The sequence below is a fragment of the Triticum dicoccoides genome, chromosome 1B, assembly GCF_002162155.2.
Source record: "Triticum dicoccoides isolate Atlit2015 ecotype Zavitan chromosome 1B, WEW_v2.0, whole genome shotgun sequence".
Classification (NCBI taxonomy): Eukaryota; Viridiplantae; Streptophyta; class Magnoliopsida; order Poales; family Poaceae; genus Triticum; species Triticum dicoccoides.
Genome location: NC_041381.1, coordinates 132,149,180 through 132,221,268, shown reverse-complemented (window position 1 = coordinate 132,221,268; position 72,089 = coordinate 132,149,180).

Genomic DNA, 72,089 nt, shown 5'->3' with positions numbered 1-72,089 from the left:
TTCTTAATCTAATGTCCCTGGTAAAAATGAAGCCATGCCATTGTTATAAGCTATGACAAGTTTAGCCAAATGTTTTTGCCTATAATTGTTTGAGACTCTGACTATTTCCCCTGTACCTTTTTGTGCAAACAGGGATATCCAATTCAGCTGGTTGATCTTGTGACCTTTTGGTGCACTGCACAAAACTCTTCTTAAAAGAAGTGACTTTCGTGCTGTTTAACTGGAATGTCAGAATGGAACAATTGGTTCATTTTGGTGGAACTGCACAAAGGGAGATCTGTGTTCCAATCCTCATCATCCATATTGGTGCCATAACCTTCCTTCAGGTAAGAATGATATTTAATGCATGTGTTCATCTCTATTTCCGACTGCCATGATAAAATAATGCTATTTTTTACTAGTACATTTGTACTCCCTCACTGACAAAACCAATTCTGAATTAGAAGGCCAATCATGTACTTGGTTTCACCAACTGGTAAGGAGAAAGAGAAACAGAGTATGAAGAGGAAGAAGAAGAAGAATAAACCGTGCCAAGGCGATATTGCTGAAGCTAGAGGCCTCAGTCGAGGCCATTCAAGGGCTCCGACAATGACTACCTTACATGTGAGATGATCCTCCAGGGAGCCCTTCCACTTCTGTTGTCTCACTTAATTAATTAGGAGTACTTAAGTACCACTAAAATTACTGCCTAATTTTCCTGTCAGAGTTAAACAAGTCTTTAGTAGGACCCTATGCTGAATCATGTACGTGTGTATGTTTGGAGGTGAATCATGTGGTGGAGTAGGGAGGGAATATTATTAGTGTCATGACATAATAGTGCTACTGTTTTGCATGTCAATTTATTGTCATTTGTTCAATGAGGCAATGTTTTGCGTATTGTCCATCATGAATTTGATGCTACTGTTTGAGTAATATGCTAATGTCTTCCTATCCTTTCTCACTAAGCTAATAAAGGTTTCACCTTGTTCCTACTTGTGCAAACAAGGATCATGTTGTGCCAATCATACATTTTAGTGGAACTACACAAGACAATACAATGAACTGTATCCCAGCCAGTGCTTTAACTCTGCTGGAAGTTCTTGATAATCTTTCGATATAATCTCAGCACTGGTAAACAAGAGTGATTTCAACCATACATTTGAAGTGCACAAAAATATATACTACTATGTGGTTCTAGTGAGTGCTTTATCATCTCTTATGGAACTACATCAATAAGCTTTTTTTCTCAGGTTGGTATGGGCCTAAGGCCTTCATCCATATTAGTTTGTTGTCATCTCTATTTGTATCGTGCTACTATCATGAGAAACTCCTTTATCTTTGGATGTTAAAGTTTTTCAACCTATGATAAATGGCAATGCTTTGAGTGTTGAGCTAATTGGCACTGATTAAATAAACTAATACCTCTCTTTAAGAAAGACTACTATGTTGCTAACTTTACCCATTAAGATAATGACGGTGCTTCTATTTGTTAGTGTATGTTTCATCAACTAATCCCACTATTACAGTAATCTCACTCTCTCAATATATGTGCCAACAGGGATGCTCGATTTTGGTGGAACTGCACAAAAACTTTGGGTGCTTCATTGCCTCGACAACTTCCGTCCTTTCCTGTCAGTCGCTAATCTCGGCTTGCTTTCTTCCTTCGCTATCAGTCGCTTCGCTTATCTCGGATTCTAGTCAAAGGAAATAGTAATTGATATGCTACCTCTCACACAGGTTGGTACTGGTCTTTATCCTGATTATTGTGCTTGTCATATGTATTGGTAATTTGGTATTGTGATACTGTTTGCCGATTTCATAAAGGAGTAATTTGGAGCCCGAACTCGCAGGCAAATCATTACATTGGTGATTTCAGTAGAACTGCACAAAATGATCAGATGGACAGGTACTTATGCTGCTGCTATGTACTCCAAAGTTCACTCAGACAAGCATCAATGTTGACAAGAAGAAGTGCCTATATTCATTCGAGTATCAACAGGCGTCAACCAATTGTCAATCTCCAAGTATTAGGAGAGTGAACACCAAAAATATTGCTTGGTGCATAGCCCAGAAAAATGCAGTCCATCCTTTGGTCCCAACTTGTGCCTTTTGGTTATCGGCACATATGTTAGCGAACTATATGGCATGGAGTCTAAAGTTTCCAGACAAGTTGGTTGACGTGTATATTCATCTGGCACTTAATCAGTCTGCACGCCAAGGATGCTCCATTTCAGTTGAACTGCACAAAAAATTTGGGTGATTCATTTTCTCAACCACCTCCTTTCTCATCTGCAATGTAGAATTTTGGCGAGATACAGGATCAAGATGAGCCAGTAAACTAGTTGGATGAAAGTAGTGGCCAAGTTGCTCAAACCTCCCTCGGCACGAGGCCACTATTCGAGGATAAACCTACAAGCAAAGTTCAGATTGTCTGTGCTGCCTCTTATGTACTCGAAAGTTTACTCGTACAAGAACTAATTTTAGCAAGAAGTACCTCCGATTGAACACCATTTACTAGTCTGTACCCTAGGTTATTAAAGTTCATCCATGGATCATATTGGTTGTGATCTCAATCATTTGGATGCATAAACATACTCAACATGTGTATATCTGAATCTTTTTGTGAAATATGTATGAATATTGTCGTGCGATCTATCAATCATTTGGATGCATAGATATGCTGAGCTTGTGTATATATGAATCTTTTGAGTTGATGATAGTGAATGTTGGCTATGAATATGAACGTGTCCTGTGAACCTGAGTTTGATACGAATGTTTACCTTTTCTGTTGTATTTGTGTGTGAACTTGTTAGTATGCCTACCGTGGGGTAAGTGACGTGTGGGTGTCAACGGCACACCTTCTTCCCGACAAGAATTGCACCTGCTTTGTTAGGGTAGCAGTGGTGCATCAGCTCTTTTTAATCTTTTTATTACTCTGTCTTCCCCTCTCCCCCACTCAACCCCTGCCGTAATGTTTTCAGCCTCAAAACAAACATAGTACCGCGTTGTTTTTGGGGCTTGATGAAAAATCGAGTGCTGGTTTCTGTAGGTTGGCCCGCCCAGCAAATGGGCTGCTGGTCCACCATGATGGACTGGGAGGCTAAAAATACAAGTTGTATGGTGCAGAGGCAAGTAAAAAAACGCTATCGAGAGCCATCCACTAAAGAAAAAAAATCGCTCCTGATGTATATCCTCTTTAATCCAGTTCGCTCGGGGATCTGGTATCATTTTTTTTTTTCATAGGGCGAACAAGTATCAGCTAGTCCTAGGTTTTGTATTTTAACATACGTAGCCCACGACATACGGAGACAGTGGTTTCAACTTATTTTTTGAGGTCCATACCCACATATGGGCTTTTTCTAAAAGATCGGCAGCCCAATGTATTTTATAATAAAACGGAGGTCTCTGTTTTATTTATCTATATATAAGAATAATAATGCTGTGTCCAATTTATGTTTTCCCTTCTAACCACATTATATATATTTATATTATTAATATTATCGTATATTTTATAGACACTTATATATACATTATAGAAACATCCCATGTGTTATTAACTTATAAAAGTAAATGTTTAACGGAAGTTGGCAAGGAAAATCCTGGTTGTTTTTGACTCACAGGCAAGGAAAATCCTAGTGATTACATACAAAAGCTTGCGAAGATTTTAAGGACCAATTTAATAATAACGCGCTCATTTTTATTTTCAGCAATAACTCGCTAATTTATTAATTATATATATATAAAATGTGCCTCTCCGGTTTATTCTTTGATATTAATTGCTCCTTCTAACCTAACATTATATATATAACGAGCCCACCTAATACGTGTATTTCAAGGAAGTGCAAATGGGATGGGATTTCTTAGAAAATATAAATGGGCCTGATTGATGCAAAATTATTTGTTCACCCAGCCCAGCAAACGACTGTACATTCTAGAAAAATGGGTTAAATATATGCCACATTTTTGTAGGCTGACATGTGGGCCAATAGGTCAAAGCCTACGTAGGGCGTTGTCAACTTGGTCAACAAATGATTGTGTCATCCATAGCCATTGGATTTATATCCAACGGCCGGCATGCACCATCAATCTCTCGTCTTCTTCCTCCAGCGTCGCCAGGACCGCCTGGTCCGGCCTCCGGCGGCTAGCGGCTGTGCTTAGCACACATCGCTGCAAAGCGCTACCCCACTGCCGGCCAGGCTATCCCTCCACCCCTCGACACCTCCTATTATTCTCCACAGACTACAGTCCCACGCCGCAACGGAACCAGTTATAACCCTTCTCCTCCTCTCAATCTGCGATTCCACTCCCTTGTCTTCCCATCTCCGAGTCGTTCTCATCCGGGGCCTTGCCGTCGTCCACCGCCTCGCAGCACTCGGTGCGGCGTGGTCAACAAATGAGAGTCATCGGAAGAGGACTATACATGGAGAGCCTGATGGCTAGGACCCACGAGGTCCATGGTCGCACGCAAGGAAAGTTCCTCCTTATTAAGCTGAAAAAAATGTTTCCTCCACCTGACAGCTGGGACCCACCGGCTGTATCTTCGCACGGAAGGAAGTGCCTCCTTGTTTTGCGAAAAAATTATTCATCCCGTTGACAACTAGGACCCGTTAGATTTGGTGGCTGATTTGTGGGCCTACTAAGCGGACGTGTACGCACGGCTTTGTCAACTTAATCAACAAACGATTCTAGCAGCTGGACCGTTGGATGTTAATCCAACAGTCGTGCTCCTTCTTCAACCTCTATTCTTGCTCCTGTCTCCCATGGGCGGCACCGCGGCTGTGCTGTCGCGCACCCGAACCAGTGAAGTTTCCCACTCCACTCCATCTGCGACGCCACTGCCCCGCCTTCCCCATCTCCGGGTCATTCCAGTCTGTGTGCGCTCGGCACGGTGTGGTCAACATGGTCAACAACCGAGAGTCATCGGAAGATGACTGTACGTGAGAGGCTGACAGTGGGGACGCACCATGCCCAAGGACGCATGCATGCAATGGAACGCGGCGTGGTCAACGTGGTCAAGGAACAACTTCCATCGGAAGTATACTGTATGTGGAGAGTCTGACAGTTGGGTCCACGACCGCAGCAAGGAAGTGCTTGCTTATTACGCGGAAAATAATGATTCCCCCAACTCACAGCAGGGACCCACTGGACGGGCCATCGTATTTTGCGAAAAAAATGTTTGCCCTCGACTGCTGGGACCCACCTGAGGGCCCACTATATTTCACGAAAAAACGTTCCCCCGCTGTCAGCTCGGACCCATAGGAAGTGCCTCCTTATTAAGCAGAAAAAATGAATACTCCCCCTGCTAGCTGGGACCCACCTTGGTGGGAGGCTGACTTGTGGGCCCACTAAGTTGACGGGGACGGAGGGCTTTGTCAACTTAGTGAATATGAACGATTCTAGCTGCAGTGACCGTACGATGTCCATCCAACGGCCATCGTGCTTCTTCAACCTCTGGTCTTCTTGCTCCAGCCGCCCAAAGCAGCACCGATCATGCTGCCTGCTCCTGCCTCCCGTGGCCGTCTATGATGCCGCGGAGGCCTCACCGCTCCCTACTACTCCCGTCACTGGCCAGGCCATCCCTCCACTCACCCACACCCGCTGTTATTCTACGGCGACGGCAACCTCACACCGCAGCCGAACGAGTGAACCCTCATACTCCTCTATGCGTGGGCATCCACTGCCGCGTCTTCCATGGCTCCGCGTCGTCCCCTTCCTAGGCCTCACCGTCGTCCACCGCTGTGGTGCTCTCGGCGCGGCGTGGTCAATGTGGTCAACGACCGACTTCCATCGGAAGAGTATTGTACGTGGAGAGGGTGACAACTGGGTCCACGGCAGCCGCAAGGAAGTGCCTCCTTATTACGCGCAAAATAATTATTCCTCCACATAACAGCAGGGACCCACCGGACGGGCCACCGTATTTCGTGAAAAAAACATTTCCCCCCTGACTGCTGGGACCCACCAGCTACACCTTCGCACGCAAGGAAGTGCGTCCGGGCAAAAAAAATGATTCGCCCCCCTGACTATTGGGACCCACCAGCTACATCTTCGCATGCAAGGAAGTGCCTGACAGTCGGGACCCACCTGGTCGAAGCGTACGTAGCATTGTCATTCTGGTCACGAACGTGTACGTACATATATACTGGTGGATGTAGAGGCGCGCACGTGTCGATGTAGAGGCGCGCACATAGCATGTACACGTACGTACAGCGGCCAGTGTGCAAGGAAGAAAATATGACCACGTATGTGTACATACGGGCGGGGTCTTGAACGCCTACTCGCGCATACGTACGGCCAGGGCTTGTGTACATGGCTGGGTTGGATCGGAGAAACAGTGTGTCGTCGTGTTCATGGGGAGGCAACGAAATGCTTCGTGTTCATGGGGAGGAAACGGAATGTGTCGTGTTCATCGGGAGGCAATGGAACGCGTGGGAGCCAACTGGCTGGGTCAGAGCGGAATGCGTCGTCGTGTTCATCGGGAGGGCTTGGACGGAACAGGCGATGGAAATGAGGCCCGGCGTACCGCAGAACGGAGGAAACGGCCTTGTGTTCGACCAGCCATGTTCGAAACAGGATCCTGTTCATCGGGAGGGGTCTGGCGTACCGCAAAACGGAGGAAACGGACCTCCTACGGTCGAAACGGGGGTCCTGTTGATCGGGAGGGGTGTGGCGTACCGCAAAACGGACGAAACGGACTTGTGTTGGAATGCTACGGTCGAAACGGGGGTCCTGTTGATCGGGAGGGGTGTGGCGTACCGCAAAATGGAGGAAACAGACTTGTGTTGGAGCGCTACGGTCGAAACGGGGGTCCTGTTCATCGGGAGGGGTGTGGCGTACTGCAAAACGGGACTCCACGGGATACTATTCATCTCCACCGTCGACCTCCTCCAGCCTCCACGGGCTACCGTCAACCTCCTCTAGCCTCCACGGGCTCCTGTTCATCCAGCCTCCACCGCACGCTACTGATAACCCACAAATGTAGGGGATCACAACAGTTTTCAATAAGTAAGAGTGTTGAACCCAACTAGGAGCTAAAGGTAGAATAAATATTCCCTCAAGTTCCATCGACCACCGATACAACTCTACGCACGCTTGACGTTCGCTTTACCTAGAACAAGTATGGAACTAGAAGTACTTTGTAGGTGTTGTTGGATAGCTTTGCAAGATAATAAAGAACACGTAAATAAAAAGTAGGGGCTGTTTAGATAAAGATGCAATAAAGTAGATATAGCGAGTGTGGAAAAGTGGTGGTAGGAGTTGTGGAATTGTCCCTAAGCAATTGACTATGTTACTAGACCGCTAATCACTATTGCAATTCTATTTGAGGGAGAGACATAAGCTAACATACTTTCTCTACTTGGATCATATGCACTTATGATTGGAACTCTAGCGGGCATCCGCAACTACTAAAGATTCATTAAGGTAAAACCCAACCATAGCATTAAAGCATCAAGTCCCCTTTATCCCATACAAAAACAACCTACTTACTCGGGTCTGTGCTTCTATCACTCACGCCACCCACCATAAGCAAATCATAAACATATTGCAAACCCTACAGCGGGAATCCCTCACGCTTGCGCGACACGAAGGGCACAATAGGACAAGACCAATAATAAAACATGCAACTCAAACCAATCATAGCAATTCATCAATAACTGATAGGACAACGAAAATCTACTCAGACATCATAGGATGGCAACACATCATTGGATAATAATATGAAGCATAAACCACCATGTTCAAGTAGAGGGTACAGCGGGTTGCGGGAGAGTGGACCGCTGGATATAGAAGGAGGAAGGTGATGGAGATGTTGGTGAAGATGACGGCGGTGTTGGTGAAGATCGCGGTGATGATGATGGCCCCCGGCAGCGTTCCGGCGCCACCGGAAGCAAGGGGGAGAGGGAACCCCTTCTTATTCTTCTTCCTTGACCTCCTCCCTAGATGGGAGAAGGGTTTCCCCTCTGGTCCGTGGCTCCCATGGCGTGGGAGGGGCGAGAGCCACTCCGAGATTGGATCTATCTCTCTGTTTCTGCGTTCCCAGATTCTACCCCTTCACCGTTTCTTAAATATCCGGAGATCCGTAACTCCGATTGGGGTGAATCTTTCGCCCAGATTTTTCTCATAAAATTAGCTTTGTTGCAGCAAAAGAAGGGCATCAACTGCCTTACAGGTGGCCCACGAGAGGGCCAGGTGCGCATAGGGGGTGTGGGCGCGCCCACCTGTCTCGTGGCCACCTCGGACACCGTTTCGCGTTGATTCTTCCTCCGAAAAATCCCAAATATTCCAAAATAATTCTCTGTCCGTTTTTATCCCGTTTGGACTCCGTTTGATATTGGTTTTCTGCGAAACATAAAACATGCAACAAACAGGAACTGGCACTGGGCACTGGATCAATATGTTAGTCCCAAAAATAGAATAGTTGCCAAAACTATATGAAAGTTGAATAATATTGGCATGGAACAATCAAACATTATAGATAGGACGGAGACATATCAGCATCCCCAAGCTTAATTCCTGCTCGTCCTCGAGTAGGTAAATGATAAAAAAGATAATTTTTGATGTGGAATGCTACATAGCATAATCTTGATCATATGTCTAATCATGGCATGAATATTAAGACACGAGTGATTCAAAGCAATAGTCTATCATTTGATATAAAAAACGATAATACTTCGAGTGTACCAATAAAGCAATCATGTCTTTTCAAAACAACAAGGCCAAAGAAAGCTTATCCCTACAAAATCATATAGTTTGGCCATGCTTCATCTTTGTCACACAAAATGCTCCCATCATGCACAACCCCGATGACGATCCGAGCAATTGGTTCATACTTTTTAATGCGCTTCAGCTTTTTCAACCCTCACGCAATATATGAGCGCAAGCCATGGATATAGCACTATAGGTGGAATAGAACATAGGGTTATTTAAATCTATACCCCTCGTCTCTTAGTTGTGCTCACTTTTCCCCATTCGTTAACTTTTTACTCACTTTTCCCCATGACTCAAAATTTTTGCCTTCACGTTTTCCTCACTTTTGCCCCTGAAAAAGTGCTCAAAACCAAGGCAAAATGAGCGAGTGGGGAAAACTGAGCACAACTAAGGAATTGGGGGCACAGATGGAATAAGCCCAAGAATATAATGATGGAGGTTAGGTGGAGAAGACAAAAAAGGGAGAAAGCCTCACATCGACGCGGCTAATCAACAGACTATGGAGATGCCCATCAATTGATGTCAATGTGAGGAGTAGGGATTGCCATGCAACGGATGCACTAAGAGCTATAAGTGTATGAAAGCTCAAACTGAAAACTAAGTGGGTGTGCATCCAACTTGCTTGCTCATGAAGACCTAGGGCATTTGAGGAAGCCCATCGTTGGAATACACAAGCCAAGTTCTATAATGAAAAATTCCCACTAGTATATGAAAGTGACAACATAAGAGACTCTCTATATTAAGAACATGGTGCTACTTTGAAGCACAAGTGTGGAAAACGAATAGTAACATTGCCCCTTTTCTTTTTCTTTTCTTTTTCTTTTTTTCTTTTTTTTTCTTTTTGGGTGGGCTTCTTTGGCCCCCTTTTTTATTTAGGCTTCTTTGGCCTTTCCGTTTTTTCCTTTTTCTTTTTTTTCATGGGGCAATGCTCCATAATGATGATCATCACACTTTTATTTACTTACAACTCGATATTACAACTCAATACTAGAACAAAGATATGACTATATGAATGCTTTCGGCAGTGTATCGGGATGTGCAATGATCTAGCATAGCAATCACATAAAAACGGACAAGCAATAAAAGTATCATGCTAGCTGTCTTATGATCATGCAAAGCAATATGACAATAAATGCTCAAGTCATGTATATGATGATGATGGAAGTTGCATGGCAATATATCTCGGAATGGCTATGGAAATGCCATAATAGGTAGGTATTGTGGCTGTTTTGAGGAAGATATAATGAGGATTATGTGTGATAGAGTGTATCATATCACGGGGTTTGGATGCACCGGCGAAGTTTGCACCAACTCTTGAGGTGAGAAAGGGCAATGCACGGTACCGAAGAGGCTAGCAATGATGGAAAGGTGAAAGTGCGTATAATCAATGGACTCACATTAGTCATAAAGAACTCATATACTTATTGCAAAAGTTTATTATCCCTCGAAGAAAAGTACTACTACGCATGCCCCTAGGGGGATAGATTGCTAGGAAAAGATCATCGCCCGTCCCCGACTGCCACTCATATGGAAGACAATCAAAGAAACACCCCATGCTTGAAATTTGTCACACAACGGTTACCATACGTGCATGCTACGGGACTTGCAAACATCAACATAAGTGTCTCTACAATCCACAACCACTCACTAGCATGACTCTAATATCACCATATTTATATTGCAAAACTATTGCAAGGAATCAAACATATCATATTCAGCGATCTACAAGTTTATGTAGGATTTTATGACTAACCATGTGATTGACCAATTCATGTCATCTCTCTAAATAGATATAAGTGAGGCAGGAGAGTTTAATTCTTTCTACAAAATACATGACCACAGTCTAACAAATATAAATGAAGCAAAAGAGCATTCTACAAATGGCGTTTTTTCTATGTGAAGAGAAACAGGCAATCCAAACTTCAAATGATATACGTGAAGCACATGAAGCATTCTATAAAGCCATACTCAAAAGATTTAAATGAAGTGCAATGAGAATTCTATAAATCAACCAAGGAATATCTCATACCAGCATGGTGCATAAAATAAAAATGAAAACTAAATGCAAAAGACGCTCCAAGACTTGCACATAATGCATGAACGAAACGAATCCGAAAACATACCGATACTAGTTGAAGAAAGAGGGGATGCCTTCTGGGGCATCCCCAAGCTTAGACGCTTGAGTCTCCTTGAATATTTACTTGGGGTGCCTTGGGCATCCCCAAGCTTGAGCTCTTGCCTCTCTTCCTTTTCCTCATATCGAAACCTCCTCGATTAGACACTTCATCCACACAAAACTTCAACAGAAAACTCGGTAAGATCCGTTAGTATAATAAAGCAAATCACCACTCTAAGTACTGTTGCAAACCAATTAATATTTTGTTTTTGCATTGTGTCTACTGTAATAAAACTTTTCCATGGCTTAATCCACTAATATAAATTGATAGATTCATCAAAACAAGCAAACTATGCATCAAAAACAGAATCTGTCAAAAACAGAACAGTCTGTAGCAATCTGAACATTCACCATACTTCTCGTACCCCAAATATTCTACCAAAATTAGGAAAAATAAACAAGTTGTACAGAAAGACAGTTGAATAGGAATCAGAACCATTTGACGTTCCAGCAAAAAATGTAAAATCAGGAACTACAGCCAAAGTTTCTGTCTTGCACCGTACAAACCAACAAGCATTGTAAACATCCTAAAGGCAAACCTTGGCACATTATTTTTATAATACAATGGAATTGTACAAGGGGATAATTATTTTTGACGAAAAGTTTCTGTAATCAAGATTCACAAAGTTTCCGTGAGCATGAACAAAGTTCAAGGAGCTCTCCCACTTCAACAATGATTGTCTTTCTTACTTTCACTTTCCTTTTTGAAAAGTTTTTAGGTTCCCCTCTTTTTTTAAACTATATAAAAGCACTCAACAGAAATAAATGACTCTCTAAAACTTCCGGGTTGTCTCACTGGCAGCGCTTTCTTTAAAGCCATTAAGCTGCGCTTTCTTTAAAGCCATTAAGCTAGGCATTTAGTGCTCAAGTAATGAATCCACCCGGATCCCAAGGTATATCAAAGGCAATTTTAATTAAAAATGATTTGTAATTTAGTAGTGAGCACAAAGTAACATACATCATGCAACAACGAAGTCTAACTCTCTTCCTATGCATCGGCATGTCATAAAAGAACAATTCACGCACACATAGTAAAGGCCAATGCATAGTATAAACAATTTCTTGCAATTTTATCTTATTGGAAACATGGAGAGGGGAGATATAGTTCCTCTCTCATAATAATTGCAAGTAGGAGCAGCAAGCACATGCATATTATATTCATCAAAATCATCATGTGCAACGGTAAAAGGCAACCCATCAATATAATCCTTAATAAGCACAAACTTCTCCGATATAGTGTAGTTTGGAGAATTCAAAAAGATAATAGGACTATCATGCGTGGGTGCAATAGCAACAATTTCATGTTTGACATAAGGAACTATAGCTAGTTCATCTCCATAAGCATAATTCATATTGGCATCTTGGCCACAAGCATAGCAAGCATCATCAAAGAGGGATATTTCAAACAAATTCAAGGGATCATAGCAATCATCATAGCAATCATCCTTCGGTAAGCACGAAGGGGAATTAAACAATGTATGAGTTGAAGAGTTACTCTCATTAGGAGGTGGTCATGGGTGATCAATCCGCTCTTCCTCCTTTTGTTCTTCGCTCTCCTCATCATCTTTTTCATCCAATGAGCTCACAATTTCATCACTTTCTTCTTCCATAGCTTCCTGCAAAATATTAGTCTCTTCTTGGACAACGGAGACTTTCTTAATAAATGCATTAATATAGTAATTGTATTCATAATTTTCATAGCAATACCTAAGTATAGCAAGATTTTCAGGCCTATAAATTGAATCATCAAAATCATCAAATGCTTTAATCATAGATTCAATCACATAAGCACCCATAAAAGCAACAAATTCTTCTATTTGTTCCACATCATAGTAACCATATCTACCATTAGCATAAGAAGCTAAGGTTTCATTATCATTGAATTTGCATGAAAAGGGAAGGTGTGGAGCCTTCATCCTAGAGCAACAAGTATAATCATATCTCAAGCATAGTTGACGAGCATACCAATGCAAAATAATAAATTGATCCCATAATAGTTTCCCTTTTTGTGTCGAGCGATAATCCCTAAAGTATTCACGTTGATCCAACGTGTCTCCCTAAAGTTGAATGGGGTTTTCTCAGGATTATTAAAGTAGTACATAATATCTTGAACATAATGAGCATCGGGAGTTTTAGGAGTTACCCCATCTCCATGAGTAGCAAGTACACCTTTTTTTGGGTATTTTGTGTTCTATATCCATAACTAAAGATAGGGAACAACTAAGAACAGCAAATAAAAAATACTTAGTGATACAGCAAACAAGAACACACGAGAATATTCACCCCACGCTATGACTCCCCGGCAACGGCGCCAGAAAAAGGTCTTGATAACCCACAAGTGTAGGGGATTGCAACAGTTTTCGATAAGTAAGAGTGTCGAACCCAACGAGGAGCTAAAGGTAGAATAAATATTCCCTCAAGTTCTACCGACCACCGATACAACTCTACGCACGCTTGACGTTCGCTTTACCTAGAACAAGTATGAAACTAGAAGTACTTTGTAGGTGTTGTTGGATAGCTTTGCAAGATAATAAAGAACACCTAAATAAAAAGTAGGGGCTGTTTAGATAAAGATGCAATAAAATAAATATAGCGAGTGTGGAAAAGTGGTGGTAGGAGTTGTGGAATTGTTCCTAAGCAATTGACTATGTTACTAGACCGGTAATCATTATTGCAACTATTTGAGGGAGAGGCATAAGCTAACATACTTTCTCTACTTGGATCATATGCACTAATGATTGGAACTCTAGCAAGCATCCGCAACTACTAAAGATTCATTAAGGTAAAACCCAACCATTGCATTAAAGCATCAAGTCCCCTTTATCCCATACGCAAACAACATACTTACTCGGGTTTGTGCTTCTGTCACTCACGCCACCCAGCATAAGCAAATCATAAACATATTGCAAACCCTATAGCGGGAATCCCTCACGCTTGCGCGACACGGAGGGCACAATAGGACAGCACCAATAATAAAACATGCAACTCAAACCAATCATAGCAATTCATCAATAACCGATAGGACAACGAAAATCTACTCAAACATCGTAGGATGGCAACACATCATTGGATAATAATATGAAGCATAAAGAACCATGTTCAAGTAGAGGGTACAGTGGGTTGCGGGAGAGTGGACCGCTGGATATAGAAGGGGGAAGGTGATGGAGATGTTGGTGAAGATGACAGCGGTGTTGGTGAAGATTGTGGTGATGATGATGGCCCCTGACAGCGTTCCGACGCCATCGGAAGCAAGGTGGAAAGGGGCCCCCTTCTTATTCTTTTTTGGAAGCAAGATGGGAGAAGGGTTTCCCCTCTGGTCCTTGGCTCCCATGGCGTGGGAGGGGCGAGAGCCCCTCCGAGATTGGATCTATCTCTCTGTTTCTACGTTCCCAGATTCTACCCCTTCACCGTTTCTTAAATATCGGGAGATCCGTAACTCCGATTGGGGCGAATCTTTCGCCCAGATTTTTCTCATAAAATTAGCTTTCTTGCAGAAAAAGAAGGGCATCAACCGCCTTACGGGTGGCCCACGAGAGGGCCGGGTGCGCCCAGGGGGTGTGGGTGCGCCCCCTGTCTCGTGGCCACCTCGAACACCGTTTTGCATTGATTCTTCCTCCGGAAAATCTCAAATATTCCAAAATAATTCTCTGTCCGTTTTTATCCCATTTGGACTCCATTTGATATTGGTTTTCTGCGAAACATAAAACATGCAACAAACAGGAACTGGCACTGGGCACTGGATCAATATGTTAGTCCCAAAAATAGTATAAAAAGATGCCAAAAGTATATGAAAGTTGAAGAATATTGGCATGGAACAAACAAAAATTATAGATACGACGGAGACGTATCAGCTACTCCACGGGCTACTGTTCAACCACCCCTCCATGGGAACCCCTCCACCGTCTACTGTTCATCCAGCCCTCCACGGGGTCGTCCTATTCATCCATCCCTCCACACCATGGGGTCCTGTTCATCCAGAGGCAACGCCACCGCTCACTGTTCATCCACCCCCCCCCCAACACTCACTGTTCATCTAGAGAGGCATCATCCATTGGCTTCAGTTAGCAGCAGTAGCGAAGTAATCACTCGATAGGGTTCAGTTAACAGCCATCGATCGATCGCTCGGGTTCAGTAACGCGTAGCCTGTAGTGCAATCGCTCGGGTTCAGTTAGAGCCCAATGCCTCGCTTGGGTTCAGTTAGAGCCAACGCCTCGCACACACGCGTGTATGTGTATGAGAGAAACACGCATCGCTCGGCCCCCGACCTCCGACCGCAATCGGGAACTCCCCGAATTTTTCATCGCCCTTGCTTCTACCACGGTTTTTTCCATCATGGACGGCCCAAAGAATGTCATGCAGCTGCGTCTCCGGCCCGCCCAGGACGAAAATCCCATTTTCTGTCATGATTTTTTGTCATAGAAGTATGATCCCACCACATCTATGATGATACCGGGTTTTGTCACAATTATCGTCATAGAAGTGTCATATGTATGACAGAAAAAAGTTTCGTTCGGCCCAAAATGTCACGGATGTGTCTTTTTTTTGTAGTGAAACTTGCGGTGTCCTTTCCCAGTGACAGCAGGGGCAGCAAGGCATGTATTGTATTGTTGCCATCGAGGATAAAAAGATGGGGTTTATATCATATTGCATGAGTTTATCCCTCTACATCATGTCATCTTTCTTAATGCGTTACTCTGTTCTTCATGAACTTAATACTCTAGATGCATGCTGGATAGCGGTCGATGTGTGGAGTAATAGTAGTGGATGCAGGCAGGAGTCGGTCTACTTGTCACGGACGTGATTCCTATATACATGATCATGCCTAGATAATCTCATAACTATGCACTTTTCTATCAATTGCTCGACAGTAATTTGTTCACCCACCGTAATAATTATGCTATCTTGAGAGAAGCCACTAGTGAAACCTATGGCCCCCGGGTCTATCTCTTATCATATAAGCTTTCAATCTACTTTTATATGCATCTTTACTTTTCCAATCTATATCATAAAATACCAAAAAATATATTTATGTTATCATATTATCTCTATCAGATCTCACTTTCGCAAGTGGCCGTGAAGGGATTGACAACCCCTTTATTGCGTTGGTTCTGAGTTCTTGTTTGTTTGTGTAGGTGCGTGGGACTTTTGAGGAGCCTCCTACTGGATTGATACCTTGGTTCTCAAAAACTAAAGGAAATACTTATGCTACTATTGCTGCATCACCCTTTCCTCTTCAAGGAAAACTAGCGCAAGCTCAAGACGTATCTAGAAGGATTTTTGGCGCCGTTGCCGGGGAGGTCTTCACTCAAGTCAAGACATACCAACTACCCATCACAAAATCATCTCCCTAACATTACATTGTTTGCCATTTGCCTGTCATTTTCCTCTCCCCCACTTCACCTTTGCCATTTTATTCGCCCTCTCTTTCCCAATCTCCTCTCTCTTTTGCTTGCCTTTTGTGTGCTCATGTGTTAGATCATTTATTTCCTCGTTATTATGGCTAGTCCTTTGTCCGCTCCTTTGTCTCCCGAGTTTGAAGTTCTTCACTTCAAGCAAAGACAAGGAGAAAACTTAAAAGATGCTTGGTATAGGATGATAGAATCGTATCATAACTGGACCTTAGAGGTGAATGTCAGGATTTTACTTCGCAATTTTTATGTTGGATTAGATATGTCTCATAGACAATTCGTGGATTGTGTTGCTAAGGGTAACTTGATTGAAATTGATCCCAATTTTGCGCATGGAATTATTGAGAGAATAGTGGGAACACTATCTCAAAAAGGGAGGGGGGGACGCACCCTACCCAAGTAGAAACACAAGTTTTTGGAAAGATTTGCAAAGTAACAATTTTTTTTACAAAAATCTCTTGAACCTCTCAAGAGCATTAGCGGACATCTTCACCGCATGAATATGTTGATTACCCTTTGCAATAAGCGGTTGGACTCTTTAGACATAAAAATTTCCGGATATGAAGGGAAACATAAAGAACCTCCCGGATTCGAGGGTGACTCCGCTAATAAATTAAAAATTAAAGATGGAACTATTTAGATCTATCCTCGCTTTTATGCCTAGCTTGGGGTGTTAAACAATAGCGCTAGTTGGGAGGCAACACAATTTTATTTTAGTGTTTTTTGTTTTTGCTTCTGTTTAGTAATAAATTTTACATCTACTTTCTGTTTAGATGTGTTTTCTTGTTTTATTTAGTGTTTGTGCCAAGTAGAACCTATAGGATAACCTATGGTAAGAGTTAATTCTGCTGAAAAACAGAAACTTTGCACTCACGAGAAAAAAATCAATAAATCACAGAAACGTGATTTTGCTTTGATTTTTTTTGCTGTAGATAAATAGAAAAATTGCCTAGGACATCCTAGTTGAAAGTTACAGATTGCTACAAACTGTTCTGTTTTTGACAGATTCTGTTTTTCGTGTGGTGTTTGCTTATTTTGATGCTTCTATGGCTAGTATGTAGGGGTATGAACCATAGATAAGTTGGAATATAGTAGGTTTAACACCAATATAAATAAAGAATGAGTTCCTTACAGTACCTTATGTGGTGGTTTTTTCTTTCTTGCACTAACGGAGCTTATGATATTTCCTGTTGAGTTTTGTGTTGTGAAGTTTTCAAGTTTTGGGTAAAGATTTGATGGACTATGGAATAAAGGGTGGAAAAAGTCTAAGCTTGGGGATTCCCATGGCACCCCAAGGCAATATCCAAGGACAACTAAAAGCCTAAGCTTGGGGATGCCCTGGAAGGCATCCCCTCTTTCGTCTTCGTCTATCGGTAACTTTACTTGGAGCTATATTTTTATTCGCCACATGATATGTGTTTTGCTTGGAGCGTCATATATGATATTATCTTTGCTTTTTAGTTTACCACAATCATCCTTGTTGTACACACCTTTTGGGAGAAACCCACTTGATTGAAATTTATTAGAATACTCTATGTGCTTCACTTATATCTTTTTGAGCTAGATAATTTTTGCTCTTGTGCTTCACTTATATTTTTTAGAGCACGGCGGTGGCTTAATTTTGTATAAATTTTTGATCTCTCATTGCTTCACTTATATTATTTTGAGAGTCTCTTAGAACAACAAGGTATTTGCTATGGTTATAAATTTGGTCCTAGAATGATGGGCATCCAAGTTGGGTATAATAAAAACTATCATAGAAAGTGAATTGGATGCTATAATCAATTTGATACTTGATAATTGTTTTGAGATATAGAGGTGGAGATATTAGAGTCATGCTAGTTGGGTAATTGTGAATTTAAAGAATACTTGTGTTGAAGTTTGTGATTCCCGTAGCATGCATGTATGGTGAACCGCTTTGTGATGAAGTTGGAGCACAATTTTATTTATTGATTGTCTTCCTTATGAGTGGCGGTCAGGGACGAGCGATGGTCTTTTCCTACCAATCTATACCCCTAGGAGAATGCGTGTAGTACTTTGTTTTCAATGGCTTGTAGATTTTTGCAATAAGTATATGAGTTCTTTATGACTAATGTTCAGTCCATGGATTATACGCACTCTCACCCTTCCACCATTGCTAGCCTCTCTTGTGCCGCACAACTTTCGCCGGTACCATACACCCACCATATACCTTCCTCAAAACAGCCACCATACCTACCTATTATGGCATTTCCATAGCCATTCCGAGATATATTGCCATGCAACTTTCCATCATTCCGTTTATTATGACACGCATCATCATTGCCATATTGCTCTTTGCATGATCATGTAGTTGACATCGTATTTGTGGCAAAGCCACCTCATAATTTTTCATCCATGTCACTCTTGATTCATTGCATATCCCGGTACACCGCCGGAGGCATTCATATAGAGTCATACCTTGTTCTAAGTATCGAGTTGTAATCTTGATTTGTAAATATAAAAGTGTGATGATCTTCATTATTAGAGCATTGTCCCAGTGAGGAAAGGATGATGGAGACTATGATTGCCCCACAAGTCAGGATGAGACTTTAGACTTCAAATAAAAAAAGAGAAAGGCCAAATAAAGAAAGAAAAAAAGGAAAAAGGAAAAAAATAAAAAAAGGAGAGAAAAAGAGAGAAGGGACAATGCTACTATCCTTTTTACCACACTTGTGCTTCAAAGTAGCACCATGATCTTCATGATAGAGAGTCTCCTATGTTGTCACTTTCATATACTTGTGGGAATTTTTCGTTATAGAACTTGGCTTGTATATTCCAATGATGGGCTTCCTCAAAATGCCCTAGGTCTTCATGAGCAAGCATGTTGGATGCACACCCACTTAGTTTCTTTTGTTGAGCTTTCATACATTTATAGCTCTAGTGCATCCGTTGCATGGCAATCCCTACTCACTCACATTGATATCTATTAATGGGCATCTCCATAGCCCGTTGATATGCCTAGTTGATGTGAGACTATCTTCTCCTTTTTGTCTTCTCCACAACCACCATTCTATTCCACATATAGTGCTATGTCCATGGCTCACGCTCATGTATTGCGTTAAAATTGAAAAAGTTTGAGATTACTAAAGTATGAAACAATTGCTTGGCTTGTCATCGGGGTTGTGCATGATTAAATACTTTGTGTGATGAAGATAGAGCAACAGCCAGACTATATAATTTTGTAGGGATAACTTTCTTTAGCCATGTTATTTTGAGAAGACATGATTGCTTTATTAGTATGCTTGAAGTGTTACTATTTCTTATGTCACTATGAACTTTTATTTTGAATCATTTGGATCTGAACATTCATGCCACAATAAAGAAAATTACATTGAGAAATATGCTAGGTAGCGTTCCACATCAAATATTCTGTTTTTATCATTTACCTACTCGAGGACAAACAGGAATTAAGCTTGGGGATGCTTGATATGTCTCCAACGTATCTATAATTTTTTATTGTTCCATGCTATTATATTACCCGTTTTGGATGTTTATGGGCTTTACTTTACACTTTTATATCATTTTTGGGACTAGCCTACTAACCGGAGGCCCGGCCTGAATTGTTGTTTTTTGCCTATTTTAGTGTTTCGCAGAAAAGGAGTATCAAACAGAGTCCAAACGCGATGAAACCTTCGGGAGCGATCTTTTTGGAACAAACATGATCCAGAGGACTTGGAGTGGAAGTCAAGAAACAAGAAAGGCGGCCACGAGGGTGCCCGATGCGCCCCTACAGGTGGGCGCGCCCCCCACCCTCGTGGTCCCCTCGAGCGTCCACCGACCTACTTCTTCCTCCTATATATACCCATGTACCCCGAAAACATCAAAAGCGATCACGAAAACCTAATTCTACCGCCGCAACCTTCTGTATCGGCGAGATCCCATCTTGGAGCCATCACCGGCGCTCCGCCGGAGGGGAATCCACCATGGAGGGCCTCTACATCATCTCCAAGGCCTCTCCGATGAGTTGTGAGTAGTTTACCACAGACCTTCGGGTCCATAATTATTAGCTAGATGGCTTCTTCTCTCTCTTTGATTCACAATACAAAGTTCTCCTTCCTCTTCTGGGAGTTCTATTCGATGTAACTCTTTTTTGCACTGTGTTTGTCGAGATCCAATGAATTGTGGGTTTATGATCAAGTTTATCTATGAGAAATATTTGAATCCCCTCTGAATTCGTTTATGTGTGATTAAGTTATCTTTGCAAGTCTCTTCAAACTATCAGTTTGGTTTGGCCACTAGATTTATCTTTCTTGCAATGGGAGAAGTGCTTAGCTTTGGGTTCAATCTTGCGGTGTCCTTTCCCAGTGACAGCAGGGGCAGCAAGGCACGTATTGTATTGTTGCCATCGAGGATAAAAAGATGAGGTTTATATCATATTGCATGAGTTTATCCCTCTACATCATGTCATCTTTCTTAATGGGTTACTCTGTTCTTCATGAGCTTAATACTCTAGATGCATGTTGGATATCGGTCGATGTGTGGAGTAATAGTAGTGGATGCAGGCAGGAGTCGGTCTACTTGTCACGGATGTGATGCCTATATACATGATCATGCCTAGATAATCTCATAACTATGCGCTTTTCTATCAATTGCTCGACAGTAATTTGTTCACCCACCGTAATAATTAGGCTATCTTGAGAGAAGCCACTAGTGAAACCTATGGCCCCCGGGTCTATCTCTTATCATATAAGCTTTCAATCTACTTTATTTGCATCTTTACTTTTCCAATCTATATCATAAAATACCAAAAATATATTTATCTTATCATATTATCTCTATCAGATCTCACTTTCGCAAGTGGTCGTGAAGGGATTGACAACCCCTTTATTGCGTTGGTACCGAGTTCTTGTTTGTTTCTGTAGGTGCATGGGACTTTTGAGGAGCCTCCTACTAGATTGATACCTTGGTTCTCAAAACTGAGGGAAATACTTACACTACTATTGCTGCATCACCCTTTCCTTTTCAAGGAAAACCAACACAAGCTCACGACGTAGCAGTGATCAACTTGCGGGTTCAGTGACCTTGTGAACTTATGCATAGGTGTTGGCACACGTTTTCGTCTTGACTCTCCAGTAGAAACTTTGGGGCACTCTTTGAAGTTCTTTGTGTTGGTTGAATAGATGAATCTGAGATTGTGTGATGCATATCATATAATCAAACCCGCGGATACTTGTGGTGACATTGGATTATCTAGTTGACATTAGGGTTTTGGTTGATGTGTGTCTTAAGGTGTTATTTTACTACGAACTCTAGGGCTGTTTGCGACACTTATAGGAATAGCCCAATGGATTGATCGGAAATAATTACTTTGAGGTGGTTTCGTACCCTACAATAATCTCTTCATTTGTTGTCCGCTATTAGTGACTTTGGAGTGACTCTTTGTTGCATGTTGAGGGATAGTTATATGATCCAATTATGTTATCCTTGTTTAGAGAACTTGCGCTAGTGAAAGTATGAACACTAGGCCTTGTTTCGAAGCATTGCAATACCATTTATGCTCACTTTTATCATTAGTTACCTTGCTGTTTTTATAAGTTCAGATTACAAAAACCTATATCTACCATCCATATTGCACTTGTATCAGCATATCTTTGCCGAACTAGTGCACCTATATAATTTACCATTGTATTGGGTGTGTTGGGGACACAAGAGACTCTTTGTTATTTGGTTGCAGGGTTGTTTGAGAGAGACCATTTTCATCCTACGCCTCCCACGGATTAATAAACTTTAGGTCATCCATTTGAGGGAAATTTGCTACTGTCCTACAAACCTCTGCACTTGGAGGCCCAACAATGTCTACAATAAGAACGTTGTGTAGTAGACATCATGACACACACGGTTGGTAAAACACAAACATTTGCGATATACATCATAATCTGACACGGTTCACAGAGAGGAAACATGTGCAAGCATGCACACAGTTGCCGTTTGCAAAGCATGTGCGATGTTAGACAATATCGCAAATGGTGCGGGCAAACTGAACGTTTGTGATAGTTGCCTTATCATACACAATTCGCAACCATGAACTGTTTCTGATGAAGTATGCATTGTAAACGTTGCACCATAGAATAGCATCTGCGGTAGTTTCGTGTAAGACGATGTTACGACGGTATGACATTTCGTAATCCCGTCTGACACTCGTATGACATTAGCTAATCTTCTTAATTAGTTATCGCATACGGTTTGGGAAAAGCGAATGTGTGTGATTGTATGATTATCATACACATTCTATAACAGTGAACCGTTTGTGATGGGCCGCGCATTGTAAACGTAGCACCATAGAATACCGGCTGGGATGGCAATGCGAGCACAAACGAGTAGGAGTACTGTATATGTATTTTGGCTCCCTATCCCCGACGGTTTCTGGGTCGTGTGGGAGGGACCCCCCTATCTCCCACACTCACTTGGTGACGATTCCAAATGCCGTTGCAGAAAGGGGTTAAAAACCGTTTGTATAGCACCTCGTTGTACCAGTGGGTGTTGCTTAATGGTCTACTTGCTCAAAGTGCTTAGTGATATTGTTCCAAAACCCTCAACCGCTTTCTCATTTCCACATATGTCCAAAACCCAAAGTCAAACTCGGCCCCACCAATTTGATCTATCCGACGCCACCGAGTTCAATTGACATAGCCACTGCTAGAAACCCTAGACAATTCGGTCTTACAGATACGGATCTTCATCTCACCAACATGGCATTGCAAACTCTCTTTTTCCCTTAGTAACATTTTGGTCTCACCGAAATGAGTGATCGGTCCCATCGAGTTCGCATTGCAAACTCCCTGTTTCCCTTGGTAACGTTTTGGTCTCACCGAAATGAGCGATTGGTCCCACCGAGTTTGCCTGACAAACTATCTGTTTGCTCATTGCTGAAATTGGTCTCACCAGTTCATGCAATCAGTCTCACCGAGATGAGGTCTTGCCCTAGCCCTAGCACATCGGTCTCACCGAGTTAATCATGTCGGTCCCACCAAGATTCCTAATATTCACATTTTGAACTAAATCGGTCTCACCGAGTTCATCTATTCGGTCTAACCGAGTTTCGGTCAAATGTGTGTAACGATTGGATTTTGTGTGGAGGCTATATATACCCCTCCACCCCCTTCTCTATTCAAGAGAGAGCCATCAGAATGTGCCTACACTTCCACTACTCATTTTCTGAGAGAGAACCACCTACTCATGTGTTGACACCAAGACATTCCACTCCAACCACAAGAATCTTGATCTCTAGCATTTCCCAAGTTTCTTTCCACTCAAATCATCTTTCCACCATAGCCAAATCTGTGAGAGAGAGTTGAGTGTTGGGGAGACTATGATTTGAAGCACAAAAGCAAGGAGTTCATCATCAACACACCATCTTTACCTTTTGGAGAGTGGTGTCTCCTAGATTGGTTAGGTGTCACTTGGGAGCCTCCGACAAGATTGTGGAGTTGAACCAAGGAGTTTGTAAGGGCCAGGAGATTGCCTACTTCGTGAAGATCTACCCAAGTGAGGCAAGTCCCTCGTGGGCGATGGCCATGGTGGGATAGACAAGGTTGCTTCTTTGTTGACCCTTCATTGGTGAAGCCCTCCATGGACTCGCACAACCGTTACCCTTCGTGGGTTGAAGTCTCCATCAACGTGGATGTATGATGGCACCACCTATCAGAACCACGCCAAAAATCTCCATGTCTTCATTGCATTTGCACACTCCAATCCTATCTGAGGGAGTCCTGGATTAGGGGGTGTCCGAATGGCCGGACTATGACCTTTGGCCGGACTCCCGAACTATGAAGATGCAAGATTGAAGACTTCGTCCCGTGTCCGGATAGGACTTTCCTTGGTGTGGAAGGCAAGCTTGGCGATACGATATGTAGATCTCCTCCCATTGTAACCGACTAGGTGTAACCCTAGCCCTCTCCGATGTCTATATAAACCGGAGGGTTTTAGTCCGTAGGACAAACAACAATCAGACCATAGGCTAGCTTCTAGGGTTTAGCCTCTCTGATCTCGTGGTAGATCAACTCTTGTACTACCCATATCATCAATATTAATCAAGCAGGAGTAGGGTTTTACCACCATCGAGAGGGCCCGAACCTGGGTAAAAACATCGTGTCCCTTGTCTCCTATTATCATCCGCCTAGACGCACAGTTCGGGACCCCCTACCCGAGATCCGCCGGTTTTGACACCGACATTGGTGCTTTCATTGAGAGTTCCTCTGTGTCGTCACCATCAGGAAGGATGCCGCACCCCATCTTTAAAGACAGCGCTGTTGCTAAAGGAGCTTTGGCTATCGGCCAAACTCTCCGACTAGGCATTTTTCTAATGACCGCCTATTCGACCGCCGCGCCAACGATGACTTCTCGGGTCATCAAAAGCGATCTCCACGTCAACTCGGAACTCGCCGAGCAGTTAGATCCAATGGAGATCTCTTCCTTAAGCGAGCTCTTGGATCGCATCGCTGCCCTGGGAGTCACTATAGACTATGATCATATTGGGCTTAAACCTGATCCGAGAGAGATCGACTCTCCCCAGGTCACCCACCACGTCGAAGTGGTGGAGGAACAATGCGGCAAATCTTCACCCATCCTAAGGACCAGATATGTCCGGATTCCCAATCCCTCCAAGCCGGATACTCGCAGAGGGGAGGACGTCACTCAAGCCCTGAACCTAAAGTCAGGCAGCGGGTCTGATTCATTGGACAACATCCAAGAACCCAAGCTTCCGAGTTCGGAAATTTCTTGGCCCCTAATCCTCAAATCGGGCGAGGTTCCGGATTTAACTCCACCCGCCCACCCTAACATAAGGGATCTATCCCAAGTTCGGCAAGAGCCCATGGAAACAGTACATCATTACTGGGCCAGATTCCTCCTGGTTATGAACAGGATAGAGGACTGTCGCGAGGAGGATGCAATTTCATCCTTCTGCAATAATTGCACGGACATCAGAATCCTCAACGCCATAAGTCGTCGTGATATTACACGCTTCACTGACTTGGCATCCATGGTACGAAAATACTGTGCGATGGAAAGCGTCCGGGAAACCGAAATAAAATTCTGGGACGATCCGGCCCTGAATACAACCCAGTCCGAAATAAAAGGGCACATTATTGCCATGCACAGGGGTTAATTACGAAAAAACAAAAACCCTCTACAGGGTATGGAACCGTACTGGATGGATGGCTCAATGGACCCTGTAAAAATCATAGTACAGAGGGCGTCACACCAACTCATAGCCTTAGGGCATGTTGGATACTTCGGCAGGTGGCCAGAAGTGGCGAGGAGCTTCTAACTCCAGAATCCGCAGAGCACCACCCCAGGAATACCAGTACGGTATCAATAGTCTTCGAGACTTTCGCATCAAACAATGTGCGGAAATGAACACTCGGCAGCCTTACCGAAGTCTACCAGGTAGCAACAATAAACCCATGGAGTGACATGGCTATTACTTTTAATGCATGTGGCGAACCTAAATTCCGAACAGCCCGAGCACCAGCCGCATTGGTCCTCAGTCTGATAGTGGACGGCTTTCGACTTACCAAGGTACTCATGGACGGTGGCAGCGGATTGAACCTCATTTATGAGGAAACCCTTCGAAAAATGCAAATAGACTAGAGCCGCATTGAGCGAAGCAACACAACCTTTAGAGGAATAATCCCTAGTCGGGAAGCGTGCTATACAGGAAAAATCACACTGGATGTGGTGTTCGGCATGCCGGATAATTACATGTGCGAGGAGGTCACATTTCAAGTGGACCCATTCAGTAGCGGATACCACGCTCTGTTAGGGCGAGAGGCATTCACAATTTTGCAAGCTATACCCCATTACGGCTACATGAAGCTCAAAATGCCCGGACCCAACGGAATCATCACTCTTGCTAGTGACCCGGACATAGCACTCTGCGCCGAAAACAAGACAGCCGCACTGGCCCTTGAGGCATTATCCAAAGCCCTAGCGGCCGAGGAACTAACTGCGTTGCGCTCCACGGTGGACAGGGACGACGTGATACTCGACAAAAGATCCAAGTCCACCTCCTTTAAACCAGCAGACGAAATAGTCAAATTCCAAGTCCATCCAACGGACCCCACAAAAACGGCCTCCATCGGGGCACAATTAGACCCTGATGTAGACGCCGCACTATGAGAATTCCTACGCGAAAATTGGGACATCTTTGCCTGGCACCCTTCAGACATGCCAGGAATCCCACGCAGGTTGGTCGAGCACAGCCTTACATCCTAAAAGGATTCAAGCATGTTAAGCAGGCTCTTCGGCGTTTCTCCGAACCTAAGAGACAAGCCATGGGAGAGGAGCTAGCCAAACTACTAGAAGCCGGATTCATCAGAGATATAAAACATCCGGACTGGCTAGCAAACCTGGTGATGGTACCAAAGAAGGACAAATCCTGGCGCCTATGCGTCGATTTCAAGGACCTCAACAAGGCTTGCCCAAAGGATCCCTTCCCCCTCCCCCGCATCGATCAAATCATCGACGCTACCGTAGGACATGATGCATTGTGTTTCCTTGACACATACTCTGGATACCATCAAATTAAGATGGCAGAGCCGGACCAAGCCGCAACGGCATTTATCACCCCATACGGCCCATTCTGCTTCAACACAATGCCCTTCGGGCTCAAAAACGCCGGCGCAACATATCAGCGCATGATTCAGACATGTTTGGCCAACCAGATCGACAAAAATAGTTGAAGCATACGTGGATGACATGGCCATCAAAACCAAGAATGTCAAAACTCTAGTAGACGACTTGAGGCTAACGTTCGATAACCTCCAAACATATGACATCAAGCTTAACCCGGAAAAATGCGTTTTCAGCATACCAGCCGGAAAGCTCTTTGGCTTCATTATATCCTATAGAGGAATTGAAGCAAACCCAGCCAAGATCCGAGCTCTGTCACAATTGGATATTCCAAAGGACCTCAAGCAAATACAAATATTGACCGGATGTGTGGCGGCTCTAAGCCGCTTCATCTCCCTCTTGGGAGAAAAGGCATTACCCCCGCCTCCTCCGGTGCATCAAACACTTCGAGTGGACGGATGCAGCCACGGCCGGACTCGAAGAAATAAAAGCCATATTGGCAACAAACCCACTCTTGGTTGCGCCTAATATCGGCGAACCAATGCTATTATACATTACGGAAACTCATCAAGTTGTAAGTGCAGTGCTCATCGTCGAACGAGAAACGGACGGACACAAATTCCCCCTTCAAAAACCAGTCTACTACGTGTCCACTGTCCTCACTCCATGAAAGTCACGGTACCCGCATTACCAAAAGATAGCATGCGCAGTGTTCATGGCGTCCCGGAAGCTACGACAGTACTTTCAAGAGTGTTCAATAACAGTAGCCTCCGAAGTACCCCTTAATGATATTATAAACAACCACGACGCGACGGGGCAGATTGCCAAATGGGCCATTGAGCTCCTCCCATTCGACATAACTTATAAGCCACGGCGAGCTATCAAATCGCAAGTTTTGGCCGACTTCGTCGCTGAATGGACTAAAGCCGAACTCCCTAAAGAATACGGCACATATTCCAGCTGGATCATGCATTTCGACGGCTCCAAAATGCTAGCGGGTCTGGGGGCTGGCGTCGTTCTGACGTCCCCAACAGGAGATACAGTTCAATATGTACTCCAGATAAAGTATACGGACTCCAACAATGCAGCCAAATACGAGGCCCTTCTACATGGTCTCCGGATGGCAGTCTCCATGGGCATTCAACGCCTAGAGGTACGTGGGGATTCGAACCTCGCGATATACCAAATAAATGGAGACTTTGATGCCAAAGATCCGAAAATGGCAGCTTATCGTAATGCCGTCATAAATATGTTAGCTCGGTTCGAAGGGCTCGAATTTCACCATATAGCTCGGGAAAACAATCAGGCAGCAGACGTCTTCGCACGCATCAGTGCAAAGCGCGACGCAGTCCCCCCCCCCCCCAACATTTTCTTGGAAAGGCTATTCAAGCCATCCGTACAGTGGGAAGGAGAATCCAGAAATAACAATCCGGACCTAGCCGCACTACCTGACATCAAACATTCTGACGCAACGGAAGACTCTGCCAACGAGGTAACACCCTCAGCCCATGTAATAATGGCAGTCATTGCCCCGTGGACAGAACCATTCTTAGCCTACCTAACTAGGCAGGAACTCCCCGAGGACCAAAACGAGGCACACTGCATAGCGCGGCGATCTAAAGCCTACAAAGTCCACGAAGGAGAGCTTTATAAGAAAAGCACCACCGGAGTCCTTCAAAGGTGTATCTCTGAAGAGGAAGGGCGGAACCTTCTGGCCAAAATTCATGCCGGACTCGGCGGGCACCACTCCGCAGCCCGGGCCCTTGTAAGAAAGGCCTTCCGTACTGGATTTTATTGGCCGACGGCCTGGGCAGATGCTCAGGACTTAGTCCAACGATGCGTCGGTTGCCAATTATTCGCTAACCAAAGCCATATGCCACCCAACGCCCTCCAAACTATACCCATCACCTGGCCCTTTGCGGTCTGGGGGCTTGACATGGTTGGACTCCTTAAAGGGGGAACCCACAAGCAAAAATACTTATTAGTCATGGTTGACAAATTCACCAAATGGATAAAGGCCAAGCCTGTTAAGACGGCCGAATCTGGACCCGTGATAGACTTCATATCAGGGGTCGTACACCGTTATGGCGTCCCCCACAGCATCATCATTGATAACGGCACGAACTTTACGGCCGACGAGGTAAAACTCTGGTGCAAAAACATGGGCATCAAGCTCGACTACGCTTCAGTCTATCACCCACAAACTAACGGTCAAGTCGAGCGGGCAAATGGTCTAATCATGAGCGGCATCAAACCCAGACTAGTGCGATCCCTCAAGGAATCTAACATGCACTGGGTAGAGGAGCTCGACTCCGTACTCTGGGAGCTGCGAACCACGCCGAATCGCACTACTGGATTTACACCATTTTTTATGGTATACGGCGCAGAGGCAGTTCTGCCCTGTGACATAATTCATGACTCACCTCGCGTGCGCATGTATGAAGAACGAGAAGCCAAACTCGATCGGCGGGACAGTTTGGATGCCTTGGAGGAGGAGCGCGACGTGGCAAAAGCCCGTTCTGCATTCTATCAACAGCAGGCTCGAAGATATCAAAGCAGAGAAGTACAGGCCAAAACCTACAATGTTGGCGAATTAGTTCTACGCCTGCCGGACAAGAAAAAGGACAAACTCAAGCCCAAATGGGAAGGTCCCTTCATAATCGACCAAGTCCTTACTGGTGGAGCGTACCGTCTGCGAAATGCATCGGATAACCGACTCGAGCCGAACCCATGGAACGCAGCCCGTCTACGAAGATTCTACGCCTAGCGCCGGACTCTGTGTTCGTTTACTTCCTCTATCCATTTTTTACACATTAGCTGTCTTTTATTTCTCTCCTTCTCCCCCCTTTTTCTCTTACAGCCTTTTAAGGGCTCGTTTGCGCCTCGTTCGCACACAATGGACGCGCTATTCGCGCTCATTATACCTGGGGGCTCCTTTAACAGAACCTTGTTTATACGGGCCTCGTGCCCAACACATGTGTCACACTTCCGCATGTTCCTTTTATTCACCACTATATGCATCAATATGACTTAAGTTTTGGGCAAGCTGGGTTGCCTGGCTCCTGTGCTTACCCCTACGTTCTCGATTGTTCGGCAAGGTGGTAAAGGGAGCACCTCTGCGATTATTATTGCCGGGTCAGCCAGATGTGTACCTTAGACTGGGTGAAGCCGAAAGCTAGCGTTCCTAAGGGAATATTCGGTCGGTGAACTAAAAGTTGATTTCTTACTCATTTATTCATCTGCCCCCAGATGCCTTTCTGCTTTTTTTGCAGTCCGGACATGCACTTTAGGGCATGCCTCCCAGGGAAAGGAACCCCTAAGGGAACTATTCTCCCTGGAAGATGTTTCTTACTAACCATGTAATATAACATAACTAGTTGGGCACTTGTCTGATAAAGAACTAATGACCCCTATGCCTGGTCTCCACGCATGCCCCGGTTCTTACATAACCGAGCGGGTATTCGGACACACTCCGGACTATCGGTCCCGAGGTTGAAGCGAAAAGGTCCGCCATGGCAAACGATCTACAATCCGGCTAGAAGGCATTTTACATGTCATTTTAAATTACATAGTCAATTTGACTGGGTATATTCTTCTTTGATACCATCCAACAGGCTGTCTAATTTACAGTCCTGTTGGGAATACTTGGCGGCCAGCTCTACCTGGCCGTACACTAAACTGACAGGGATCTCCTTCCCATCGGGCCCTACATGTCCGACCTCGGCCATGTGGTTTGGGTCAGCCTTCATGTACCGCGTCTTCACCAAGGGCCAGGCCTCCCGGGCGCCTTGACGGCAGGCCGATATCTTCCATAATCGGAAGCGCTGCCGCGCTCCCCTTAGCTTCTCTGCAAGCTCTCCAAGGCCTTCGGGCATGGAGAGGGATGGCCACAAAGCCTGGACGACGCCTTGCATCGCCTGCCGAACTTGTTCGTGCAGTTGCGATAGCTCGAGAAGAAGGTCACCCGTAGAACCGGGCATTTCCTCCGCAGGCCGACCTGTCAGCATACCTACAGACATAACTCTGTTAATCGACTTCCCTGCCGAACTCTTTTTTCGAAAGATTCGTTCAAGCACTTACTAAAAATGCCGCGTCGAAGTCGCCGATTCTCCTTTACGGAATCCGACAGCTGAGCACGAACATCCTTTAGTTCCTTGCCCAGCTGGGTATTGGCATCTTGAAGCTTGTTCTTCTCTTGCCTCACCCTCGTAAGCACGCTCTCGCCGGCCTTTAACTGGCGCAAGAGTTGTTGTTTGTCCGGATCCACTCCGGCGCCATCTGTACTGTGATTGTCAGAATTGCACACATGCCGCACTTCACAACATACTCATCTTTCGAAGCATACATTACCTGAGAGGGTTTCCTTGGCATTCCTTGTGGCAGCTAGTGCGGCCTCAAGTTGGGCCTGGCACTCTTCCAGCTCCTGGGACAGTTGCATATTCCTTTTTGTAAGGTCCTGCATAACAAATGATCCTTAAATCAGTTATTTTAACTGTTTCAAGTCTCGGGGGCTACTGACATATATAACCGTTAGATTTACTCACCCGTATGTCTTTTACATACTGCTTTGTGGCTCTGGCTAGACCATTTTGAGTGGCGCGGAGGTACACATCTCCCGTATTAAAGGCGTCCAACGCCTCTTGGGAAAAACATGCATCACGACGAACAGTCCGGCGACGCCTGTGGTTCATGGCACTCTCCACCTCTGAATTGGTGGCAGATAGCCCGTCCGCGTCCTCTGTTGGAGGAGCGTCCGGTGCGCATCCCGCGTTCGCCTCCACTTCCGGACTTGGCCTTGAAGCCTGTCCGGTGGATATAGTCTGGCGGGCACTCTTCTTCCTAAAGAGAGCATGAGCGTTAGCATGCCTTGAGGGCATAAACCCTGGGCATTAAAGTTGCACACCGTACCGTTGCGCCGGCGTCTCGATCCGGTCCGCACTTCTTTTTAGCCCGCTGGGCCTCGACGGCCCTTGTTGGCTAGCCACCGCGGGCTCGGCCCTCCGCCTCAAGGACTTCCCCTGCAAAAAACGCCATTGGTATACGGCGATTAGAAACAAGCACGGATGGATCCTCTTGAAAGTACTGGGACTTTGGCCTCGGTTACCTTTGACGCTGGAAGTAGTCCGGGATAATCGATCGTAATGGCCACTAATGTGTTGTCCTTACTCAATTGATGAAACATCCCATCAATCAGCTCCACACATAAGTCCGGGTCCTCTTGGGAGTCCGGGTCGAGGGACCGTTCCGGGTCCTCGGGTTGTTTAGGAGGGTTGTTTATCTCCTTTACAGTCTGGCGTAGGTCCTACGTTAAAATTGCTGGATTAAGTACTTAACCATGGGAATGTAAAAACGGATAGGCAAGTGAAAGTGTTTGCCCACCCAGCTTGGAGGATTATACATAGAAAATCCGCCCCATGGGTTGACACGGAGGAATTCCTCCTCTTCTCCCTTGTACAAAGCGGACAAGATCTTTGTTAGAGTGGCAGCTGAATCCGGCCCCTTACGGCCGCACCAGGTGGCGCCGTCCTCCCTGTTGAAATCCCACATGGGGTGGCCTCGGTATTGAAGCGGCTGCACCCCCCGCGTAATGCATATGGCCATGACCTAGATCATGGTCAGTCCGGAATGAGCTAACAACCTTATCCGGCTCATCAGGTAAAGGACGTCCTTGTCACTTTCCTTCTGAGGGCTTCGTGGGTGCCAGCTCAGGCGTTTCTTCAAGGGAGCGTTATCAAACTCAGGGAGGCCGATCCGTACAGGGTCCGGCAGAGGGACATCTTCTATATAAAACCATTCTGAAGGCCAGTCTTCGGACGCCTCCTTTGGGGTTCCGGATAGATATCCGGTCCCGGCGATGCGCCATAGTTCGGCTCTGCCCACTTGATATATCGACCCTTCTTGAGAATGGGGCACGAGGCAGAACAACTTCTTCCACAGCGCGAAATGGGCCTCGACGCCCAAAAACAGCTCTCAAAGGGCTACGAAGCCCGCAATATGCAATATGGAGGCAGGCGTAAGGCTGTGTAACTGGAGACCATAGAACTCCAGGAGCCCCCGGAGAAATGGATGGATTGGAAATCCGAGCCCTCTTATTAAATAAGGGACAAGGCATACCCGCTCTCCTTTGGAGGGATGGGGGACGCTCTCCGCCTGCTCTCCGCCATTATAGGTGGCGAGCCCGGCTCGAACTGGGACCATGTATGCTGGGGGGAGGGGCCCCTTGGTTTGGAGTGCTACTAGCTCGCTGTGCAGGACGGAACACCTCTCCCAATCTCTAGGCTGAGGGCTGGAGGGACGAGAGGAGGAGCTACGTTGACCAGCCATAGTAGAATGGATCTCGGTCGAATACGCTTCGATGAATGCTCGCGGAGGGAAGATGGTGTGATTCGGATCTAAATCCTTGTCTCTTTTATAGGTGGCCCGTTTGCGTAGCTAAGGGGGTAAACGAAAAAAGAACCCCTGTCTTTTCGCATTCTTTTGACACGTGGAAGATGGCCATTATTGGGCGCGGAAGCCAAGGAGCGCAACATTCATCAAAAGCCAGACACTATTCGACAGGTATATGGGATTTGGAGAAGAACCCGCCTTGCAATGCCGAAGACAATTTGCGCGCCGGACTCGTCGTCATTGAAGCCTGGTTCGGGGGCTACTGAGGGAGTCCTGGATTAGGGGGTGTCCTGATGGCCAGACTATGACCTTTGGCTGGACTCCCGGACTATGAAGATGCAAGATTGAAGACTTCGTCCCGTGTCCGGATAGGACTTTCCTTGGCGTGGAAGGCAAGCTTGGCGATACGATATGTAGATCTCCTCCCATTGTAACCGACTCGGTGTAACCCTAGCCCTCTCCGGTGTCTATATAAACCGGAGGGTTTTAGTCCGTAGGACGAACAACAATCAGAACATAGGCTAGCTTCTAGGGTTTAGCCTCTCTGATCTCGTGGTAGATCAACTCTTGTACTAACCATATCATCAATATTAATCAAGCAGGAGTAGGGTTTTACCTCCATCGAGAGGGCCCGAACCTGGGTAAAAACATCGTGTCCCTTGTCTCCTGTTAACATCCGCCTAGACGCACAGTTCAGGACCACCTACCCGAGATCCGCCGGTTTTGACACTGACACTATCCCTTTACTTTCCTGCAATTAGCATGCTTTACTCTTTCCGCTGCTTATACTCTTGCCATGCTTGCTTGAAATGTATTATGCATGCTTAAAATTGTGCTAAAACTCCACCTCAACTTGAAGAACTTTTAAACTGCCACTTTTGTTTGTTGAGGGTCTAATCACCCCCTCTAGAAACCTCTTCTCGATCCTATAATTGGTATCAGAGCATTGGTCTCCATTGCTTTGGTTTAATCACCATTGGACGAAGATGGATGAGTCTATGGTTGGGAGTATTAGATGTAGAGTGCCTATGTTTTACGAAGAGTTCTATAGTGCTTGGAAAAATGAGATGCTTGAGATTTTCAATGAATATAATTTTAATAAGTATATTACTAGCCCTTGTGCGCCTCCTATTGATCCCTTGCATCTTACCCCCGATGAGTATCTTGACATGACCCGCAATCTTAGAGCTATTGATCTTTATCATAAGAGGATTGCCTAGAAAATTGCTTGTATGCTTGCCTACATTTGAATGTGCTTATACTATATGGAGATATCTTGAGGAACAATTTCCAAACTACACTTTGAAAAATCTAGACGAGATTCTTCAAAAGTCCATTGCTTTTCATCAAATGAATCCTAGTGATCCTAAATTTGGTAATTATCTATTTGAGCTTCATGACCTTATGTGTGCCAAAGGAGATGTTGGAGTCATTAGTAGCATCATCTCACAAGTCATCAGAATTCATAAAGATGCACATTGGCATGGTCATAAATCTAATGAATCACTCTCTCTAGGTGATGATCAATCACAAGACGATGTTGAACATGGATATTATGATGAGGATGATGATAGTGACTTTAATCTTGATGAGTCAATGAGACACTTTGGTCTTATGGCTAACCTTCATGGTTACATGGCTGGAGGAAAGGAATGGGTTCTTGATAGTGGATGTACCGATCACATGACTGAAGACAAGGATATGTTTCGTGAGCTTGCTGAGAACAACGGTCCCCATAAGTATGTCACTTTTGGTGATAACTCAAAGGGTAAGGTGGTTGGCCTTGGTAAGGTGGCCATCTCAGATAATAGCTCCATCCAAAATGTTATGCTCGTTGAATCTCTTGGCTACAATTTACTTTCTGTATCTAGACTAGCCGATTTCGGTTTCAATGTTCTATTCACTAAAGTAGATTGCCAAGTGTTTTGAAGAGATAATCATAATATGGTCTTTACCAGTATACGTAGAGGTGATCTATACATTGTTGATTTCACTAAAAGAGCTCAACCTAAAACTTTCTTAATTGCTAAATCCTCTAAAGGTTGGTTACGACATAGAAGGTTAGGTCATGTGGGCATGCGAAATCTTGATAAGCTTATTAAAGGTGATCATATCCTTGCGGTTAAAGATGTCATATTTGACAAGGATAGACTTTGAAGTGCTTGTCAAGCAGGAAAACAAGTTGGAGGAAGTCATCCCGTGAAGAATATCATGACCACAAGAAGACCACTTGAGCTACTTCATATGGATCTTTCTAGTCACAACGCTTACAAGAGTCTCCGTGGTAACTCATTCGAATTGGTCATTGTTGATGATTTTTCAAGATTTACGTGGGTGTTCTTTCTTGATGAGAAATCATAGGTGCAAAAGGTCTTCAAGAACTTTGCTAAGAAGGCCCAAAATCAATTTGAAGTAAAGATCAAGAAGGTTCAGAGCGACAATGGAACAGTGTTCAAGAACGCCAATGTGGATACCTTTCTTGATGAAGAAGGAATTTCACATGAGTTCTCGGCTACGTACACACGTCAACAAAATGGAGTTGTTGAGAGGAAGAACCAGACACTCATTAAGATAGCGAGAACGATGTTTGATTAATACAAGACGCCAAGACAATTTTGGGCGGAAGCGGTTGAGACAGCTTGTCATGCAACAAATCGACTATATGTTCACAAGCTTCTTGGCAAGACGGCATACGAGCTTCTCACCGGTAACAAACCCCAAGTTGGATACTTTCGAGTATTTGGCTCAAAGTGTTACTTTCTTGGTAAGCATCATCGTTCGAAATTTGCCCCTAAATCTCATGAAGGTTTCCTACTCAGTTATGGCTCAAACTCTCAAACTTTCTGTGTCTACATCAATTTCACTCGAAAGGTTGAAGAGACGGTAGATGTGAAGTTTGATGAATCTAACGGCTTGCAAGTAGAGCAATTACCAATTGATGTAGGAGATAAAGATCCCTTAGAAGCAATTCAAGACTTGTCTATTGGCAAGATTCACCCAACGGAGGTAAAGGAGAGCACTTCATCCATTCAAGTGGAAGCCTCAACCTCACAACAAGGTGAACCACAAGTCAACTTGGAGGCATCCATGAGTGGAACACGCCAAGACGAAGGAAACGAGGAAGTACAACAAGATGAACCTCATCGACCTCCTTCTCCACCTCCATAAGAAAACAACAACACCAACAACAACGAAGAAGGACAATAAGAAGAATAACACAATGAAGAGTATGTTCCACCCCGACCCAAACAAAAGCTCTCACGAGTTAGAGCAAGCATCTCAAGAGATCATCCCGTCGAACAAATCTTTTATGATATTCAAACCAGGAGAATTACTCGCTCTAAAACTTGTTTGACTAACTTTTGTGAACATTACTCAATCATTTCTAGTATTAAACCTATGAAGGTTGACGAAGCTCTTGATGATCTAGATTGGGTGAACGCTATTCATGAAGAGCTACACAATTTCGAGAGTAATCAAGTATGGACGTTGGTTGAAAAGCCCGACGAGAAGCACAATGTCATTGGAACCAAATGGGTGTTTCAGAATAAGCAAGATGGGGATGGACAAGTTGTACGCAACAAGGCTCGTCTCGTCTCCCAAGGCTACACTCAAGTTGAAGGTATGGACTATGTTGATACATATGCCCCCATTGCTAGACTTGAGTCAAAACGCATCTTAATGCTTATGCCAATCATCATGATATTACTTTTTATCAAATGGACATAAAAAGTGCTTTTCTAAATGGTGAAATTGAGGAAGTTTATGTTAAACAACCTCCTGGCTTTGTTAATCCCAAGAAACTCGATCATGTTTAGAAACTTCACAAAGCTCTTTATGGTCTTAAACAAGCTCCTAGAGCTTGGTATAAATGCTTGACCAAGTTTCTTATTGAAAAAGGCTTTGAAATGGGAAGATTGATTCTACACTTTTTACTAAAAGGGTTAATGGTGAAATATTTGTGTGCCAAATTTATGTGGATGATATCATATTTAGTTCAACTAACCCTCATTTTAGTGGAAAGTTTGGAAGGCTAATGCGGAGAAGTTTGAGATGTCTATGATGAGTGAACTCAAATTCTTTCTTGGTTTGCAAATCAAGCAAACTAAGGAGGGTACCTTTGTTTCCCAAACAAAGTATACCAAGGACTTATTCAAGAAGTTCAACATGCATGAAAGCAAAGGTATGAAAACACCCATGCCTACTAGTGGAGATCTTGACTTCACTAAGGATGGCAAACCGGTTGACCAAAAGGTTTACCGCTCTATGATTGGTTCATTGTTATATCTATGCGCCTCCTGTCCCCATATTATGCTAAGTGTGTGCATGTGTGCATGATATCAAGCAGCCCCTAAAGAATGTCATCATAAGGTCGTGAAAAAGGATAGTGAGATACTTAAGTCATACACCAAATTTTGGCATTTGGTATCCTAAGAGGTCTTCTTTTGATCTTGTTGGCTACCCCAATTTGGAGTATGCCGGTGACAAGGTTGATCGAAAGTCCACTTCAGGTACTTGTCAATTTCTTGGTAGATCTCTTGTGTCTTGGTCCTCCAAGAAACGAAACCCAATATCCTTATCCACCGCCGAAGCGGAATACATTATCGCCGAATCATGTTGTGCTCAATTACTTTGGATAATCCAAACCCTTAAGGACTATGGGATATATGTGAAACATGTTCCATTGCTTTGTGATAATGAAAGTGCTATTAAGATTGCTCACAATCCCGTGCAACATTCTCGGACTAAGCATATTGAAGTTCGACATCATTTCATTCGAGATCATGTTGTTAAAGGAGACATCAATCTTAAGCATGTTCGTACCTATAAGCAATTGACGGATATATTCACCAAACTGCTTGATGAGAAAGCATTTTGTCATTTGAGAGGTGAATTGAACATCATTGATGCCTCAAACTTGGAGTAGGAACTACATTTGGATGCATGCAAGGCATGCGCCTTTTTATGAGTAATCCTTGATAATTCTCTTATGTTGATCATATGTCTTGGATCTATACTTGTACCCTTGCATGTTATCTAATCCTTCACTACAAAAAAATACACTTCCGTGATGATATGTGTTTGTCACGGTAGGTCACGTTTTCTGTCATGCATGTACATCCATGACGATTTGATGACAGAATCAAGATAATCATACCTATGCTGTTGTAGAAGTGTTCCATGACAATACCAAAATTATCATCACGGAAGTGTCCACTTCCATGACGATAAATGCCACGTCATGGAAGTGCTTTCGTCAAGGGTAACCGACACGTGGCATCCATCGTAACGGGTCACCGTTAAGCTATTGGGTTTCGGTTTGGATCCAATAACTCGTTAATAGACCGGACCAATGGGGATTTTTGACATGTAAAATCATCATTGGCTGGAGGAAACACGTGTCGGCTCCTCAGTGGGCCAGATGTCATCCGTCCAATGGAGGAGACATGCCTATGATACGTCGACACGTGGTAGGGCCCAACCAAGGCCCGTATAGGTTAAAAAGGCTGGCCTAGTCAAAGTCCCATAGTATTTACTCAGGTACTTGTGGGCAGCCCAATAACAACCTATTTAAACATGGCCCATTTATGGTTCGAAGCTAGATGTGGCTCATTAATTGTTCACGGAATATTTGGGCCCAATTACGGCTTGTAAGAGGCCCAATGTAGACATGGGCCCATTTCAGCCCGGTGTGTCTTTCAGCCCAGGAATGGCCTGTGCTGCTCATGGGCCATATATGGTCCGACGCAACATCCAGCCCTCTAACGGGCCGTGATAAAGGTGGCAACAATTCAGCCCAATGTGACTTTGGGCTTGTTTAAGGCCTGTCATATAATTTGGCCCGTTGATGCCTCTACTAAGCTTTTGGCCTCTTAAAGGCCCATGATATCAGTGGGCTAACTAAGGCCCGAGATATGTCTCGGCCTGGTAAAGGCATGTCATATAATTGGGCCAAAAAAGGCCCAGTCTACATTTCAGCCTGCTGAAGTCCCACCGACGACTATTGATAATTTGGCCCAACATGCATTTTGGCCTGCTAAAGGCCCATGGTTTCTTCTGGGCCGTAACAGGCCAGCGGAATATTCAACCTGTTAATGGCCCAAAGCTACATGGGCCCAACTAAGCGCTGGATCCCCTAAAGGATCAACTAAACTTTGGGCCGAATATAGGCCCGTGTAAGTTGAGGGCCTGGCGCAAAGTGTGAAGGCCCCAACAGTCTTTCAGGCCCAAGAAACTTGCAGGCTAGCCCAATTGTGGACCACTAAGAAGCATACAAGTTAGAGGCGAATGTTTTGGCCCGGCCGACTACATCAGATTTTCTCCATTTTTCAGATAGCGAATGATGGCAGTAACTAGTAGGAATTAAGAACAAACCTACTCTATACAATAAAGAAATTACGGCATAGTTACTTAAAATAAACCTACACTATACAATAAAGGATTTATGGTATATTACATCCACTGGGCATTGAAGTTTACCACCAGTGATCGTAAAGCGCAATGAAGAAGCAGATTACATAAACTAGGCACAATTGCAGCGTAACAAAATAATACTGAACCAAGACCACTTCCAAGACAACTCAAGAAAGGTTAGCCTTGCGCGGGAACTGCTGCGCATGCTGCTGAGCAAGGCTGTGAGATCGGCCTAGCATGTCGGTCATAGCTTCCAGGTGTAGTTCTTTAGCAATGAGGTTCTCATTGCTGTTTTCCGCAATCTTTCTTAGAGATAGGACTTCAAGTCGAAGTTGAGGTGTAGAATGCCTTTATGCTAGAACTTGGGACTGAAGAAGTCAAACTGATTGAGATAGAAAATTCTGTGAGCTCGTCTGACTGCTAGTCTCAAGTAACTTGAACACTGCATCAAGACAAGACTTTGGGGTTGTCTTGCTATCTTCAAGATGTTTTGCCTTCTTTGATGCAATATATGTTAGATTTGTCTCACAACCTTCAGCAGACTTGTGCATGCCATCATGCATCTCACCCTGAAACAAGCAGAGAGATGACATGTTTTGCACATGTATAAGAAAAGATGATAACTGTGCTATTAATTCCATCGAATTTCAAATTAGAAAATAAAGAGTAACTTCAAAATATCAATAGCATAATTTGGCATTGTTCGTAATGCGGGGAGCTTCACCACACTACTGGATTAGCATGTCAACATAACAAGCATAGATGAAGGGAAAACACAATCATTGCATCTATTTTGGTTAATGTGCATGACATGTTGTTCATATCATCAGCCACATTAGTAAGATAAAACAGGAGATGACAAGGTGCAAACGTGGGCTGCTTCACCACACACTCGATTATAGATCCACAAAAACAAGCATACATATAGGGAGTATTGAGTAAGGTGCATTGTATGAATAATGAATTTGGTTTTACAAGTAAAACTTGGAACTTACGGTTGTTGTGAACATGCACTTTGATAGAAACAACAAACTAAACAGCAGTTAATGATAGGGAGTATGAGAAAATTAAACAGCAGTTGAGGATAAAGGATTTAGAAGGACTGACATACATTAACAGTTAACACTGGCTTTATAATGCCCTTATCCATGTCAAGGGAAGGATAACTCAAGAATTTTAGCACAAAATCTTCTTCATAAGCATTTCATGTACTCTACATTTTGTAGAGAGTAATTATAGATAAGATATTACTGGAAGTGATAGAGGATAATGAAGATAAGATGTAGATTGATGCTATCAACTACCAATCGCTGGAAATACAAGCGTTATAGGACAAAATGTACTGACAAGAGCAAAGGGCTAGAATTCTGCACTGGCATTGTCTGTGTATTCAACTTTTTGGTAAGATTAGATATAGATCTTATATTTTTTAGTAAATGGTGGGCGAGGGAAATAAGATGCAAAATGCTACACAATGGACGAATCCCTCTTGCCATAATATAAGTGTTTTGAACGCTGCTGTACTGTACACAACGTTCTTATATTATGCGACGGAGGGAGTAGTTGGTAATGTAAGTACAGCGATAGACGACGTTCAGTCCTTACAATAGGTCTGCAGAGCTAAACCTCTTCAAAAGCATTGGGCTGATTCTAAATTTATGTAAGAGTCCATACAGATCTTATAATGTCCACCAAATGGACGATAATGAGGCTAACATGTGTCGTGATGCTACATAATCAACCAGCTATGAAAGTAAGTATGGTCATACAGGGCAAGAGGTACTCACAAGAGCAATGCAGTGTGTAGTATAGTTGTGAGATTTTGTAGTCCCTTGAGAATGAATGTTCTTCTGCAAACAGTTTTCGTACAAGTGAGATGTTAAAGCACATGCAGAAATGTAGTTCAAATTGTGATGTGATATCATAGACAGTACCTTACGCTGCAGACGAGACCAATGTGTAACAAGATTATTCTAGTCACTGTCTGATAAATGTAGCACCAGAGACTTTACAGAAATTTTGTTTAGAGGCTTGCCATCGAAGTGCGCTTGCCTCAGGTAGGAACGATACTTCATCAATGAGTGCTTGAAAAGCGCAACCAACCCTTGCTCGTCTTGACAATCCAGTTTGGTCCTTGCCTATTTAAAAGAATGAAATCTTGTGTCTTCTGTCAGTAGAAACATATGCAGTAATTACCAGGAATAACATTAGTACAACTTACGCGTAAGTTGTAGAGCAAGATTGGAAATTGTTCTTTATATGTGGTATAATCTTTCTATGAAGGAAAGATGCGTACAAAGTTCCTGACAACAATATAAGCTTCGTCTTGTAAACTGGGAAGAAGTGGAATAGGAGTCCTATTTGCTGCAATTGGGGCTCTCTCTCGTTCGAAAAGGGATTTGGCAACTGGATTTGGTGTACTCTTTGCTGGAATGGGGGTTTTGTGTCGTAGAGGTGGTTCTATGTCAACTAGCACCATCATACTATTTGTGGCAGTTGGGGTCTGCTGAGTTGGGGCATCAGAGATGGCCAGTGTAGTAGGGCTACAGTCTGCTAGAGTTGTGGCCCTCTTTTCTAGGTCTGGTGATATTGCAACTACACCTAGTGGGCTATTTGATTTATCAGGTGTCACTACCTTTTCAAAATACTTTGTTCGTGCTCCTCCATGATCAGCAATCGTCCTCTTCCTTTTGAACGTCTAATACACAAGAACAACATTTGAATGGATAAATATGGTATGATGACAGATGGAATATGTACTGAAAATGGATAGGCAGGGCATATTCACATACACAATGTGTAAACTAAGCTAATGGCAGTGCAACAAAGTAGAAGCAATGCAAAGCATCAGTTGCAAGATATGTGCGGCCAATATAACCTTGGAAAGTTAGAACAAGCACCTTCATGGGTGAATAAGATAGGGCATCTGCCTATGACTCCTCCACTAGGGAACTACATTGACTTAGGTCTCCCTCTAGCTCAGAGTCACTGTTAGGATCATATTCTAAGCATGAATCTATAGGTGGAGAGCATTTGCATTGCATTGCGTCCAGACTTGATCGGTCCCTTAATGCCAAGTTTGACAGCCATGACATTGTTCTGCTTTATTGTTTTCATGCGCGCAAGCTCATAATCATTATGATGTTGTTCACTATCTGAGATTCATGAAAACATAAAAAGTAGTCAGATTATCTATGGAATGCATTGCGGATTCAACTCGAAGAGTGTCTCCCTATAAACCCCTGCATATTCAAAGTTCACCCCCAACCGTGCTGAACAGACCACACACAGAAATACAATCCTCTTATGTCTCTGTAACAGGCAGCCACACATTTCAAAACTGAAGTAAGAACATTAGAATCATATAAAATTCGTATTTGAACAAATAAATTAAGCAATTATGTGTGCCATAGTGTTTTGCTTCAAGGGTGGAATGCTGGTAGTGCGACACAAAGCAAGTAGGCAGATTGTATTCCATGTAAAAGATCGTAGTCTATGTAAAAGGTGGAAATGACACTTACTTTCTATATAATGCAGTGTTCGTTGCCCACACATGATGGAAGAGATCACACAGAGAAATACTATTCATTCATGTCTGCGGTTCCAGTATTTTGAAATAGGGTGATCCACCCTAAAAGGATATTGACAACAAATATGACAAGGCAAGCATAGATGTAGTGAATCAATCATTACTTGTGAGCTTACTAGGACAAGTATGTAGAATTGCAACTACAGTAGGAGACTGTCCAAAATCTGAATCAAGAAGTTGGTCTAGCACTTATTGTTTGCAAATAATCAACGTGAATAATTGGATATCATATCGAGTGAGTAAGGAAGACAAGTAAAATTGTCAACAAACCTGGCATGCAGTAGTAATCTGGGTCAATGTCACTATGACCAACAATCCAAAATGACTAGTGTCTATTCCTTGGGCCGGAATTTTAAAACCCTGTGAACTTTATAGATACTGAAGATTACTGAAATACATCTGAACCATTAAGTGTAGGTAGCACTCAGTACACAACAAACACTAATGATAGTCCTGCCTAATGAGTAATGAATCAACTAGAAAATAGCTGATGAGGAGTGGCTGCTGAGTGTTGAGGACGTATCTCAGGAAAAATCGGGTTGGCTTAGTGGCTGTTGTATGCCTGAGCCCTGAACGGACTGGGAAGGTAGGCATGGCGGCGCGCCCGGGCAACGGTGACGCTATTGGGGGAGCGACTCCTGACATCTTATTAGTCCAGCATCTCCTCCTAGAGTCATGTCGTTTGGGGACGGCAAGTCGAAAGCGAGTGTCACAGGAAACCACGATCACCTATGGGACCAAGTGATCCCTTGCTGGTTCGGCAAGGGTGACGTCGTGTTGCACAAAGAGCAGAGGAGCATGGAAAGTATCACAACAGGGACAACACGAGCACTTTTACCCAGGTTCAGGTCATCGTGAGGCGTAAAACCCTACTCCCGCTTTGGCGGATTGATGGTGGAAGAGTGGTGGTGGAGCGTAGTACACCGGCCCGGTAGGCGTGGTAGTGGCTATGCGCGTACGGGCGTCTAACCCTCCAGCATCTCGAGCCGAATGAACCGAACCCCTTCTACGATTGCCATGGGCTTCCTTTTATAGTTTAAGCGGTCACCACAATGGCAAATCATTCATTAGACACTGATAAGATAGCAAATAGTGCTATCTTATCTAACTATGCAGGCTGATAGGGTGCATTAGTTGCGCTGCCCAATGTTGCATCGTTGCTTGCTCAGAAAGCCTTGTCGGGCTTATTCTGCCAGCTCCACGCCTGCTTGTCGACATGTCATAGGACATGTGTCATCTATAGGTTTTCCTATAGAAAGGGACTGCCATGTGGCGAGTGGTTGCCACTTAGTCACTTTGCGGCTTGACACCGCACTGATCCACGACGTGGGTCGTGGGGGAGTGGTTTATGAGGTGTTTATTGCCTTCGTGAGTCCCGGCAGGCCCTGCCAGGATGCTTTGGTTGCTTCCTTTCGGGGGTGGCCCTACCCTCGCCAAGTTCTTTTGCCCAGCAAGGGAGGTTTTTCTCCTAGTGATATATGGCTTCTCTGGCTTGATCTTGGTCCTCTTGTTCTTCATGTTGGTCCTTTGAAGATCTTGCTTCCTTGTACTATGGCATGACCTGAGGCCATAATCTTGTCCGTGTGCCTGTGCACGGGCAGGGCAACATACCCATGGTCCATTGCACCGATAGAAGCCCTCGGGCCTACCCTGATCATGCTTCCAGGCATTGTCGGGGTAGGCCCTAATAAGTGCATAGGTAGGGGCGCTGAAGAGGCTGGCCCGTTTGTGTCTTATTAGCTTCTTCATTAATCTCGAGTCCGGGCCAGTTTCCGTTTTTCCTGTGTGTTGTGTAAAGCCAATAGTGGTGGGACCGTTCTTGTAATGGCCTGTGAATGACTTTAAGCACGGGGTAGAAACCACCAATTCACTTTTCCACCACGCCCTTATCCATAGCCACGTATACTTCTTGCATCGTGCGGGGTAGGTGTCGGTGTCAAAACCGGCGGATCTCAGGTAGGGGGTCCCGAACTGTGTGTCTAAGGCTAATGGTAACAGGAGACTGGGGACACGATGTTTACCCAGGTTCAGGCCCTCTCGATGGAGGTAATACCCTACTTCCTGCTTGATTGATCTTGATGATATGAGTATTGCAAGAGTTGATCTACCACGAGATCGTAGAGGCTAAACCGTAGAAGTTAGCCTATGGTATGATTGTTGTCCTTCTACGGACTAAAACCCTCCGGTTTATATAGACACCAGAGGGGACTAGGGTTACACAGAGTCGGTTACAGAGAAGGAGATCTATCATCCGGATCGCCAAGCTTGCCTTCCATGCAAAGGAGAGTCCCATCCGGACACAGGACGAAGTCTTCAATCTTGTATCTTCATAGCCCAACAGTCCGGCCAAAGTACATAGTCCGGCTGTCCGGATACCCCCTTATCCAGGACTCCCTCAGTGGCCCCCGAACTAGGCTTCAATGACGATGAGTCCAGCGCGCAGATTGTCTTCGGCATTGCAAGGCGGGTTCTTCTCCAAATCCAGAGTACCTGTTGTGGCAAACAGTGTCCGGCTTCCTTCAATGTCATCCTCCTCGGCTTCTGTGTTTCAATAATGGCTATTCCCATGTGTCAAGCGAATACGAGGGGCCGGGGCATTTTTACATTTGCCACCCTAATCCCGTAGGCGAGCCGTCTATTTGAAGAGACGGGGATCCTTAGATCCAAATCACACCACCTTCTCCCGAGCAGGCATTCCATAGAGCGCGTACGAAAGAGGCCATCACATCATGACCAGCCGCCGCAGCTCTGCCTCTCTCTCCCCTAGCTCGAAACCAGGGGATTGGGAAAAGTGTTGCATCCCTCACAGCCGCCTAATAGAGCTGCAGACCCAAGGGTTCCTTCCGCCCGCATACATGGTCCCCGTTCGATCCAGACTAGCCACCTATAATGGCGGGGAGAAAGCAGAGAGATTCCCTAACCCATCTCGGGGAGAGCGGGTATGCCTTGTCCCATATCTGCTAAGAGGAGTCAGGTTTCCAATCCACCCCTTCCTCCGCAGGCTCCTGGAGTTCTACGGCCTCACCTTGCATAATCTTACTCTCGCCTCCATACTGCACATCGCGGGCTATGTTGCCCTCTGCGAGCTGTTCCTGGGCTGTGAAGCTCATTTTGAGCTATGGAAGAGGTTATTTTGCCTCGTCCCCCACAACTAGGAGGGATCTATATATCGAGTGGGCGGAGCCGAAATATGGCGCGTCGCCCAGACCAGATACATGTCCGGTACTCCAAAGAAGGCGCCCGAAGACTGGCCTTCGGAGTGGTTTTATGTTGATGACGTTCCCCTTCCGGACCCATTCCGAACTGGCCTTCTTGAGTTTACCAATACTCCGCTGAAGAAACGCCAAAGCTAGCACCCTCGGAGCTCCCAGGAGGAAGACAACAGAGAAATCCTTTATCTGATGAGCAGGTTAAAAACCCTGGCCAAATAAGGACTGACTATAATCGAAGTTATGTCAATATGCATAATACGGGGAGTGCACCCACTTCAATATAGGGGGAAACCCATGTGGCACTTCAATGGAGAAGATGACGCCTCCCGCTGCGGTTGAGGGAGTCCTGGATAAGGGGGTATCCGGACAGCCAGACTATATACTTTGGTCGGACTGTTGGACTATGAGGATACAAGATTGAAGACTTCGTCCCGTGTCCGGATGGGACTCTCCTTGGCGTGGAAGGCAAGCTTGGTGATCCGGATTATAGATCTCCTTCTCTGTAACCGACTCATGTAACCCTAGCCTCCTCCGGTGTCTATATAAACCGGAGGGTTTAGTCCATAGGACTTAACAACAACAAGAAGAACAACAACAATCATAACATAGGCTAGCTTCTAGGGTTTAGCCTATCTGATCTCGTGGTAGATCAACTCTTGTAATACTCATATCATCAAGATCAATCAAGCTGGAAGTAGGGTATTACCTCCATCGAGAGGGCCCAAACTTGGGTAAACATCATGTCCCCAGCCTCCTGTTACCATTAGCCTTAAACACACAGTTCGGGACCCCCTACTCGAGATCCGCCGGTTTTGACACCGACATTGGTGCTTTCATTGAGAGTTCCTCTATGTCATCGCTGTAAGGCTCGATGGCTTCTCCAACCTTCAACAACTCCGTTCAGGGTAAGACTTTTCTCCCTGGACAGATCTTCATAATAGGCGGCTTCGTGTTGCGGGCCAACTCGCTTGCCCATCTGGAGCAGACCAACAGCTACGCCCCTGGCCGTCAGGTCAGGTTTGGGAACCTAAACTACACTGCCGACATCCGCGGAGACTTGATCTTCGACGGATTCGGGCCCATGTCAGGAGCGTCGAACGATCACGACGTGCATGACCCATATCTGCAGTTGGACAGTGTTCGGAACATCGCACCTGCTATAGCTCCGGACTTCGTTCCAGAGCAGGTCGTGCCCTCCGAGGACGGGTGGATGGACCCCGCCCCGGAGGCCACACACTCATTGGCGTTGGAGCCGAACACAGACTCCTCTCCTAAGGAAATCTGTATCTCCGGACCTCCAGACTTGTCTTTGGCCGTATGTCCCGGACTGGACGCATCCGTGCCCATCGAATCTAACTGGGCTCCGGTTATGGAGTTCACCGCCACGGATATCTTTCAGCACTCACCCTTCGGAGACGTGCTAGATTCATTAAGGTCTCTCTCTCTGTCAAGAGACTCTTGGCCAGACCATATCCGGCCCGTGTGGGATACAGAGGACAAAGAAAATCGCGACCCACCCACCACCCACTTTGTAGCCACTGTTGATGACCTAACAGACATGCTTGACTTCGACCCCAGTAACATCAACGGTATGGACGTTGATGCAGGGGACGATCTGGAACCGCCGCCCATGGGGCGATGGACAACCACTTCATCATAGGACGTCTATATGGTGGACACGCCTAAAGAAGACAATGGTGACAAAAAGGACACAATGGAGGATAAGCCCCCCGGTCAAAAGCAAAAACGACGGCGTAGGCGCCGCTCTAAGTCTAGTCACAGTAAAAATAGCGATAACAACCCAAAACAAGATGACACTCCGGTTGACTCCGAAGGCAACAACGACCATAGGGACCCAGCGATGGAGCAGGATAAGCCAGGTCACACCGAACACAGCCCGGAGCAGACGCCTGATCACAGCGATCCAGAGGGCCGAACTCATCATACTACCTCCAAAGAGGAGGACAGTCCGGTTGACGATGCATTCATCATCCCGGAAAAACGTTCGAAACAAGATAACCTCCGTAGAAAACTCCTGGCCACAGCGAGGAGCCTGAAGAAACAGAAGTAAAGGCTTCAAACCGCGCAGGATACGCTCAACCGGAGATGGAATAAGGTGCTGGACACCGAAGGAAAATGTGGCGATGATCGCCACACAAAGAGCTACCCAAAGCGCAAACTGCTACCCGAATTCGACGATGAAGCCGCAGCGCCCATTCCGCCAAAAAACTATACGGCCACTCAGCCGGACCAACCACCTCATGGCCGCAATAGAGCAGCCACCGATACCGCACACGATTTACGAGAGCCCATGGACAAAAAGGCCAGTGTGCCAGATCCATCTATGGGTCCAGAGGACGTGCTTCGACGCTGGATTATTGTCACCACAACGATCATACTGATCGAATACCAGTCCGGAATCAACACTGGGAGCAACAACAGCCGACAGCATGCCGCGACACGGCCAGATACAGAGGGGCTGTGCACCCCCTGTGCTTCACCAATGAGGTCCTGGATCATGAATTTCCACAAGGATTCAAACCCGTGAATATAGAGCCATACGACGGAACGACGGACCCTAGGGTCTGGATTGAAGATTTTATCCTTCACATACACATGGCTCGTGGGGATGACCTCCACGCCATCAAATACCTTCCCCTCAAGTTAAAAGGACCGGCTCGTCACTGGCTGAAAAGCCTCCCCGAATACTCAATTGGAAGTTGGGAGGAACTTGAGGATGCTTTCGGGGCCAACTTTCAAGGAACCTATGTCCGGCCTCCGGATGCTGACGATTTAAGTTTTGGAACAGATTCCTCGCTCAGAAGAATCAAATTGTCGACTGTCCGGATGCTGAAGCCTTAGCGCCCTTCAAACACAGTATCCGAGATGAGTGGCTTGCCAGACACCTCGGCCAAGAAAAGCCAAGGATGATGGCAGGCTTAACAAGCCTTATGACCTGATTTTGTGTGGGTGAGGACAGTTGGTTGGCCCGTAGAGGCACCAGCGACCCAGGCACATCCGAAATTCGAGATGGCAACGGGAAGCCACGGCACACTAAGCACAAATGTCGGAATAACGATAGTCCGGACTACACGGTGGTTAACGCCGAATTCAGGGGCTCTCGACCTGGTCAAGGAAAGAAGCCATTTAAGGGCGGTAAAGAGGGACCATCCAGCCTGAATAAAGTCCTGGACAGATTGTGCCAAATCCATGGCACTTCCGACAAACCTGCAAATCATACCCACAAAGAATGTTGGGTCTTCAAGCAGGCCAACAAGTTAAACGCCGAACATAACAAAAGGGAAACACCAAGCGAAGACGAGGATGAGCCTCGCCAGCCGAACACCAAGGGCCAGAAACAATTCCCACCAGAAGTCAAAACGGTAAACATGGTACACGCAACTCACACAGAGTTCATCGCCCCCAAATTCAATCCCTGGGCGGCCTGCCCGATCACTTTTGATCACAGGGACTACCCGACCAATATCTGGCACGGAGGATCGGCTGCCTTGGTGCTCGACCCAATAATTGATGGATACCATCTCACTCGTGTCCTAATGGACGGCGGCAGTAGTCGTAATCTGATATATCAAGACACCATCCGCAAGATGGGGATAGACCCATCCAGAATAAGCCAAAATAGCTCCACCTTCAATGGAGTGATTCCAGGCGTCGTGGCCCACTGTTGGGGCTCCCTCGTATTAGAAGTGACATTCGGTTCTCCCGACAACTTCAGAAGCGAGAACTTACTCTTCAACATCGCTCCCTTCAGCAGCGATTATCATGCATTGCTTGGAAGAGCGGCTTTCGCTTGCTTTAACGCAACACCGAACTACGCCTGCCTTAAACTCAAGATGCCCGGTCCACGCGGCGTCATAACGGTTAGTGGAAACATAGAGCAGCATGCGGCAGCTCACGCTGCCGGACTCTAGGCGGCCTCTCCCACCGGAATGCATGACCAGTCGTCAAGACCACGGACACGGCTAGACGAGTCCAGTACACCATTTTTCCCAATAGCTCAGATAAACCTGAGCTAGGTGATGTACATGTGCCCCCATAAATAATACGAGGGGCTGCAAACATGTAACAAAGCCCACAATTCGGCTTGCCTCACTAATAGGCAAATATCTCGAACATCCATCGAGAATAATTAACTTTTCGCACGCTTACTCTTTTTTTCATGAGTTTTCGTTCCTACAGACACTCCCAGTGCGACACCCTTCCAGGATACGGCACAACGGAGACAAAGGCGCAGACGTGCAGTAGGGCCCCGCCCACAGGGTTCTCTTTAGATTAAGCCCCTGCGTAGACCTTCTTTACTGTCTTTTGTTGCTCGACATCCCATGGGTATTTCATACACCCATAAGGGATACTGGCGTTATAGGCTTTTTGCCACGACAGATCAATGCACGTACCTGGAATTACAGGGTCAAGGGCGTTATTCAGCCCAATATATGTTATAAAGTCCGAATACCTTCGGGAGTGTTCGGCGTCGCGAGTTTGGCCTTATATGCATCAGCTCTGAATCATGTCTTTGGTCAAATGTTGGGTTAGCCCGGCTCCTGGGTTTGCTGCCTTACATTCCATTTTATTGGCTAAAGCGCCCAAAGGAGAACTACTGCGATTGTGCCCTGGTTATTCCGGATGAGCACCTCAATAGAGAAAGCCGAAAATTGACTGTCATCATACAACGAGAGACTGGTCAACCACTCGAGGACTCATCGGAATCTATAGGCTTCCTCCGCATTAACGAAGGACTGGTTTCCCGGTCAAGTACGCGCACCATATCCGGACGCTTGCGGAAGTACCAGGGCCTACATAGTAGCCCCACCTTTCAAACTCCTATGGCTAAGTGAAAAGTGTTACAGCTGTATAGTCCGGTTGCCTGGTTCGACGTGCGATCACCTCCTTAATGGACCAAGACATTGGATCAAGTGTGTTCACGCATATTTTCTCGAACACCCCTGCATTATGTGCATGGGGGCTGAAGCCAACGACTGCTAACTTTCACGTTATATGCATACATAAACAGCCGCACAGGAGACATTATAATACTTTCAGGCAAAAGTCTAAAAAACATCCTCTATAATTAAACACATGATTGTTTACAATTAATAGAATCGTCACTCAAACATGACATTCTTCGAGCATTGAGCCTCTATTCTACGGGCACCTTCTATGACCTGCTCAAAATAGTGCTCGGCTGGGTCTTGGCTTCCTGCCGGGCCCTGGGTTGCAATGGTGGTGGCCTCCATATCTTCCCAGTATGTCTTCACACGGGCAAGGGCCATCCGCGCACCCTCTATGCATGCCGACCTCTTCTCGGCATCTATTCGCGCTTTGGCACCAAATAATTGTTGCACCAAACCAAAGTAATTGTCCGGCTTCGGCCCCTTCGGCCACAGATGGTCTATTACAGACCTCATTGCAAGGCCGGACAGCCTATGGAGCTCGGCTATAGTGGCCATCTTCTCACTCAAGGGTAAGGAGTGCGCTGGGGCATTAAATTGCGACCAGAACAACCTTTCTATTTTGTTATCTTTATGGTCCTTGAACAACTTGGTCGCATCAGCCGCACTCTTCGCCAAGTCCGCATACTCATCTACATCACTCCATAGCTTATCCAATGGAGCATATTTTGGATCTACAAACTTCATTCGCAACAAATAAGGATTTCCATCCGCGATTTCTCCTACTTGTCGAAGTTCCTCCCACGCGTCTCTAATTTCAGAGCGCGTCTCCTTAGCCAAATTCAGCGCCTTCTTCAGGTCAGCCGCCTTTGCCTGATTCTCCTTCTCGAGAAGCTCATACCAGCCGGCGGCATCCCTCAGCTCCACAGCCATCTCGGCTATCTTTTATTTGCTTCGAAGATGAGCGGCATGTTCGGCTTTCAAGTCTTCGGCCACCTTTAGAGCAGCCGCATTGCTGACCCGGGCTTGTTCCTTGGCTAGGCAAGCTCCGCCCTCAGGGCCTCAATGGCAGCAGCTCCGCCTGCAGCCACATCGCATCATATTAATATTACAACCTCCGTACAATTTCCTAAAGCAAATAAGGAAAACGAGCACATACTCTATGACTCGTCAATCCGCTTATTTATAAGCGTGACGTCAGTATCCACCACATCAATTTGTCGCCTTAGTTCAGCAAGTTCAGCATTCTAGTCTATCGCCGGACCCTTAGCAACCTGCACATCAACACAAGCGCGATGATTGCCTAGGATTGTGATCCTCCGTTTGCAGCCATCGGATGGCAACCACAGTCGCAGGGGCTACTATCTATACAGAGCACATCTATCGCGTGCAGTGCAACCAAAACGGCATATTTCGGTGTTACCTCAAAGCCTTTGACCAAGCTCCTAAAAGCTTCATTTAACCCGCTTGTGGCGAAGGAAATTTTCTCCAACACTGTACCCATTAGTGTACGGTGATCCTCCGAGAGAGAAGCTGACTCCAGGAGGCCCGTCAGTATGTTCGGCCGGGCACCGGACTCTTCCGGACCCTTTTCATTGTCTACCACAGGAGCCGAACATGCTGGGCTCGGGGCGGCCGAAGTGTCAGCTTCTGGCCCCATTGGATCTGGACTCCTCCGTGACGATACCTCAGGGTCGCCTGCCCCATAGGGCGGAGAGGTAGGTGGGGTTTCACTCTCCATCATCTCCGGAAGAAGATCCCCCGAGGACGAACCCTGTTGAGATGAACTGCTAGCCGGACTGCAAAAAAAAGGTCCTGGTTATTACTCTCAGAGGAAAAAGCAATAAGCTTCTTGTTTATTAAACTTACGGCTCGGTGGAGGGCTGGCCCGTTAGCGGGGCACTGTGCAGTGAGGATGCCTTCGGGGAAGGGCCCTTTGGCGAAGTTCTCTTCCCTTGTTTAGGCGCCCCCGTCTCCAAGTCTTTGGAAGCGGCCCTCTTCTTCCCGCGGGGGGAGGGAATCTCAGAATCACCTCCCCGATTCACGTCCTCCATGGAGACATTAATTCCCCTGGTTCCGATGTGCAATGTGTGAGTCTCACCCTTGGCTTTTCCGCTCTTCCCTTCGCCTTTCTCTGATGGCACTTGTCTCAGCACCCGCTCAAGCATCCTGGCCATTGCCGGACCGGGCGGGCCTTCGGGAAGCGGGGCCGTACACCTGATCCTCTCCGCCTTACTAAGCCAATCCTGGCCGCGGACAGTATTCAGTGCAATGCTATGACAAATATAAGCAAGGGGTTCGGTTATAGGGTTACTTACTTGGGTATCTGGGCGATTGCAACTCAGGCCCGCATCCTCGGTGGTGTCCGGACACTTTATTCGTGATCCAAAGAACAACTTATACATTCCCTCGGGTGTCATGCCCAGGAAGTGCTGAATAGTTCGCGGACCTTCTGGATTGAACTCCCACATCCAGAGAGGTTGTCGTTAGCACGGCAAGGCCCGCCGAACTAGCATTACTTGCATTATTTTGACAAGACTAATGTCCCTCTCGAGAAGCTCCCGAATGCGGCTCTGCAACGTTGGTACATCGTTTGCAGTTCCCCAGTCTAGTCCCACGTTGGCCCACGATGCCAGTAGAGGCGGAGGGCCCGAGCGGAAGGCAGGGGCGGCCGCCCACTTTGAGCCTCTGGGGGCTGTGATATAGAACCACCTCCGTTACCATAGATCGGATATCGCTGGGAAGGAGCCTTCGGGCCATGGGGCATCGGCATTCCTACTTATTATGGCGCCTCCGCACTCTACCTGTCGCCCCTCAATCATCTTCAGCTTCACATTGAAAGTCTTGAGCCATAGGCCGAAGTGGGGAGTGATGTGGAGAAAAGCTTCGCACACGACGATAAATGACGAGATGTGGAGGATGGAATCCGGAGCTAGATCATGGAAATCTAGCCCGTAGTAGAACATGAGCCCCCTCACAAAGGGATCAAGAGTAAAGCCCAAACCCCGGAGGAAGTGGGAGACAAATACGACGCTCTCGTTGTGCTCGGGAGTGGGGATAACCTGTTCGGGGGCGGGAAGTCCGTGCTTAACATCGGTGGTCAAATACCCGGCCTCCCTGAGCTTCGCAATATCCTGCTCTATGACAGAGGAGGCCATCCACTGGCCTTGATGGTCGGATCCGGACATGATCAAAGATCCGAGGTGCTTAAGCTTGAGCTTTGGGTGTTGGAACTCGAGGTGCGAGAAGGCGCAAGTGTGGAGATAGAGGGATAGGCCTCGACCCCTCTATAAAGGGAGAAGAATATCAAGCGTCCCCAACGTGGTCGTTCGGGACTTGCCTAAAAACACGGAGTCATGCCAACAGGCACGGTTGGATTACCCATACTCGTATTGATGAGGATCCCATAATAAGAGGGACATGATCTCTACTTCGACAAGACGTGCCAATGGAACCGCCTCGTAATGTGCGCGGTCGCCTATTGAAAAAAATGGTTCGAATAAGAGCCGGTCAGTGGTGTGACATTTCAAAGAGTTGTCAGCAGATTAGGTTCGTGGATTATTATTCTCTCTACGGCGATATATGGAATTTATCTGGCAGAGCCGGACACGGTCCTTGTGTTCGGAATTTATCTTGGAGTATTCAGAGATGGAACCCGCCTCGCAATGCCGAAGACAATCTACACGCCGGACTCATCATCATTGAAGCCTGGTTCAGGGGCTACTGAGGGAGTCCTGGATAAGGGGGTATCCGGACAGCCGGACTATATACTTTGGTCGAACTGTTGGACTATGAGGATACAAGATTGAAGACTCCGTCCCGTGTTTGGATGGGACTCTCCTTGGCGTGGAAGGCAAGCTTGGCGATCCGGATTATACATCTCCTTCTCTGTAACCGACTCTGTGTAACCCTAGCCCCCTCCGGTGTCTATATAAACCGAAGGGTTTAGTCTGTAGGACTTAATAAGAACAACAACAACAACACCAACAACAATCATACCATAGGCTAGCTTCTAGGGTTTAGCCTCTCTGATCTCGTGGTAGATCAACTCTTGTAATACTCATATCATCAAGATCAATCAAGCAGGAAGTAGGGTATTACCTCCATCGAGATGGCCCGAACCTGGGTAAACATTGTGTCCCCAGCCTCCTGTTACCATTATCCTTAGACGCACAGTTCGGGACCCCCTACCCGAGATCCGCCGGTTTTGACACCGATAGCGGTCGCAAATGTTCAGACTCCGCCACGTGTCTGGCGAGGATACTGTCCGATTTGTATAAGGGAGAAGAAGAGGAGTTCCTCCGCATTAAACCGTAGGATGGATTTTCCATGTACAACCCCCGGAGCTGGGTAAGTTGTCATCCTTTACTCGACTCTGTCCATTCTGACCTCCTTTTTCACAATTATTTACCTTGTTGTTTCAAAGCAGGATATAAGGAAGGCCGTTAAAGAGTTCAACAGCCCCTCTCCGCAGCCAGAGGATCCCGGCCGGGCTCTCGACCCCGGACTTGAAGAAGATCCGGACATATCCGTGGAATTTTTCAAAGGGACTTTCTACCAAGCAAGCAGTGGCGGCTCTTTAGTGGCTATCATCGCAGATTATCCCGGACTGCTTCCTGTGTCACATGTAAGTAATGTCGGGGTCCCATCTTTCCGAAAGGATTCCTTCGTTATGCCGTACCTTATACTCACATGTCGTATTTTTATAGAGATGGCCATCAGGACGCTGCGTGGAACCCGCGGGGGCTTCTCAGCAAGAGGCGCCCAGACAAGGTAGGCTTAAAAGGAAGGCAGTTAAGATCGAGACACAGGCGTAGAGGTATTCATTAAACTTGCCCCGTGGTTATTTGGTCTTTTTGTCGAGGCGTGACGTCTTAAATTATATCCTGGCAGAAAACGTCGGACTATATCCGGGGATCCTACCGGCCACGCCTCCAGCAGCCGGATTCCTGAACCGGATTCACGGGCGGAGGTTGATGTGGGGACAATGCCGAACTGTCCTCCTGCAGAGGATACTGATAGGCTTTCCGCCACAAATTCTGAAGTGGAGAGCGCCATGAATCACCGGCACTGACTTGACGTACTTCGCGGTGGTATTTTTTCCGAAGAGGCATTTAATGCCTTCAATTCCGGACACACATATATCCACACTGCTCAAGATGGACTTGCCAGAGCAACGGACCAGTATGTGAAGGATATACGGGTAAGAAAAATTAATAAGTATGTGTAGTAGTAGCCCCTGAGACTTGAAACAGTTGGCACAACTGATTTAAGGATCATTAAATGCATAGGTTCTTGTAGAGAAGAATGCCCAATTGTCTCAAGAGCTGGAGGAATGTAAGGCCCAAATGAAGGCCAATGTTGCCGAACAAGAGGAATCTAAAAAGGCCTCTTCTGGTAATATTTTCCTTCTACCAGTTGTTTATTCGGCATGGTTTATAAATCTAACGGAAGATTCTGCAGACAATCCCGGAGAAAAGCCGAAGACTATGGAAGATAATGAACCGCATATGCGAAGTCAGCTGAAGGCGGGCGAACGCGTGCTGATGCAGACTACTCAGGAGAAGAATAAGCTCCAAGATGCTAATATCCGACTGAGCGTCAAATTGAAAGATGTTTGGGCTCAGCTCGCGGACTCCGTGAAGGAGAACTGGAGGCTTTGACGCAGTATTTATAGTAGGTGCTTTTAAACGAACTGTAGCACAGTTCGGCGAGGAAGCGTATTAACAAGTTATGTCTGTAGGTATGCTGACGGGCCGTCCTGAAGAGGAGATGCCCGGATCCACGGGCGATGTGCTACAAGAGCTTTCACAACTGCACGAACGAGCTCAGCAGGTGATGCAGGGTATTGCCCAGGCCTTGTGGCCATCTTCCGCCGTGCCAGGAGGCATGAGCGATCTTGTAGAGATGCTCAAAGGAGCACAGCTGCGCTTCCATTTATGGAAGATATCAGCTTGCCAGCAAGGTGCGAGGGAAGCTTGGGCCATGGTGAAGACGCGATACGCGAGGGCTGACCCCAACCATATGGCCGAAGTCGGACCGGTGGGGTCAGATGGGCAAGAAATACCCGTTAGTATGGTATATGACCAAGTAGCGTTAGCTGCAAAGTATTCCCAACAGGATTGTAAGCTAGACAGCCTGTTGGATGGTATAGAGGAAGAGTATAGTCAGTCTAAATGATGATGTAATTTGAATGGACTTATGTACTCCCTAGCCGGATTGAAAATCATTTGTCATGGCGGACCTTTTCGCTTCAGCCCCCAGACCCGACAGCCGGAGTGTATCTGAATACCCGCACAGTTATGAAAAACCGGGCTATGCGTGGAAACCAGGAGTAGGGGTCATAAGTGCTTGAACATACAAGTACCCAACTAGTTATGTTATATTACATGTATAGTAAGAAACATCTTCCACAGAGAATAGTTCCGTTAGGGGTTCCTTTCTCTGGGTGCGCATGCATCGATGTGCATGTCCGAACTGCAAACAGAAGCGCAGGAAACAAAACATCTGGGGATTTAAATTGTAACGAACGAGAACATCTTTTGTTCACCGACCGAATATTCCCTTAAGAACGCTAGCTTTCGGCTTCACCCAGTCTGAGGTACACATCTGGCTCAACCGGCAGTAACAATCGCAGAGGTGCTCCCCTTATGCCCTAGCCGAATTAACGGGAACGTAGGGCATAAACACAAGAGCCAGGCAACCCAACATGGCCAAAACATAAGTCATATCGATCCATATAATGGTGAAGAAAAGGCACATATGGAAAGAAAAATGCGTATGTGGCTGGCAAGAAGCAATTAAAGTAGTTATATTTAGCTTCCGAATTGTCACGACCGGTTTTTCGGGTATTAATTTCCCAGAAAATGGCCTTTGTGCTCACCAGCCTCAGGATTACTGTTAGCTGATGAGGCACCAACTTGATATAGAAACTCCAAGCAAAAATACATAATATGAAGTACAAGACCATTCTGGCCTATGAGTACAACACAAGGTTGCTAGTGGTTGATGGGGGAAGCAGTTTGTGGTACATCAACATCTATGGGGCTCCATTTCCCACAGGAACAGCTGACCAGGTTAACTCCTATCATCGCGAGGCTGTTGTCACCATTGCGTGGGTTCCGGGCTGACATCGCAACGCTCCTCTCCAAGCAAGAAATCTGGCCAAGACAATATCCAGGGACAAGCCAGTGAGTACTTTGAATGTACTTGCAAACATTATGAACACGGGTATAATATCACAAATGATAATCATGCTCTGAAATATTCTATGATCACAACATTAGTCATAAAATAAATTCCCTGAGGCATGCAAGTAGGTTATTTATATACAACATGAATGTGCAATAACAGAGTAGTAATAAAATGCACCGATCGGGTGTCTGAAGCGACGCCTCGAAAGGATAGTAAATAACGAGCATGCCTTAGTCGGGCGTCTGAGCGACACCACATAAAGGGCTTATAGAGTAAATAATTAACAAGCAGGCCATAGTCGGGCGTCTCAGCGACACCACATAAAGGGCTTATAAATAATAGAAATAACAAGCATGCCACAGTCGGGCGTCTCAGCGACACCACATAAAGGTCTTATAAGAAAACAATCACAGTGAATATCCAGGAGGTAGAACCGTCCTAGGGATACTCAAGACTCCATTTAATATAAAGGGTTAGTCCATAACAATAATAATCATAATCATCATGAGTCACACGTCATGATCCATGTTCTGGTTTAGCAGTTTCTCCTCCGAAGACCGACACTAAGACCGACACTTGACCCAACCCAGAGTGTAGTCCTTAACAATGGACACGGCTATTCGAATAGGTTTGACCTCTGCAGAGGGTGTACTCTTTACCCACGAGTAACGGATTCCTTTAGTCCATCGGGACTAATTCCATCTACAACCTTTTAATTGAAAACACACCTGACCCACACACACCAGCTTAACTTGCCGGCGCCTGGAATCACCCACGACACCTATAAAGCAAAACTCTAAGTGGGGAGGCTACAACCTCGATTAGCATGTGATGAAATTTATATTGCGTGCTCTAAGGGGTGCCCCCTCTCGGTCCCAACCGGAAACACCCATGCCCTCGGACCAGGTGGCCTGCCTACCGATGCAGCTGGTATCTTCCACCATGGCCTCTCTGTACGGTGTGTGCGAAGAAAGGGGTTGACAATTTACTGAACTGTACCCTACTTGCGGCAGGTACAACTGGTAGTACGGAACAAGTATGGGGGTTGCTGGAACAAGACTCGATTTATGGTCGACTCGGGAGGTTTAAGTATTCCTTGCATGATTAGCATAGCAAATATATTTCATCCAACAGACAGAATCACCACTCATCATACCCCATCATGCCATACCGGACACACACGTCTCGACGAGGAACTAGGGACAAGCTCAGGTCTACCCAAGACAGAGACTTTCCCAGCTTCCTTGCGGCAGGCACGAAAAGCATACGAGGATGATTACTGTCACAAGTATGACCATTTCCAACAGCAAGGAAATCACCAATACGCATTCATGCAAATGATCGTATCACCACGTAAAATAACGAGTTCTCCGTATTAAGGTGGTGTTATAATTGTGTCAAACAATACACAAAATTATTAAGCCAGGGTTCAGAATGCTTGCCTTCAAGTTGTGGAGAGGCAGGGTGCATTCCCAAAACTTTTGAAATTTTCTTCTCTCTCCAAAAATCCTATTTAAAAATTTGAATTAATACATAGTTTCAAAACAGTACAAAAAAGTTGTCTGAAACTTTTTCAAATAAATCTGAAAATAAACTAAACAAAATTTGAGAGAGGTAGGAAAGAGAATCAACTCATTTGGAGTTATATTTTAAAAGATATGGTTAGTCAAGTTTGGTCAAATTCTGTTTTCAAAAAAATAATACAGAAAAAAGAAAAACGTTTCAGAAAGAATACACGTCGAAGACGTACTCTGGTGTTTACGCCTTCACTTAGTCCAGCGTGGACCGGCGCTGGGTCACTGATAGTGGGTCCATGGGGCCCACTGGTTAGGTTCGACCAGTCGCCCCCGCCTCCTTCCTCCTCTGGCCGAACAGAGGCGGGGCTCTGGCAATCGTCGCCGGTGATTGGCGGCTCCTCACGGGCTCCGGAGGGCAGGGATGGATCCACCAGTTCGGGGCGGTCCTCCCGGTGGTAGCTAGGGTGGTGGGGGCAAAGGGAGTCGCCAGCGGTGAACTTTGCGGTGGACGGTAGCTAGGGTGAATTGGCGGTTTGGGCTACGGTGGCTCCCCGGCGGAGTTGAGTGTTTGGGCGGCTCCGCAACGTCGAGACGAGTCGAACGGCGGTGCTGGAAGGGGAGGGAGGGCTCTGGGTGCGATGAGCGGGACCGAAACATGGCGGTGGCCGGACTGGCCGGAGACAAGGAAGAAGACCTTCCCTAGTCGATGGCCGGCTATGGCAGTACTAGGTGGGTGGCTTGAGGTCGCCTGAGGGACTGGACGGACTCGGGGGCTCCTTATATAGGCGGTTGAGGTCGGTCCCGCGGCGGCCGTGGATAAGCCCGACGGCGGACCGCTGTTTTGTTGCAGCAGGGGGGACGTGGTGGCGACGAGCGCTTGTAGATGAGCTTGTGGATGAGCTCGGACTGCTCCAGAGGGCAGCTGGCGCACGCATGTGGCTCGGGCGGCGCCGTCCATGGCAGGAACCCACTATGGCCGGCCGCTAGCCGCCGGGGCCGACCTGACGGCGGCGCTGTGGAGCTCCAGGGACGGCTCTGCGGCGATGGAGGGGGCGGTCGTGCTGGCTGCGAGAGGGGAGTGGCCAGAACGAGAACGGGGAGGCGGTAGTGAGATGTGGCCGCTCGGTCCGCGCACGTGCAAAACGTGCGCTCTGGGCGCGCCCAGAGCACGCGCACCAGGTGCGCAGCGAAATGTCAGGGCATGCCAGGAGGCTTGGGTGGGGCTGGGGATTACCAGGTATAGGCTAGGGTGTGCAAGTAGATCAGTAGACAAGCTAGTTTGATCAGAGGATCAAGTTCACAACGTAAACTAAAACTTATGCCAAAACTGCTCATGCACTCAAGGTGTTTGACAAAATGCTAAGAGCATCTAGGCAACTCTTGGGGTGGCCAAAATCTCCAGATCCTAGTCTCTTTAGAAGCTAAACAGGGTGGCCAGGTTAGTTTGTCAAAAACCGAAACTTTTTAGTGTAAGTATTTGAGAAAATCATTTCTGGACAGAAGATGAAGGGCATCATTACATGGATAAAAAAAACTCCCATGGGGCCACTCTCCTGGACTTAAGGGTTTTGTAGGGTGGTTTTATAAGCAGGAGAAGGATCATGGGCATTAGAGCAACAAAATTGAGAGTTGCTGTAGAAAAAGCCAGACTGGACCAGAGAGCAAAAAAGGATGTTTTGCTCAAATTTTTCAAAGAACATCAGTGGATTTTTGCACAAAGATGAATAATTTACTCCTACTGACCTCCCCTAATTTTGGTGGGATTTTTAAAAAAATTATCAAAGGGTTGCAGTGCAAAAGAGGCTCTAAAGCTTATAAAGATCATTTTTAAAAGAAATAAAGCTCAGGTATAATAATCATATAAATAACTCCATTGATAAAAGCAATGTTTCAATGGAGGGTATACAAGTCCAACAACATTTTTGAAAAGTTTTAACTTGGGGCAAAACTCCATAATATCAAAGAAAAGAAAGGTTCTGAAATCATGGTTAAATTTTAATTTCTAGCAAAATTTTAATAAACAAATCATGGTTAAATTTTTGGGGTGTTACAACACTACCCACCTTAGGAAAAATCTCGTCCTCGAGATTTGTTTAGAGTTGTTTTAGAAAAATATCATTCCTGTTGGTTGAGACAAAAAAATTACTCATAGCACAAACTTTGTGTCATCGGGGTTGGCAGTTACGCCCAGGTTAAAAATGCAATCGCACACCAACATACTTATGCATGGCTACTATAAAAATAGTGGTGCACAAGCAAATAGTATTTAATTGCGGTGATACAGGATCACACAGTTACAGGGCGTGGACATACTAAGACTCAGTACTACTCGAGTGACTTAGTCTACCTCGTTAATATCTACGGGGGCGTGCCTTGCAGACGTCGAGGCTTCTCCACGGTTTTCACCGTCGGGATTAGCTAGAGGGGGTTGAGGAGCTGCAGGGTCGGGGTAGCGATGATGACCATCCCAGGGATTGTTGGCCACAATCCCGTTGGAGCGTGTTCCCAAAAGGCGACGAAGCACTTTTGGGGACATCAAGATGTTTTGGTCGATGACTGGGGCAGACCTTAAAGACTCGATCGGTTGTCCGAACAGCACGACTGGGTTGTCGGCGTTGGGCTCATCTTCTCTTCTCGTCGGGGCTCGGTGTATCAGTTCTCCATGAGCTGCGATCAGATCAAGAGTAATTTGATCGAACAGATCCTCTAATGCACTTACATAGCACACCAGATGCAACAATGCAGGATCTGTCTCGTGATCTCCGTTGGCAACTTGGGGTGGCCTACCATACCCGTCACGACTGGGGTAGTAGTAGAATGAGCGACAGTTAACTCTGGGCAACAAGTGTCGGAGTTGAACTATAGCCTCTCGAGCCGCTAGTTGGATGGCTTGTGGCTCAAAGGAAGTCGTCCTTCCGGTGAACCGGTAGGGGCGTTCGGGCGATAGACCCCTACCATAGACGTGTACAGTGGCCCAGAATTGACGGCTTTCACCGCTCATGGGTCCTTGGTACACAACATATTCTGGGGGCTCTTCTAATGCAAAGGCATGGCGGGTGAGGTTTGCGAGCACGGTCACAAAGCCTCCAAGGTTGGTTGCTGTGGTCTCATTGTGCATGACAGGGCCAGGCATTATAACTCGGTTTGGGGAAAGAGGTTGTGTTGTGCTGGGTTGAGGCTAGCGTGTCCTTTTTATAGAAAAAGGGGACGGGGTCTTCCTTCGCAAGCTTGCGAATGGGACAATCTAGGTGTCGGTCACTAGCGCGTCATCGACAGGCTAGGCGGATAGGTTGGGCACCGACTGCCAAAAAGTGTCGGGTCACTATGAGGCTATCTTGCACGGGAAGCTTGGCTGGGGCTAGGTTAAGGTCTGGTGGGTTGGTTAAATCTAGGTTTTTTGATCTGGCTAGGATAGGATTAGCCCATGGTGAGCCTGGCTCTGATACCAAGTTTGTCACGACCGGTTTTCCGGGTATTAATTTCCCAGAAAATGGCCTTTGTGCTCACCAGCCCCAGGATTACTGTTAGCTGATGAGGCACCAACTTGATACAGAAACTCCAAGCAAAAATACATAATATGAAGTACAAGACCATTCTGGCCTATGAGTACAACACAAGGTTGCTAGTGGTTGATGGCGGAAGCGGTTTGTGGTACATCAGCGTCTATGGGGCTCCATTTCCCATAGGAACAGCTGACCAGGTTAACTCCTATCTTCGCGAGGCTGTTGTCACCATTGCATGGGTTCTGGGCTGACATCGCAACGCTACTCTCCAAGCAAGAAATCTGGCCAAGACAATAGCCAGGGACAAGCCAGTGAGTACTTTAAATGTACTCGCAAACATTATGAACACGAGTATAATATCACAAACGATAATCATGCACTAAAATATTCTATGATCACAACGTTAGTCATAAAATAAAATCCCTGAGGCATGCAAGTAGGTTATTTATATACAACATGAATGTGCAATAATAGAGTAGTAATAAAATGCACCGATCGGGTGTGTGAAGCGACGCCTCGAAAGGATAGTAAATAACGAGCATGCCTCAGTCGGGCGTCTGAGCGACACCACATAAATGGCTTATAGAGTAAATAATTAACAAGCAGGCCACAGTCGGGCGTCTCAGCGACACCACATAAAGGGCTTATAAATAATAGAAATAACAAGCATGCCACAGTCGGGCGTCTCAGCGACACCACATAAAGGGCTTATAAGAAAACAATCACATCGAATATCCAGGAGGTAGAACCGTCCCAGGGATACTCAATACTCCATTTAATATAAAGGGTTAGTCCATAATAATAATAATCATAATCATCATGAGTCACACGTCATGATCCATGTTCTGGTTTAGCAGTTTCTCCTCCGAAGACCGACACTAAGACCGACACTTGACCCAACCCAGACTGTAGTCCTTAACCATGGACACGGCTATTCGAATAGGTTTGACCTCTGCAGAGGGTGTACTCTTTACCCACGAGTAACGGATTCCTTTAGTCCATCGGGACTAATTCCATCTACAGCCTTTTAATTGAAAACACACTTGACCCGCACACACCAGCTTAACTTACTGGCGCCTGGAATCACGCACGACACCTGTCAAGCAAAACTCTAAGTGGGGAGGCTACAACCTCGATTAGCATGGGATCAAATTTATATCGCGCGCTCTAAGGGGTGCCCCCCTCTCGGTCCCAACCGGAAACACCCATGTCCCCGGACCAGGTGGCCAAGAAAGGGGTTGACAATTTACTGAACTGTACCCTACCTGCGGAAGGGACAAGTGGTAGTACGAAACAAGTATGGGGGTTGCTGGAACAAGACTCGATCTATGGTCGACTCGGGAGGTTTAAGTATTCCCTACATGATTAGCATAACAAATATATTTCATCCAACAGACAGAATCACCACTCATCATACCCCATCATGCCATACCAGACACACTCGTCTCGACGAGGAACTAGGGACAAGCTTAGGTCTACCCAAGACAGAGACTTTCCCGGCTTCCTTCCGGCAGGCACGAAAAGCATACGAGGATGATTACTGTCACAAGTATGACCATTTCCAACACCAGGGAAATCACCAATATGCATTCATGCAAATGATCGTATCACCACGTAAAATAACGAGTTCTCTGCATTAAGGTGGTGTTATAATCGTGTCAAACAATACATGAAATTATTAAGCCAGGGTTCAGAATGCTTGCCTTCAAGTTGTGGAGAGGCAGGGTGCATTCCCAAAACTTCTGAAAGTTTTCTTCTCTCTCCAAAAATCCTATTTAAAAATTTGAATTAATACATAGTTTCAAAACAGTACAAAAAAGTTGTCTGAAATTTTTTCAAATAAATCTGAAAATAAACTAGACAAAATTTGAGAGAGGTAGGAAAAAGAATCAACTCATTTGGAGTTATATTTTAAAAGATATGGTTAGTCAAAGTTTGGTCAAATTCTATTTTAAAAAAATAATACAGAAAAAAGAAAAACGTTTCGGAAAGAATACACGTTGAAGACGTACTCTGGTGTTTACGCCTTCACTTAGTCCAGCGTGGACCAGCGCTGGGTCACTGACAGTGGGTCCATGGGGCCCACTGGTCAGGTTTGACCACTCGCCCCCGCCTCCTTCCTCCTCTGGCCGAACAGAGGCGGGGCTCCGGCGATCGTCGCCGGCGATTGGCGGCTCCTCGCGGGATCCGGAGGGTAGGGATGGATCCGCCAGTTCGGGGCGGTCCTCCCGGTGGTAGCTAGGGTGGTGGGGGCGAAGGGAGTCGCCGGCGGTGAGCTTTGCGGCGGACGGTGGCTACGGGTGAATTGGGGGTTTGGGCTACGGTGGCTCCCCGACGGAGTTGAGTGTTTGGGCGGCTCCGCAAGGTCGAGGCGAGTCAAACAACGGTGCTAGAAGGGGGGAAGGCTCTGGGTGCGACGAGCGGGACCGAAACGTGGCGGTGGCCGGACTAGCCGGAGACGAGGAAGAAGACCTTCCCTGGTTGATGGCCGGCTATGGGAGTGCTAGATGGGTGGCTTGAGGTCGCCTAAGGGACTGGTTGGACTCGGGGGCTCCTTATATAGGCGGTTGAGGTCGGTCCCGCGGCGGCCGTGGATAAGCCCGACGGCGGACCACCGTTCTGTTGCAGCAGGGGGGACGTGGTGGCGACGAGCGCTTGGAGACGAGCTTGTGGATGAGCTCGGACTGCTCCAGAGGGCAGCTGGCGCACGCATGTGGCTCGGGCGGCGCCGTCCGTGGCAGGAACCCAGTGTGGCCGGCCGCTAGCCGCCGGGGCCGACCTGACGGCGGCGCTGTGGAGCTCCAGGGACGGCTCTACGGCGAGGGAGGGGGCGGCCATGCTGGCTGCGAGAGGGGAGTGGCCAGAACGAGCACGGGAAGGCGGCAGTGAGACGCGGCGGCTCGGTGCGCGCGCGTGCAAAACGGGCGCTCTGGGCGCGCCCAGAGCACATGCACCAGGTGCTCGGCGAAATGTCAGGGCATGCCAGGAGGCTTGGGTGGGGCTAGGGATTACCAGGTATAGGCTAGGGTGTGCAAGTAGATTAGTGGACAAGCTAGTTTGATCAGAGGATCAAGTTCCCAATGTAAACTAAAACTTATGCCAAAACTGCTCATGCACTCAAGGTGTTTGACAAAATTCTAAGAGCATCTAGGCAACTCTTGGGGTGGCCAAAATCTCCAGATCCTAGTCTCTTTAGAAGCTAAAAAGGGTGGCCAGGTTAGTTTGTCAAAAACAGAAACTCTTTAGTGTAAGTATTTGAGAAAATCATTTCTGGACAGAAGATAAAGGGCATCATTACATGGATCAAAAATACTCCCATGGGGCCACTCTCCTGGACTTAAGGGTTTTGTAGTGTGGTTTATAAGAAGGAGAAGGATCATGGGCATTAGAGCAACAAAGTTTAGAGTTGCTCTAGAAAAAGCCAGACTGGACCAGAGAGCAAAAGAGGATGTTTTGCCCAAATTTTTCAAAGAACATCAGTGGATTTTTGCACAAAGATGAATAATTTACTCCCACTGACCTCCCCTAATTTTGGTGGGATTTTTAAAAAAAATATCAAAGGGTTGCAGTGCAAAAGAGGCTATAAAGCTTATAAAAATCATTTTAAAAAGAAATAAAGCTCAGGGAAAATAATCATATAAATAACTCCATTGATAAAAGCAATGTTTCAAGGGAGGGTATACAAGTCCAACAACATTTTTGAAAAGTTTTAACTTGGGGCAAAACTCCATAATATCAAAGAAAAGAAAGGTTCTGAAATCAAAAGATAAACCAAGAAAATAAAAATTTAATTTCCTGGCAAAATTTTAATAAACAAATCATGGTTAAAATTTTGGGGTTTTACACGAATAGGAAGCCCCCAGGTATAGTGTGCACGCATAGTGCGGTCGGAGCGATCAGGGCATCCGTACCGTTTTAAGGATGTATGTTAAAAAGGAAAAACAGGGCGACCAAGGAAGAAATAGATCATAATTGAAGAAGCGGAGTTAAGGAGACGAACACTAAGTTCGGCACTAGGCGTAGAATCTTCGGAGTCTGGCCGCTTTCAATGGGTTCGGCTCGAGTCTGTTATCAGATGCACTGCGTAGACGGTACGCTCCACCGGTGAGAACTTTATCAATGATGAAGGGACCCTCCCACTTGGGTTTGAGCTTGTCCTTCTTCTTCTCGGGCAGGTGTAGAACTAGTTCGCCAATGTTATAAGTTTTGGCCCTTACTTCTCTGCTTTGATACCTTCGAGCCTGGTGCTGATAGAATGTGGAATGGGATTTTGCGACGTCACGCTCCTCTTCGAAAGCATCTAAGTTGTCCTGCCGATCTAGCTCGGCTTCCTTCTCTTCGTACATCACTACTAGAGAAAAGCTTACTAGTGGCCCTGGTTTTTTACATACCAGTAGCGCGGGCACCCGCGCTACTGCTAGGGCGCTACAGCTATTATTTAACAGTAGCGCGTTTCTGAACAAGTGCTGCAGCTAAAATACTTATTAGTAGCGCTGCTTCCTCCACCGGCGCTACTACTACCACCACGTAGTAGTAGAGCCCTATTTTCTCCCCACGCTACAACTAGGCAAATAGAAATAAAAAATAAAAAAAGCAGTCAGGTGCAATATTCATGGAAATCAAGACAAGTCCAGTGCAAATAAACTAAGTTCACAGAACCATCTCACAAACATTAATGACAGTACCACATTTAATATAACCACACAATCTCACAAACTCATATAGTAGTCAACAATGCATGGATAGATCATAGTTGATAAGTCTACTAGGTAGTCATACTAGCATATATATGGTTCAACAGCCACACGCATGCATATGTAGTTCTAGATGATGTCGATGACGACCATCATCCTCAAGCATGGGCGGTGGGTGTTCCTGGTAGTAATTAGGATTGCCTGTCCAACATGAAGATTCTTGCCGACAAGGAAGCTCTTCCACCCAACCGAGTTGAAGTGTGTGCGACCGTCCGTGTCCATGTTGTACGCACAAGTGGTGATGGAGCCCCTTGCGGTAAGGCGTATTCTAGTAGAGCCTTCTTCATCAAGCTTGATACCACAACTCTCAGATAGGCTCTTTGGCAATTTCTGAATAAGAAAAACATACCAATTAATAAGTAGCCTCACACATTCTACAGGAAGCATATAAGTTCACTAAGCATATAAGATTCACTAAGCATATATATCATCGGACACTACACTAAAGTATAACAATAAAGCATATAAGATTCACTAAGTATATATATCATCAGACTCTACACTAAGTATAACAATAAAGCATATAAGATTCACTAAGCATATAAGATTCACTAAGCATATATATCCTCAGACTCTACACTAAAGTATAACAATAAAGCATATAAGATTCACTAAGTATACATATCATTGAACTCTACACTAAGTATAACAATAAAGCATATAAGATTCACTAAGCATATAAGATTCACTAAGCATATATATCATCGGACTCTACACTAAGTATAACAATAAAGCATATAAGATTCACTAAGCATATATATCATTGGACTCTACACTAAAGTATAACAATAAAGCATATAAGATTCACTAAGCATATATATCATCGGACTCTACACTAAGTATAACAATAAAGCATATCATCAAATTACTCTAAAAACTACAGTAAATGCAACATACCATGATATGCCGATCAACCATGGTACTTGTCAGGCGGGTCACGAATGGCACCCCGACAAAGTCAGCACGTGGCGGAATGATGTCCCATAGGTTGCACACCTCCTCCTCGCTCAAGTTCATTCTTTGAGCTACGATGGCATCACCGAGTGGGTCGTCATCATCCTCATCATCCTCATCATCCTCATAATCTTCTGCTTTGTTGACATAAATCATGGCCAGCTTGGGTCTTTTAGCTCTGAAGGAGAAGCTGATCAACTCACCACCTGTGATACACATGTTGTCAATGAAACGGACCCATCCATCTCCTCCCACCCGCACCATCTTTCGTCCTTTCTCGATCTCCATAATGTAGGGGCCCCAGGAGCTTCAAAGGTCACAGAATCTCCAGTCAGATTGTTGAATTCAGACCTCACATTGCATGGGACGATCTGTGTACAAAAAGAAAAATGATATATACATGATGCATTAATGCCAATAACACTAAAAACAAAATAGTAGTTACTAGTTTCATATAATTTATTACCGCCGCATGAAGAAAACTAGACTCGAAGTAGATGGCAAACAACGTGCCAGTTGCAAGGCTGCTGGCGCACCTTGACTTGCACCATCGACATGGTGGTTGTCGGTGTCAAAACCGGCGGATATCGGGTAGGGGGTCCCGAACTGTGCGTCTAGGCGGATGGTAACAGGAGACAAGGGACACGATGTTTTACCCAGGTTCGGGCCCTCTTGATGGAGGTAAACCCTACGTCCTGCTTGATTGATATTGATGATGTGGGTATTTCAAGAGTAGATCTACCACGAGATCAAGGAGGCTAAACCCTAGAAGCTAGCCTATGGTATGATTGTTGTTCGTCCTATGGACTAAAAACCATCCGGTTTATATAGACACCGGAGAGGGCTAGGGTTACACAGAGTCGGTTACAATGGTAGGAGATCTACATATCCGTATCGCCAAGCTTGCCTTCCACGCCAAGGAAAGTTCCATCCGGACACGGGACAAAGTCTTCAATCTTGTATCTTCATAGTCTTGGAGTCCGGCCGATGATGACAGTTCGGCTATCCGGACACCCCCTAGTCCAGGACTCCCTCAGTAGCCCCTGAACCAGGCTTCAATGATGACGAGTCCGGCGCACATATTGTCTTCGGCATTGCAAGGCGGGTTCCTCCTCCAAATAATTCATAGAAGATCGTGAACACCAGGATAGTGTCCGGCTCTGCAAAATAAATTCCACATACCACCGTAGAGAGAATAATATTTACACGAGTTTAATCTGCTGACGTATTTTATGGCGTGACGTCACACCACTACCAAGCCTTTACTCGAATTGTTTTTATTGTACCACCTCAGCGCGTTTAGCGAAGCGGTTTCCTTGGCACGTCTTGTCGAAGCAGAGATCGTGTTCCCCTTATTCCGGGATTCCCATCAATACGGACGTGGGTAACCAAACCGCGCCATTGATTGTGGCGCTTGGGAGATAAGCGAGCTTTATCGGGCCGGTGGGGACGCATGGTTTCGTCTGCCCATATAAGGGGATAAAGATCCACCCTTTTACCTACGCCTTCTTCCTCCTTTGCTTATCCATCTCTGCGAACTCGAGCTCCAGCGCCCAAGTCCGCACATCTTACCTCAACCTTATCCAACTATGTCCGGAGCGGGAGGCAAGTGGATGGCCTCCTCCGTTATGGAGGGGCACATCAAGAAGCTGCGCAGCGCTGGATATCTATCCAGCGACATCGTGCACTGGCTCCCCGATGAGGGGCAGCTCATCACCACCCCCGGGCCCCATGAGAGGGTAGTATTCCTTTCCCATTTCCTCCACGGACTGGGTTTCCCACTCCATCCCTTTGTCCGGGGGCTCATGTTCTACTACGGCCTGGATTTCCATGATCTGGCCCCTAATTTCATCCTCAACATCTCGGTGTTTATCGTCGTGTGTGAGGCCTTCCTCTGCATCCAGCCACACTTCGTCTTGTGGCTCAAGACCTTCAGTGTCAAGCCGAAGATTGTGAAGGGCAGCCAAGCGGAGTGCGGAGGCGCCATGGTGGGAAAGATGCCCAACGTTACTTGGCTCGAGGGCACCTTCGTGGAAACCATTAAGGGGTGGCAATCGGGGTGGTTCTACATCACCGAGCCGCGTGACCCTAAATGGGCAGCGGCCCCCAAATTCAGATCTGGCATCCCCATACGGCTCACCTCCTGGAAAGAGAGTGGCCTGACATGGGGTGATTCAGAGGAGCTGACCGGACTCCAAGCCTGCGTCCAAAAGCTAGTGAACAAGAAGCTCAAGCTTGTCAGCATAGTCCAGGTCATGCTCATCCGCCGGATTCTCCCGTGCCAACAACGGGACTTCAATATGTGGGAGTTCGATTCGGCGCAGCACCAGACTTTGAGCAGGCTCTTTGACACTACGTACGAAGAGGCCTGGAGGGTGCTGTTTAAGGGCGCCGAGGCTCCCGCATCCGCTACCAAAGATCGCGGATTCAGCCCACAGTGTCCGGCTAGCGAGGTAAGCGATTTTACCCTTTACGGCACACTTGTTTTCCATAGTTTGACTCTATGGGGGATCTAAACTCCCTCTCCTTTGACAGGACTGGCTGAAGAAGGCCGAGCAGACTAACTGTCCGGCCCCTTTGCCAGAAGACCTAGCAGACGTCTGCTTAACGGGGCTGCTGGTTCCGGCACCCCACGTGGTGCCGGAGAAGAAGGCCAAGAAGAAGGCCACGGGCACTCGAAAGAGTTCCCGTTTTCAGGTGTCATCGGACTTATCGTCCGGTGACTCCAAGGCGGACTCCTCCCACGAAGGCGAGGAGGAGAAGAAAGAGGCCTCTCCCCCAGCGGGGGAAGGG